Raw genomic sequence first — 72089 nt, 5'->3', positions numbered from 1 at the left:
ATAAACATGTATCTTAAGATACATTACATCATCGCTAAATCATGTCATTTGAATTAGATCCATTGATTTCACAAAGGTAAAACTCGGAATGAGATACGAAAACGTTCACAAAAAAAAGTCCACGAACGTTGATCAATATCATAATTCGTATTAATTCTCTAAACAATCCAAATCGAGCATGTCGAGAACAGGAGCAAAAATACAGACCCCTGGAAACGTGAGAGGTGGGATGAAGTGAAGTATAAGGAGTAAGGATTCCAAGATAAAAGAGTTTCTAAAGATGTTTATATAGTATTTCGGTCGCTAAATTGCAATATGTAAGTCATGAAATTCTACAGAAACTTTTGAGGATAATATACTTCAAGTTTGTGTCCATACCCTTTTATTCATTCTTAATTAATACCTCTTATTTCTATGCATGGACACTAACAAAGGACTACAAGTATGATTTGGATAAATCAAATATCTAAATATTGAAAGTCAGGAAAGAAAAGGATACGGTTTCAAAACAAACCTAGCACTGTAATTTTCTTTCATGTAAAATTATTGTGAGAAATTAAAACATGCTTTTCTGTTGAAAAATTAGAAATTTGATACATCAATGAAATTTTATTTCCAGAACGTCCTCCTTTATGCCATATTCTTTCATGACTTATCACATTCATATATTCAAAAATATGTAAGCCATTTTCAAAACGTTTTGAAAATATCAAATTTTTAAAGCATATTAAAGATTAAACCGTGCCTATTTCTTTTTTTAATCAAATTATACTACAAATCTAACAAGCTAAACAAAAAGAGGTACAATGGTTATTCTTAAAAAAATTCAAAGTGAAGGAGAATTCAAATGCTTCCATGTACAGCATGTGCTCGTATTTATGTTTATCAATTTATCAATCAATCTTATTGACCATCTTTGACAAGTTGAATTGTATTCAAAGTGTAAAGTATTTACATTTCGACCAAGCAGTATTGTAATTTTTCGTTGGCTACTTCATCGGTATTATTATCGAAAGATCTTGCATTTTAAGTACATTCCTTGTATTAAATTGTGCATTGCATTGAAATGCCATATTTTGATTTATGTGTTTTCATAAATCTACAAGAAAAAAAAATCTACAATTCTTTTAATTATACAAATGAATCTAACTTGCCGCAATAGTGACTTTATCAAGAATGTTAAAAAAAACTGTGGTTTTACGCAAATGAATTCAGTTTTTTCTTCCGAGTGCTAATAGAAACACAATTGTTGTCTGATGTTAATTTTTGGGAAACGTGCCTCTACTCGAACAGCATCCTCACAACGTCAGGGGTTCTGAGCCCACTACTGGTCGTCGGAATCAGGACTAGTACTCCTGACGTTATGATTTCCAGACAGATTCTTGTTAGCCTTATGTCTCCGCCATGCTGAGCAGCGGAAAAAAATCAAGTATTTAAATTTATTCATTCGGTTTGACTGCTCTATGATAAACAAGAGATGTTTGTGAAACACTTATCCCCCCCCCCCAATAATTGGATTTTTTCTAAGTCCAAGGGGCATAACTCTGTCAAAAATCGCTCGATCGTACCCAAAACAGAACTTGACCTAGATATTTTTATGATAAATCTGTATACCAAATTTCATTTCAGTATGTGCAACCTCTGCAAAGAAAATGAACGGAAACTGCAAATAATTAGATTTTTCTAAGTCCAAGGGGCATAACTCTGTCAAAATTGCTCGATCGTACCCAAATCAGAATTTGAACTTGATCTAGATATTCTTATGATAAATCTGTATACCAAATTTCATTTCAGTATGTGCAACCTCTGCGAAGAAAATGAACGGAAACTGTTGGTGGACCAACAGACACACAGACAGACCGACCGACAGACAGCAGCAAAGCAATATGCCCTTCCTTCTTCGAAAGAGGGCATAAAACTAGTCTAAAAATCCTTCCATAGTCTTTGTTTCGCTTGGAATCGACTTAACATTCCGTTTCTGGAAAACAAGTTACTTAAACGTCCGTTGGTTGCACATATTTGAAATACATTCTCTTTAGAGAAGTGGACAGGCTTTTTACATCCACTTCTCTTTGCAAGCCTTCATGTTTTATTCTGGAAAACGTATAAATTTAGAACCGGTGACGGCCTACACTTCAACTGACATTTCGACTCAAATATGTCTGAATGTATGTAATAGGCGTGTTACATAAAAAATTTTAACATAAATAAACACAATTGTCACAAGAAAACCAACCTTTACGAGTTATTAATCCATTTTCACAAGTTTTCCATCTCGGATTTCAATTATGAGCAAATAACTGTTGAAGGATTAAAAAAAACTCTAATTCGGATAAAATTGGAAATATTTTTGCAAAGTGATAATGAAGCAGTAGAAATCGTCTATTATATTTAATTTAACGAGGCATTATTTTCTCAAGTTTCGTTCAAATTCTTTTCATTTTTGTTTTAAATCTTTTTCTCGTTTCTCGGGAAAGGTAGAATTAATACTGTTTAAGAATAAAGAAAAGATTTTTTAGTATTAAAAGAAAGGAAATAATGTAGTATATTTTAAGCTCAAATTTATATTTTTATTATATTATAATAGTAAAAATAAATATAAGAAATAATCTATATTTTGAATGATATGCCTAATCAAAAGTGAATTGTCAAAATCTTTTTTTGAACATCAAAATGCGTCTTCGCCAATTTTTTCCAAATAATCCGACTTAGAATTTTCATTTTTTTTTTTCTTATATGCTGTGGTAGATAAGCATTAGTTTGAATCCGGGATGGAGAAATTATGAAAATGGATTATCAATTCGTAAAAGTTGGTTTTCTTGTGACAATTGTGTTTATTTATGTTAAAATTGTTTATGTAACACGTCTATTACATACATTCATATTTGAGTCGAAACGTCAGTTGAAGTGTAGGCCGTCACCGGTTCTAAACTTATACGTTTTTCAGAATCAAAACATGAAGGCTTGCGAAGAAAATTGGATGTGGGCGAAAGCCTGTCCATTTCTCTAAAGAGAATAATTTGAAATATTGCTTTGATACTAAGAGCAAAGTGTATTATTATTAAAGACAAATGCAACTCCCTTTTCGTCTATAAGAAAGTTGACCAATCGATAAAGCCTAGTAGTAGGGCGTGATCGGGAGGACCAGGTTTGATTCTCGTACCCGGCGCTACGTAAAATCTAAGACGTATAACATAGTAGTGACTGTTCCTTCGCCAAGCGCCCGGTATTAGAAGTGCAAGTCATGGGTCTTTCAGATATGATCTTTAAAACGTACGTAAGTCCTGTGTCACGGTAGGCGTTGGCACGATCTTCACTGTTCAATGGCCCTGAGTACCGAGTATAAGTCTAAATTTGAAGTCCTTCTCTGGTATTTGGTGACGTCTCATATAGATTCTCGCAATGGACATAAAACCAATCAATCATTCTAAGAATGTTGCGAGTTGAATACCATCAATCATCTTTTTTTTCTTAAATTCAAATGAAATTTGGATTATTTTGTGGAAAAACTATGAAAAGAATGACAAAATGGCTAATTGATTTAAAGTATAAACATTGAAGTAAAATGGTTTGCAATATTGAATGTTCAAGAACATGCACTACTTATAACTTATTAACATTACAATAGAAGTTGGTCTATAAATAATGGTGTCAAATTTGTTAGAAACTTCAAAAAATAAAACCAAGTAGGTACAGTACATTACAGGACACTGGATAAAAAGGTAATCTTTATGAGCTTTAAATTAGTGTTAATTAATAAGTGAAAATATGAATATACCAATATTTATTTATCCCTTAAATTACCTAAACATGTCCATGTAAATACACCACAACACAACAGGCAAAGCAGAATATTCCATAAACTCTGTGCATGGAATCTATTCGAAGTTGTGTTAAGTGATCACTATCGTTTGTCAATCTGTTACAAAATTTCTGGGCTATGACTCAATGGACTCAAGCTTTAATCATTATTTTGTCATGCAGGACCTAAAAGTGTGTTGTTCTTATATTTTAAGGTCAATTGCAATGTGATGTTGGAATCGTATCTGATCAATAAGTCTGTAACCTTTGAGAAAGACTGCATTAACAATATGTTATGGTTCCTGCAGAGAAGGCTTGTAACAATATCATCTTTCTTTGTAAGGCTCATTATTATAACTTTTAGAAGAACTTGTTTTAATTCTACGTCTGGAAATCCAACTTAAACTCACAGTTCACTTTCTGAAGAGGAAAGTCTTCAAAATCACAGTTCAATCTTTATAACTTTAAACATTGCAGTCAAAGTTCTGCGAGTTCTGTCTACCCAACTTATAATATATTCCTAAATATACATATCCTTACAAAGACACATTGCCGGGTCCAGCAAATGTTCTACTAAACCCCTATCTTCACTCCTCACAAAAACATTAACTCCTATAAAGGAGAAATTTCAGACATATTATGCTACAGTTATTCTAATGGTGGTGTAAATCAGATGTGGATTCTCAGAAATTCCAAAGAAGTTCTAGAAAATTTAAAATCACCATTTTTTTCAAGCCATCAAAACGTACGACTTTCCTACATTTTATGCAACCATTCCTCGCGATAAATTAAAAACTAAGCTTTTTTGATATTATAGACAACTGCTTCTTCAATAGAAACGGAACTCGGAAATTTCATATCTTGTGATTGGTCATCAACTGAATTGCTTTTTCCGAAAAATCACTCTGACTCTACACTCTACCCATTGTCAGTCCTTTGTTTTTGTACTAAAATTGACTACAGAATATTCTGTCTACCTGATCAATACATATGGCTTACGGCGGATTTGGCCGATCGGCAGGGGATGTTTTCTCCTCCTAGGCACCTGATCCCACCTCTGGAATGTCCGGGGGCTCGTGTTTTATGCCCTGTTCACAGATTTGTATTGTTTGTAGATTTTTTGAGATCGATCACCGTTCGTTATCTTCACCTGTTTTAGGATCCTGTAGTCAATGACCTAAAAAAGTGTCATGATCTTTACTCGAGTTCACATCTCACAAGATAAGGTCTTTGGGCAATGAGATGTTGAAAATAAATATGTTAAGATAAAACTTATTGAGAATTGAACTACGTAACCATTTTCTTTATGGTAAAAAAAAATAATTATAAAGAAAAATAGCAATTTTTGTCGAAATATTCAATGAAAATTCGTAGTTTATATTTATAGTATTTATAACAGTTTTGTATATATGCAAGAATATTATCAAATATAATCAGAGTGTAATATACACAGCAAAAATGTATTTTTATCATCAAACCTAAATATTCTTACCCATTTGTGAGCAAGATTGGAAACTGACCGGAGGAGAGAGGACTATAGCTTCTAAACATGTAACAGATTGAACATATGAAAATATAAGGATGTTCTTTCTTATTTAATCAACATTTGATAATGTATAACATGTATAATGAATAGTGCAATAGACATTAGCTACATATCTACATGTATCTTATTTAATTAACAATTTGCAATGTATAACAAATGTGCAATAAGCATTCACTACATGAATCCTATATAACCAACAGTTTATAAATGTATAATGAATTGTGCAATAGGCATTAACTACATGTCTACATATATCTTATTTAACTAACATTTTGTAATGTATAATGAAATTTGCAATAGGTACATGTATAATTAACTACATGACTTTGTATGCACGCCGTTCTTTACTTATAAGGAACCAAATCAAATTTCAATGAAGATTTTATATTCATTGTAAATGATATTAAATACAATATTTTGATCAAAGAATTATGCAAACAAACTTTGATTTGTGAAATGTCTTCCTGTCGAACAGAATTCGTTGAATAATACCACATCGTATTTTCTCGTGTACGTAAATCAATGAATTATTAATGAACGTGGCCACCATCGAATATTTATTTCACAATTAAAATTGTCATATTTTTGTATGTTAAATACTAGTACGTTAATATCCTTTTTTTTTTGGTCATATTGGTATATAATATATCACTTCTAATCAATCGACGCCCATAGATTGTAATAAGATTTATGATTATACTTTATTGCTTTTGTTTTAAATAGAGACGGGGAAGAAGACGATAAATAGAAATCACCAGAGAGACTTCAGAAACATACCAGTAGCTGGTGATACTTATTACAATTTGCCAGGCATTTTCTTCCTATGTTTTAAACACATCTGCGTGTTGTCTAAATTCCCTCAGAGCTTACCAGTATATGTCAAGAAAGACACGTGTAATAATCAACTTTTTGTGATATTGAATAATTGGACGAGTGAAAATTAGAATCCTGCAAAAAATGAGAGGTTCTTCTATTTGAAGTGTAGTATTTGCATTTCAGGAATAAAATATAGCAAAGAATAAACATCGTATAGTTGTTTAAGAAGAAAATCATGAAATTGTAAAAGTATTACAGCCTTATTTTCTGTAGTTTTTAACTCACCTCAACTGTTCGTTTGACTTTTATGTATTTCTTTGATTTAAATTCTGTATATATTTTTATGTTTCTTTTCTTTCATCTTTAAAAAAATAAATTAGACCTGTTTTTTTAATAGTAACAGGTCAGAATAAATTTGACATTTGTCAAACTTGTGAACAATTATTTATGTAGGCAGCCTACCATCGATCACAGGTTGACACTGTGATCGGTCTGGCGATTTCATCCTTTATCACACAGAAAGAGTTTTCGTAATCCCTCTGTGAAGTCTGTGGTTATCTATAGTAAGATACTTATCGTGTTATGGAAGAACTGGACACCTGTTTGAATCACTATGGATACGCTTGGTCGGTTAACAGTAAGTAACAAATTTCCAGCCTAATTTACTTTTCATGTTGATGATTTTAAGTGATACACTTACTTACTAGTATTTTCTGAAAGCGACCAAAACAATTTAAGGGCTTATATTTCTTATTTTTACACTGTTATCAAAATAAGAGAATTTTTAAGAAATCAAATTTCACGATATTAGCTTTCAATTAAGTTACTGAAACAATTTATGTCATTCCTTTATTTTCACAGAATTAAATTCAAAATATAAAAACCTTGTCATGGATTTATATAGCTAGGTGTCCATGAAAGAAATGATATCTCGCCAAAATTTTACTGAAGTCGCACCAAATTTTATTTACAAATGGGATTCCTGTTTCACATATATATTGAACTTTTGTTCAAAGCAGAAATATTATTTAAAAGCCAATATTAGACGTGGTGCTCATAAAATGGTTTCTTCTAAAGTTGTTTTCCCCCATAAACCATGGAACATTATTCAAATTAATCAGTGTATGTATGCTTAATTCTTAACTCTCTCTCTCTCGTTTTGTTTTCCTTTTTTTTTGTGCTGTGTGAGTAAGCGAAAATTGATTTATTGTTACGCCTCCCCATTACTGGTTTTTCAACCAACGTTGATGATGAGTAATAAACTTCTACAGAAATTAGAAATCGTAAACATTTAAGATAATATTCTTTAAGTTTTTTTTTTAATTTCGAAGAAAAAAAAATTTACCTCCATATCTGATACAGAAGAAATATTAGTCTTTTTATATATTTACTTATCAATTTTGATCTTCATTATTTTCATCACCTGTGAACAACTAAGTGTTAAAATTAAGCGCACAATTAATAGCTGTACCAAACGAGTAGATATCACCTTTAAGTGGAAAAAAAGAAAGAAAAATTCAAAACAAAAGTGGATTGAAAGGCGTAAACTTCCTCTCTGTTTATTATTGCAAACATTTATTTATTAAGCTATACCACCAGTTTGATATATATATATATATATATATATATATATATATATATATATATATATATATATATATATATATATATATATATATATAAGCACCTATGATTTCTATAAATGGAATGGGTTTCAAGCACTAACAGTATTTTTTTTTAATCGGTCAAATGTAAATGTATTAAAAAACAAAAACAAATGCATGCTTTCGTTATTCTTCAGCCTAGATAATGGAATTAAACATATTGGGTATACCGTTGTCAATACCAGCAGTTCTTTGCGGCGAATCAATACCACGCATATAAGCAATAAAAATGCATTAATATTTACATTTAAGTGGTTAAGCTTTTAAATTTCAAATTGTTAAATCTATTATAGTGATGATATGTTAAGGAAAAATAAAATTTCATCATCAGACAGATGAAGGAAACTTTGGCATTCAATGATGAATAAACAAAATAAATAGCTAATATCTATACAACAATACAGTCAATGTTTACATAGCAAGATTTTCTGCAAATGTCATGAAAACTTTTCAAACTTGTTTAAGGTAAAGGGTTATTTGGAAACACAAAGAGATCAATGAAACAAGAGGCTCATGGGCCACAACGTTCACATGTGTCACTTTGACCCTGTTGTTCTGCATCAGTTTTGTTTTTGTTATTTTTATCAATATGCATGTATTCCTGTGTAAAAATTTTGATTGCCTTTGTGGCCCACCATTTATACAGAGGCAGTAATTTGGACAAAAATTAATCATAGATCTGCACTACCAAGAGATGCTTTCACATTAATGGCTCTGCTGTTCTTGAGAAGAGTTTTAAAATTTTCCCTATATAATCCCTATTGTGGCCCCACCCTTCCCCTGTGGGTCATGATCTGAACAATTTAAAATCTACACTATCTTAGGACGTTTCCACGTAAGTTTCAGTTTTTCTGGCACAATGGTTCATGAGAAGATTTTTTAAAAGATTTTTCCAATACATTTCAATGTAAAACTTTGATACCCAGTTGGGGCTCTCCCTACCCTCGGGGGCCATGATTTGAACAATTTAGAATCTACACTACCTCAAAAGGTTTGATACTAAGTTTCAGCTTTTCTGGCCTGGTGGTTTTTGAGAAGATTTTTTAATGACTCCACCCTATTTTTGCCTTTTCTTGATTATCTCCCCATGGACGGGGCTTGACCCTTCACGTTAACAATTTACAGTCCCCTTTACTTACAGTGTAGGAATGCTTTGTATCAACTTTGGTTACATTTGGCACAGTGGTTCTTGAAAAGAAGTTAAAAATGTGAACATTTTACAGACGGACGGACAGAAAGACAGCAAGACGGACGGACGCCGGACCATGGATGATTAGAAAAGCTCACTTGAGTTTTCAGCTCAGGTGAGTTAATAAAAATGGAATCAAATTAAAATCTAAAGCAATAAAACACAATATACATGTACATCTATACTAGACATACATGTATCCTTTTTTTAATAACTTAAAGCCATCTCTATGAAAGATTTTCAGAAATTCAAATGTCAACGCACTGTTTCATGGCTCGTCCATCAATGTACAACGTACCGATCAGTAATACAACATTTTACGTACTTGCAACCATTTAATATGAACAATTTAAAGACATATATAAAATATCAACAGAAGCAAAAATATGATATAAAATAAGAAATTTTTATTGATATATATAATTATTCTACATTCCACTGGATGTAGAAAATCTAAATTAAGTCTCATCTAATTTAATACAGATAAACATGCTAAAATCCATCCAAATTTTGAAGGATTAGTTGATTTTTAACAAACTTTAAATTTATTTTTACAGATTGTTCAACAAAAAACGATCCATAAGCTTGATGGGATATGAGAGCACGGAACATCTTATTCTGTACCGCTGTTCTTGTGTTTGTTCAGAATTTATCAGTAGGTTACAATATATCGAGGAACCCATCAGTAGCCGAAGTTTATCACGTCTTCCGCCGACCTTTACCAAACCCCGCCATGAGACAAGGTACGCCAAAACTAAGGAGGAACAGAAAGTGTCTGGAAACGTGCGGTGATAAATACTTTATATGCAGTGTTGAAAACTGTTCTGATGATGACGAGGCTTGCAATCAGTATTGCACTAGTGTGTTTCGTTATTGTTTTAAAACGTGCAGCCTTCAGTCACCAGTTCCAAATCCCCTACAAGCTCTTCCAATCATGCGCCATAGTACCACGAGTAATGACGCCATCAGTTTAACAACAGGAACTTGGATTTTTGATGAAAAGTTATACCAAAAAATGCACAAATCAAATACTACTGTAATGAAAAGTGATTTAAGCAAGGATTCTTCCAACAACACAGTGTCAAATGATGTTTTTGCTTTACAGAACCCAATCAGGGTAAACAGCTAGTGTTAGGTACAATTTATAAAATAAAGATCTCTGTGTATGCTGAAATAGTGTTATTTTCAATTTATCAATAAAAATTTTTAAAAACTCAACCCATCGTTTTTATTTATATCAATATTAATCTGACAGAGACGTGGTTCCTTCAAACGTAAAAACTGGTCGTTGATGCTTGATCACGACGTCGTCTGTACGTTTATTTGACGTTGACCAGCTATTTAGAGGTAAGTGTGAAGGGTGACGATAATAAACAGTAATTAATCTCATAATCCAGTTCACAAAACAAATCGTGAATAAGGCAAAAACGTGGACCCCCGGAAATTCCAGAGGAGGGATTAAGTGCCGCCGTAAGCCTTATCTGTTGATCAGGTGGACGGAGTATTCCGTTGTAATATATATTTCAATTTAAAGCAATGGCCTTACAAGCTGACTGTAAACGGGGTTGTTGAAATCCTTGTAACATCAACTCATTTGTCAGTAGCTTGCCTCGGTTTAAAAATTGATTGTATTCACAGCACGCTCTTGAGTATGGAATAAATTTGAAGACATAAACAACATATGCAGGTGATTTGGAATATTGCTACATAAATAATGGAAGTTGACGATGGAAAAACTGAATTCATCTCTTTTGTCATACAGTTTAGTTATTAGTTGGCCCTTATCGTCTATAGTCAGTAATTAACATTAAAATATGAAACAGATGTAGCAGATTCTGTAGTGTCTTTTATTTCGAGTATACTGGGATATATTGAGTCGACAAATGAATAAAAGTTACTATTGTTAATTGATAAAACATGTAAAACGTCGATACATCTAAATCTTGAGTTGAAGGCCACAGAAAGAGCTTTGTTCTCCTCGTGAAGAAGTTACTGAATAAATTCTGCTTCACAGAAATATAAAAACAGGTCGGCAAATAAAGGAGAATTATTTGTGCCCCTCGAAATTCCAACAGACTGTTGGAAGACCTGGCTCCAAGACCATACACTGAGAACAGACTTAAGTCAAAATCTTAAATCAAAATAATTTTTAAAATGATTTTGATAATGAAATAAACTTTTGTCCACGTGTATGGATGTTTGTAATATATACACCAGCAAAATTTCATGCACATAAATTAATTAGAACTCAAGATATTTAAAATCAAAATTAAGTCTGTTCTCAGTTTATGGTCTTGAGGCCTGGTCTCCAAAGTCTACAGATATTGTGAATGAGGACCTCCATCGTCTATTAAATATTGACGTCAGAATGCAGAGCTTAAATTTTCCACCCAAGAAACACGGACCCTCCTTAAAAAGTATAAGAGCCATCTATCAGAAGAAAACTGACTTAAGAAAGTGCCATCACCGATATCCCCCCAAGAGATTTACATGGGCGGCTTTAGAGGGGAGGGGTCGGGGATCTAAATCCCCCGTTTGGTATTTTCAGTTATTAAATATCTTTCAATATACAAGTAACGCAAAATTACCTTGGAAACACCCCCCCCCCCCCCCCAGGAAACGCGGACCCGTTTAAAAATGGTCAGGAGAGTCAATTATCAGAAGATAATTGCCTTAGGAAGTTTCGGACAACTTGTATTTGGGCGGGGGATCAAACGATTTCAGAGTCTGATAGCTGTTACAGTTTATGTGGAAAATTCCCATCCCTACCCTTAAGAAAAAATCCTGGATCCGCCCTGACTTATATGCAAAATCACAAATTAATTTCAATTAAAGTAATTTTGTGGATGACCAAACACAAGATATGAAAATTTACGAGTTCAATTTTTATTGAGGAAACAGTTGTCTATGATATCAAAAAGCCTGTTCTTTTATTTATTGTGGGGAATACTTGTATAAAGCGTAGAAAACTCATATGTTTTGATGCTCTTGATGTTTGAAGTTTTGAGATTTTAATTTTTCCAAAAGTTCTTTGGCTTTTTTTTAAAAGAATTCCTATTTGTTTTACACCACTTCTGAAGTTTCTCTTTCACAGCCGTTAATATTTTTGGTGGGTAGTAAGGATAGGGGCTTGGATGAACATTTACTGGACTCTGTAATATATCTTAGGTAAATCAAACTCACTTTCACAGACTGGAATGTTAAAAGAATTCATAACTAAAGGGTGATATTTAAAGAAGTTAAAGGGAACTTTGAGAATAGCTTGGATTTCTGATGTGAAATTACATGTAAAACCAAATTGTAAAATGCATTTTAAACAAAGAGTCTTACATACAAAGAATATATTGTTAAAAGCTTTGTCAGTTGGGATCAAAACATTTTTTATGTAGTCTATCTTATTCTTTTATCACTTCCGGTCTACTGAAACAGAAGGATAGATAGTTCACATTTTGCCCTTTAATTTTCTAATGCGATTCTCTAATATATACATGTATCTAAAACACTTTATCCATTCAGACAGAGTATCTAGGTCTTCCCCTGGGTGCAATGGCCGGGGAATATCTGTAGGAAATAAAAGGTGTTGACTTCAACTTAAAATATCGGTGGAATTCAAGAACTGAACTTTTTTGTGAATAATATGTTCTTCTTAGACATACGTGTATAGAATAGATCCGTTTATTTTGCCAGTGCTCATGTCTGTAGGATTCGACACTGAATTCACTCTTGCAATCAGGTTTTATTTCTGTTGACCAATTGAAAGTAACTATATCAGTTGTGCTTTGTCACTAAAGCAAAGTGAAAGCATCCCTTGTGTAAGTAAGTACATATCTTCTCCACCTCAACCTCTCCAGATCTGACAATGTCTGTTAGAGTTTTCATGAAAGCATAGCGAGTTAGTCCATATTTGCAGGTGCTTCTATGTTTGATATCTGATGATAAGACAAAGCAAACAAAGGCTCCAGTCACACTGTCTGGTGCATTGTTTGAGTAAAACTGAGCATGCTGAAGGCCAAAGTGTACCACTTCATCATCAACTTTGATGATATGTGCAAAGAATTCTGGGTATGCTGCAATCCAGTATCTGTTTGGAACTGATCTTTCATGTCCTTCATATTCAAGAACCGCTGTCAGAAGTTTTGATAAACCAACCTGGCAAACGGATGGATTTACAACTTTGTTACCATACACCAGTGAATCAGTGATGTATTTAATTGCACAGTTATATGGGGATAAAAATAAAAACTTTTGAGAAAGCTTTAAATTGGTCTTTTCCTTGAACACTATGACACAGTGGAAATAAGTTTTGACCTTACAAGTTGATAAAGTGTGAATTTGGTATCTAGAAAAAAAATGCTCCACATCCTTTTCAACTGTGTTACATGCTCCTACGCTTCTGTGATCTACATGGTATTTCCTGATACACCAATTCTGATTTTTCTTAAGTTGATTCCAAACTATGTTGACAAATAATTTTCCATTGTTGCTAACAAGATCAATATGCTGAATAAAGTATCCGGCAAATTTTAAATTCATGTAATGTCTATCAAGTAATTCATATGGAAGAAGTACTTCATACAATTGATCTGTGTTTGAAGAATAAATTCCATAATACTGCACTTCCATACTCCAGAAAGACAGCTGCTTGAACAAAACAGTTGAGTAGGAGGAGAACCTAGGTGACATGCTTAATGCATGTTTCATCATGGTATCGAGATCTAAATATAGATCATCACATCCAGTTTCTCCTTCACTGAACAAAGCAACCCATGTAAATCCAGAATGATGCCGAGCAGCTAAGGAATGGGTACCCTTAGGCTTGCTTCCTAAGTGCCCCCAACTCTCACCATCATCTGTAACATTGAGACCTAGTCCAAGCCATTCAGAACCATTTTCAAACCAAGGTTTTTCAAGCATTTGCTTGACCATTTCCTTCGACAAAATTCCAGAGCCTCTGTAAATAAGTAACTAAATAAATAAACAAAAACTTAAATTACATCTATCAATTAAAAGGCTTTTCGTATGACTGGAGGCCCATAGAACATGGGGGGGGGGGGCACTTTTTTCTGATGAGAGTATTTTGCTATAGAATGCTTTCATTTAGATGCTGGTTGCACCCCCTCCCCTCCCCTTTCAACAAAGTAGGATTTTTGGAGTTTGGTCAGTTAGGGTTATTTTTTTTTTTTGCTTGTCAGGTTCCTTCCACCCCAATCTTTTAAAACCGTGGCTAAAGGCCTGGACTTACTTGAATAAAACAATTCAAAAATGGTTCTGTTGTATGATTCTGACAAAACTAAGGTACAAGTTGTTTGCACTTTGTAAGTTGCACAGTAAGACTTAAACCAAAGCACCATACATTTGTCTGTTAATTAGGGCTGTCACGGTTCCAAAATTTTTCGGGTCGGGTCGGTTCTGTAAATTTTCGGTTCGGTTTCGGGTTTTTCGGGTCAGTTATTTACATCTATTTTAAACCTTAATTTCATGAATTTAACTTAAAAAATCTTTATTTGTTACATTAAATTTACATTGAAAACAAGTCTTAACCATGCGAACGTCTAGACATCAGTGACTTGGCCTACTATTAGCCACAACCTGACCATTCCTGCTCGTTTTGATAATTATTTAATACTTCCGTGACAAGTGTTTTGTCATGAAATGAAGTAGATTTCAGTTGTGATGTTTATTTATCACGGTTATCGTCATCATTCCTTTGATTTCGACGCAATTTTTTGTATTGAACAGACTCCAATATATAAACCAGACCCGAACCGGAATCCGGAAAAATGGAACAGGAACCGAACCGAACAACTTGGACCGCGGTTCTTGGTTATTTCGGGTACTCGTGACAGCCCTACTGTTAATGGTTACTCACGTATGTAAAGAGAGTTCAATGGAAGAAAAAATTCTGAACAACTGCTCTGCTGAAGCAATTAAGCCACAATATGTTGAAGTCTGTCGCAAATGTAGAATATTTCCATAATCACTCTTATTCAGTTTGCAATGACCATGTAGAAATGGGGTTGATTCTGTGTTTTCCTGTGAAACAGAACTCACCTAAAAAATTAACCATATGCATAAGTGATTCTAGTGGAAGAGAAAAAGATAAAAAAAAAATATCTGATATAACATACATTTCTGACAAAAATGGTCAGTCATCAAAACGAATTCAACTACCTTTTTGCTTACTATAATCAAAGGGATATTCTTACTGTATCAAAAGAATTTTCTTACTCTCTCAACAAATATATAGATTATCTTTAATATATTAAAGGATTTTTCTTAGTTTATCAGAAATTTTCTTATTTCATCATAGGAATTTTAATACTGTACCAAAGGTATTTTTTACTGTGTTATATCAAAGGGATTTATTACTTTATCAGAGATATTGTTTCTGTATTAAAGGAATTCATAATTGTTTCAAAGAAAATTTCTTATTTTGTCAAAGGAATTTTCATACTGAATAAATGGAATTTTCATACTGCAAAAACAAGATTTCTCTAACCATACCATAGAAAGGAATTTTCTTACTGAATCAAAGAGATTTTCCAGGTTATCCTCATCATTGTTGAGTTCCTTGCAGCTGTCTATGCTGCTTAGGTCACCTACTCCTAGACTCTGGAACATGTCCCGTACAAAGTTGAGATAGGGAATTCCAGTGACCTCCTCAACTACCATTCCCAGAAGAAAGTATCCAAGGTGGCAATAAATTTGTTTTGTTCCTGAAACATACATATTTACATCAGGGTTTCAAATATATGATAGCCTGACACCTGGGGCAAGTCATATACCGTATATACTCGCCTATAAGTCGGTCCGCCTATAAGTCGGTTGTATTTTTTTAAGCTTACATTAAGGGGATTGACCCACTATAATACCAATATTTTTATAACTCGCCTACAAGTCGGACAGGGGTTTTACTCCCAAAAAACCGACTTATAGGCAAGTATATACGGTATTAAGACTCCGGCTAGCTAATTTAAATGTAAGGATAGTCCGTTAGACTAGCAGAAAGGAAAAAAATCCTGATCATCAGCTTACTTTCGCTTTTCTATGTAGACTGGTTTCTTTTGACTGTGAACTAGTTTATTTTGTTCTTGTCACCAAAGCATTTGAAACTTTAACTTGTTTTAGTTGTTTACATGTATGTTTTCATTTTGCACAAGAAATTGTTGGGCTAGTTAGTTTGAGGTGTGGGCTAGTAATTTTTTCCTGATCAGTAGCCCCTGGGCTTGTGGGTTTTCCAGGAAAATTTCAACCCCTGGTTACATGTACATTTCTGAGAGGAAGTTGCAATAAATGTGATCTCTGATTTTCCAATTTTGATAAATGTAAAAGTGGCAATATGAAGTAGGAGCATTTTCTCTGATAAAATAAAGAAATTCAATAACTCTGAATAGTAAAAACCAATGCTTGTGACCCTTGACTTTGACCGTAGTTTACATAATAGTTATTACCTTCTAAATCAATTTTCCCCTGGACCAATTTCAATGACTCAATCAGAGAAAAAGAGCAGAATACCTCTACGGTAACTGTTTTCTGTAGCAGGCATACATTTATAAATGAAACTTAGTCTAATTAATTATTTTAACAGTCATTGAAATCATTCAAATCAACTATATGTAACACTTGATTATCTAAAACTAAGAAAATACATCTATGTGATCATTTGGGAACTTGATAGTTGTGAGCTAATACATACACCACAGAATGACTTGCACAAAAGTTTCACTTGATCATTTACAGGTAAACTTGATTATATTGAAATCAGATACATGTATGTCATAAAACTGGGATATAAGGATGTCCATCTGTGATTATGACATTACTTCCTGTAGAAAAATGAACTGTAAAATCTTGGGATTTGTGGACTTTCGTAGTATCAAATACTCAGCTTATCTCAACGTACCAAGAGCAAAATTTACATGACGGTAGATGTAAATGTCAAGGATTTTCTGCTCTGCTACACCTAAGTGTTTGTCAGATGATCATTTGTTATACATGGATGGCCCTTGATCTTCTCAACATTGTAAGAAATTCACACCTTACAACTCCAATGTTTTTGCATACTTATTTAATTCTATAATGATCTAGTTTGTAAATGAATCACAAGCAGAATTGGACTTTGATGAGATGTTAAGTGCTTAACAGCTTGGGTATGTGCTGAGGAATGCACGTTTATTTATATCAAAATATATGATAAATTTGATTCAATCTTCAATTATGGGGAATAATAAAAATTGCTAAAAATAGAAAGAAACACTGATACAATGTACTGATTTCAGGTAAGTAATAAACTTATCATTGTCTTGTATTTGAATTTTTTTCTGCAATAGCTGCGACGTTAATTCCTTTACTAACAAAGAAAGAAAGACATTTTATTGTTTATAATTATACATGTATCTTTATAAAAAAACATTCAAGGTAAATTAAATATGTTAAATATTGTAATATAGATGTGTATGTCACTGTATGCATAATTGATGGAACAGCCGTTGCTTAAGAAATCTATGCAGGTGGCTTGCTAAGTGTTGTTTATGGACTGATCAACAGCAATGGTTTTTATAAGAAATAAAGGAAATAATATTCAGTGGATGTTAATATTATACAGTATAATAATTTCAAACAAGCAAAATTTTCTATAATAATTCAAAACAGAAGAATAAGTATGTTACCAGGTTTATAGTCAGGTGCCTTTATTAAAATCTGACGCATCATCATTTCTTTTCTGTCTGATGACTTGACATTTGCCATAGTCTTCTTGTCCAGGACCAGTTTTCTGGTATCTATGATGTCACTTCCTTGTGCTTGGTTCCAGCCCCCTGAATGCTGTAGAAGATGCTCCACTCTTCTGGTCTCTATCATGTGTCTTCTCCTGACTTTGTAGTGGTCCTTTAGAATACCTAAAACATCATCAGAGCTGCCAACATCATAAAACAAAAAATATTGTAAGAATAGGTCCAGGGTTCATTTAGACCCTTGACCGCTGGATATTTTTTATAATTTTGTTCATGTTAAAATGTATATCATAAGGCTAATGTCAACTACCCTGCTTATCTTGATGTATATTCACAGTCCCAAGAACAAAATTTATGTTGTATATGTTGACTTCGGAACAATTTCCTGCTCTACTAAACTCATTTGTCAGATGGTCGCTCACCACACACGGATGACTCTGTGTATCTGTACAGGTTTATCATTTTCAAACCCATGTTTTGACTGCACACTGCTTATTATAATAAATTCTATATACTTTGTAAATGAATCACAAGCACTCTATGAGATGTTCATTGCTTAACAGCTTGGGTAATGTCTTAATGATTGATAAATCCTTAAATGTACAGACGTTTATCTATTTTGAAACCTATTATAAATTTAATTTTTAAAAATGCAACTGAATTACAATCGAATAACAAAAATTGAATTCAATTCAAATTTATTATATAAGAAATTAAACCATTTATTTTATGATACTTTTTTGGTAGAAATGTATTCAATATAGAACAATCCAATCAACGACACTATTTACTGATTCAGAATCAGCCGTGATTCATGCATATGTAAGATCACTGCATTATATCAGTTCACAAATTGTTAAAATTTCGTATTTGAATGTTCTTTCTGAAATTTAATAAAAATATGCATTTAGTTCTTTTTTCATATCTTTGGTGCCAACTTTGTATGGTTCTAAGTTTATACAGGGCATTTCATATCCTTTTCTAACAACAAGAGGCCCATGGGCCACATCGCTCACCTGAGCACACTGGCTAGACTAAGGCACAAATCAATTCAGTAATGAACGGGGGGGGGGGGGGGGGGGGGGGTGCTTGAATTTTAAACTACCTGATGATGCTTTCCTGTCAATATAACAAATGAATTTGTTGTACTTGAGAAGATTTTAAAAGAATTTTCCCATTTATTCATTTGTAAAAATTTGATCCCCCATTGTAGCTCCTCCCTATCTCAGGGGTCATCATTTGAACAAACTTGAATCTACATTACCCGAGGATGTTTCCATATCAATAAGACTAACATAGCTTTTCTGTTCTTGAGAAGAAATTTTTTTTCTATATGTTCTTATGTAAAACTTTCGATCCCCCATTGGGTCCCACCCTACCCCTGGGGGTCATCATTTGAACAAAATTGAATCTACACTACCTGAGGATGCTTCCATATAAATTAGACTCCTCATGGTTTTGCTGTTCTTGAGAAGAAATTTTTCCTATATATTTCTATGTAAAACTTTGATCCTCCATTGTGGCCCCGCCCTACCCCCGGGAGCCATGAATTGAACAAAATTGAATCTACACTTCCTGAGGATGCTTCCATATAAATATGACTCTTCATGGCTTTACTGTTCTTGAAAAGAAGATTTTTAAAGATTTTTCCTATATATTTTTAAGTAAAATTTGGATCCTCCATTGTGGCCCCGCCCTACCCCCGGGGGTCATGATTTGAACAAACTTGAATCTACACTTCCTGAGGATGCTTCCATATAAATATGACTCTTCATGGCTTTGCTGTTCTTGAGAAGAAGATTTTTAAAGATTTTTCCTATATATTTCTATGTAAAATTTTGATCCTCCATTGTGGCCCCGCCCTACCCCCGGGGGTCATGATTTGAACAAAATTGAATCTACACTTCCTGAGGATGCTTCCATATAAATATGACTCTTCATGGCTTTGCTGTTCTTGAGAAGAAGATTTTTAAAGATTTTTCCTATATATTTCTATGTAAAATTTTGATCCTCCATTGTGGCCCCGCCCTACCCCCGGGGGTCATGATTTGAACAAAATTGAATCTACACTTCCTGAGGATGCTTCCCTATAAATATGACTCTTCATGGCTTTACTGTTCTTGAGAAGATTTTTAAAGATTTTTCCTATATATTTCTATGTAAAATTTTGATCCTCCATTGTGGCCCCGCCCTACCCCCGGGGGTCATGATTTGAACAAAATTAAATCTACACTTCCTGAGGATGCTTCCCTATAAATATGACTCTTCATGGCTTTACTGTTCTTGAGAAGAAGATTTTTAAAGATTTTTCCTATATATTTCTATGTAAAACTTTGATCCTCCATTGTGGCCCCGCCCTACCCCCGGGGGTCATCATTTGAACAAACTTGAATCTACACTACCTGGGGATGCTTCCCTATAAATATGACTCTTCATGGCTTTACTGTTCTTGAGAAGAAGATTTTTAAAGATTTTTCCTATATATTTCTATGTAAAATTTTGATCCTCCATTGTGGCCCCGCCCTACCCCCGGGGGTCATCATTTGAACAAAATTGAATCTACATTTCCTGAGGATGCTTCCCTATAAATATGACTCTTCATGGCTTTACTGTTCTTGAGAAGAAGATTTTTAAAGATTTTTCCTATATATTTCTATGTAAAACTTTGATCCTCCATTGTGGCCCCGCCCTACCCCCGGGAATCATGATTTGAACAAACTTGAATCTACACTTCCTGAGGAAGCTTCCCTATAAATATGACTCTTCCTGGCGTTACTGTTCTTGAGAAGAAGATTTTTAAAGATTTTTCCTATATATTTCTATGTAAAACTTTGATCCTCCATTGTGGCCCCGCCCTACCCCCGGGGGTCATGATTTGAACAAAATTGAATCTACACTACCTTGGGATGCTTCCCTATAAATATGACTCTTCATGGCTTTACTGTTCTTGAGAAGATTTTTAAAGATTTTTCCTATATATTTCTATGTAAAATTTTGATCCTCCATTGTGGCCCCGCCCTACCCCCGGGGGTCATGATTTGAACAAAATTAAATCTACACTTCCTGAGGATGCTTCCCTATAAATATGACTCTTCATGGCTTTACTGTTCTTGAAAAGAAGATTTTTAAAGATTTTTCCTATATATTTCTATGTAAAACTTTGATCCTCCATTGTGGCCCCGCCCTACCCCCGGGAATCATGATTTGAACAAACTTGAATCTACACTTCCTGAGGAAGCTTCCCTATAAATATGACTCTTCCTGGCGTTACTGTTCTTGAGAAGAAGATTTTTAAAGATTTTTCCTATATATTTCTATGTAAAACTTTGATCCTCCATTGTGGCCCCGGCCTACCCCCGGGGGTCATCATTTGAACAAACTTGAATCTACACTACCTGGGGATGCTTCCACATAAATATGACTCTTCATGGCTTTACTGTTCTTGAGAAGAAGATTTTTAAAGATTTTTCCTTTATATTTCTATGTAAAACTTTGATCCTCCATTGTGGCCCCGCCCTACCCCCGGGGGTCATCATTTGAACAAACTTGAATCTACACTACCTGGGGATGCTTCCATATGAGTTTCATCTTTCCTGGCCCTGTGGTTCTTGAGAAGAAGATTTTTTAAAGATGCTATTCATTTTTCACTAATTCTTAATTATCTCCCCTTGAAAGAGGGCGTGGCCCTTTATTTTAACAAACTTGAATCCCCTTCACCCAAGGATGCTTTGTGGCAAGTTTGGTTGAAATTGGCCCAGTGGTTCTGGAGAAGAAGTCGAAAATGTGAAAAGTTTACAGACAGACGGACAGACGGACAGACGGACTACAGACAAAATGTGATCAGAAAAGCTCACTTGAGCTTTCAGCTCAGGTGAGCTAAAAATCAAACATAACACAAGAAAATGCCAGATGAAAAACACTCAGATTTCAAAGAATACATTTTATCAATAAGACATTTTTTGAATAATTTCTTAGATTTTGTAATAGACAAATAGAGGAATTGCTGAAAATAAGATGAATAACTAACTAATAAAATCACGTAAATACAGTAATAAACTAGGACTAGTCTTTGTTTGCTATAGCAGTGAAATCTTGGACGTTGAGTCTCAACTCTGATTATCTTGACATCCCAGATATCTAAAATTTTCCAATGTCGAAATAACAAAGTTTAATCTGTATTTACCTGAAGTTCTAATGAATTTTCCTTTTGCTGTATCTGAATCAAAAGGGAAAAAAATTATAATTTAAATACATATACTGAAAATTAGGGTAAATCAAACTGTCGAATTTATCCTCTTTGTCTAAATAATAATCAAAACATTTTTATAACATAGGTAATCAAAGATTACAAAGACCATTTAAATGAAGGTTATCTATTAGTAAAGCAAAGTTTCACAGGAAAAAATGTTCTGGTAGTGTGCATCTCTAGATGCATCATCCATCAAGTTTGGTCACTGGGCTTATAGCTAATGATCAATGCAGGTTTGGTTTATACTAACTTAAAAAAAAAAGAACCTGCTCCAAAATCCTCAACCAGATCACTCATCCAGAAAATGTGGATCAGATCCAGTATCTGGAACATGTCTGGTAGTGTGCATTCCTACAAACATAATCTATGCAGTTTGGTCACCACAAGGTTTATAGTTATTTGAAAATGGGACTGCACCAAAATCTTTATCTGCTCTATCAGTCATCCAGAAAATGTTGGTCTGATTTGGCATCCAAAGCAACTCTGGTAGTGTGCAACTCTAGATGCATCAAACATGAAAGTTTGGTTACCATATGGTTAATTGCTACTAGGGAATAGACCTGCTCCTAAAACTTTAACCCGGACACTGACTCCAATGCCAAGGGTCTAGTAGCATAAGCTAATTAAAAAATGTTACATATTAAAAATAAACATATTTTATTTGCTAATTTCTTCATTATGTAAATTTTTACATGTAATCAGAAAATGCCCCTATCATCAAGATCCATCTTCAATTTAAACAAACGGTATGTAAAAATCATAGTACATGTACTAACAAACACTTATCTATCCCTTCCTTTATTCTTAACTTTTAAGACACAAGACATTGCTGTCTCTCTGTAATTGTTTGCATTATCATTTGGATATACAAACATAACAAATCACATTGTAACTTGTATATAAAATATCATAATTAATTGAATTTTTGAAGATAAGGAGTAAATTATATTTATGGGGCTGGCCCGGGCTGCATAATATGTTCCTATACCCACTTTTAGTTTCATCTCCAAAAACTTCATCTGTAAGTTCTAGGTAGCCCAGGTCCACTAGTCTTAGAACAGCCATGGCAGTTATGACTTTAGAAATGTCACCAATCCTGAACTTTGATGAAGACGTAGCATAAACTCCAGGTGCTGCCTCACCATAGCCTGTTACAGAAAAACTAAGTATGTTACTTTAGTTTTATCTTTGAGCTAGCTGTTATTATGTAAACCATTGTCAAACTATTGTTCTCTAAAATCATATCAAACATTTAGTCTGTTGACACTGTTTTCCTCTAAGAATTTGTAAGTTTTCCATCAAAATGTCTCAGAATCATAATACCTTATAAATCTGAGTAATCAATCAAACTTTTCTTGTCAATAAAATGAATGTATACTTCTACAAATCACATTTTATTATTCAAAACTAAAAACTTTCCTTAGTACAGACATCATTTCTGCTTGAACTTTCAGTAAGGTGTGATATTCTCGGCTATACATAATTAGCATCTCTCAGATAGTGACCTAGATTCTCATTAGTTGCCGGATTAGCTCATCAATACTGAAATTTAGACAGCTTTTCATTCACGTGTAAAATACACATGGAATAAATTTAAAATGGTTCAGACGTCAACGAGTGATGCAAAGAACCAATTACATCATTTGTTACAGTAAAGAGGTGTGGCTTATGTCATCTCATTGTTTGTTAACAACAATCTAAAGATACTTATGTTATTAATTTCTTAACCACTGAGAATTTAGGTCACCATTTGAGAGACGCTAATTATGTATCGCCGAGATTGTCACGCCTTCCTGAAAGTTCAAGCAGAAATGATATTTGTACTTAATATTTCCTTTACAATTACCGTATATACTTGCCTATAAGTCGGTTGTATATTTTGAGGTTATTTTTGAGGGATTTGCCATTGACGCACTTATAAGTCGGTACAACATTTTGCCAGAATCAGTTGACAATTTCAAATCAATGCTGTGATGTTTTAACCTGATTTCAATTACTGTATATTCCTAAATATACGCGATGAATTAATTATCGCTTAATTACGCGAGAAGCACCACTCACGAAATAAAATTTCTCGCCTTAATTTTATGGTGCTGAAATCAATGTAAAATCCCTTGATCAACCGTCCACTCGCGAATTATTGTTATCGCGATTTGACGTGAAAGAGCCATTTCGCGATAATAAGTACTCGTGAAAAATAAGGAATCTACAGTAATATATTTGGAAAAGACGCTGATATTTAATTTCAAATCAGTAAGAAAAATAACGGTATATAATGCACACTTAAAATAAAAATAAAGTTATCAAAATATGTAAATACTTGTACTTTATGTATAATTTTAGAATACATAAATTATATAATATATCCAGACTTTGTTCAACGATAATCGTGGGAAATGTGTATAAAATACTACATTTCGCCATCCAGAAAAAATACTAATCCTTTTAGGACTCGCCTATAAGTCGGACATAAAGTTTTGGACTAAAATCTAACTCCCAAAAAAACAGACTTATAGGCGAGTATATACGGTACATATGGTATTACCTTGTCTGTACAAAATTCTACCCTGCTGACCAATGATCACTGATCCCCCCTTAATCTTGTGTTCTTTCATGGTGTTGATGATGACTTGATCAAATAAGGACATCTTTTCTTCTGTAGTTTCATTGGCTTGAATACATCCTGTAAGCCATTAGGAAAATAAACATGTCAAAATAACACTAGTAATAGAGCCTATAGGTTCTGCAACTGAAACATATTGATATTAACTGATTGCATTGGATTTTACCTTGTGATAAGCAGTAGTTTGAATTTTCACAATAATCCTCAAGACAGTTCTCAAGCAGGGGTTTGACTCCTTGAAATATGAAAGAACATAAGGGCATTATGAACAATTAGAAATGGTACGTACAGTAATTAAAGTATTATATATGAACTAAAAAGTACACTGTATGCAGGTAAATAAAGCTACCAACATTTACAGGACATGCACACCAATATGACATAGACAACCCTATGAAAATGTACATTTGCATTTCCAAAATATCAATTGTTAGGTAAACCGTAATCTGTATTAACATATTTTATCCACTCAAAGAACTAAACCAATCCATACTTAAATATTATATATCTGTACTTGTTTTGTTTGATGTGTGAATACAAGAAATTGCTGATGGCATATACTTGAACATGTTAAAGGAAAAACAGGTTGTATAAGAATCTGCTGATGATGACATGAAATCCAAAACTGGGCCAAATTTAAATCATTGTTTGTTTGGAATTGCCTCCCATCTCATTGAAATGACCCCTCCAGGAAAAATTTTATTGACAAAAAATAAGATCTTTTTTATACAATCAATTCTTGGCTGTTATCACATGCGTCCCCCAAACACTAAATTAGTGTCTGATCTAAGCAAAGACTTGGTTCTTTGTTGATAGGAGATACCTTTACTAAAAGTCAGAAAATAGTGTGTTCACTTCTTATTGAGCTTTTTACCAACACTATTAAAATTACCTTCAATTTTGAAAAAAAAAAAAAAGAAGTTCCAACCCTCCTGGATCTGAACCCACCCCCCACCCCCCCTCGGCAATTCCAAACAAACATTATTTTTTTAAAGGTGGCCCTGTCAATGGATGTTTTGAAATACATGCAGCAAATTTTGTTAAGAATAATTAAGATTTGAAAAAATTAAAGAATAAATATGGTAGTTTTTTTTTCTCTGTATATTGAACACCAAGAACTGTTGCAGAATTTTGAGGCAGCAATGCCAAAAACAAATGTTTTCCATAAGGTGTTGCGATACTGATAGTTTGAACTCTACGTAAAATCCACCTGTGACATCACTCTTTTGTTTGAGTGCTCCATTATCTTTCGAGAATGGAGAGTTGCAAATTACATTGAAAACAGAATTTGTTATGTTCATATTCTCCTTCCCGTACCTCTACCGAGGAAGGAACTTAGAAAATTTTAACAAGCTTATTTTCACAAAAAGAAAATAAATGTGGCACTGTTGAGAATCGAAAGCGGTACCTTCACCTTCGGAGTTAGGTACTCATCTCACTAAGCTATCAAAGCTGTTGAATGACAGTGGATTTAAATTCAGTACACTTTTTTCGCCTTACTCTCTCTCAATACCACTAATATGTTGAATGTATATTTAGAGTGTATCTTAAAATATGAAATACTTTATTATATATTAACAAACAATAATTACAAGCATTTAAAAAGGTGGATTTTATGCGGGTTAATATACTCGTAGTGCTCCATTCCTTAAAAGCAATGGGCCTCGGCCTCTTCGGGGCCTCAGCTCCATTACTTTTAAGAAATGGAGCGCTACTTGTACATTAACCCTTACAAAATACATACTGTAAAGTTACTTATTTTCATGAGGTCAAATTTTCATGGTTTGTGGAAAAATTACTGGTTAGAGGGGATTTAATCTCATGGTTAAAGGAGAAACATTATATAGCAGTATGAAATTTTCACATTTCGTTGGGGATATGAATTTTTGGGTCTCTTCATACCACAAAAACAACAAAAATTTGTGATTTCTCAGTAAGTTCTGTATACTACCCACTAGTAATAGAAACTGTATTATCCTCCTCCACTTTTTGGATTGTGCTTCTGCTGATCTTTATTGACTGGTAAGGGCCACGGCTCTCTATTAACAACCCTGTGAAGTACAAGTGGGGCATTTATTGTGATCTTAGATGGGTCATCTCATAAACTTAAGGTAACTTACTGAAGGTTAGAGCATATGGCTAAGTGGTCATAGGTGTTTGACCAGTAAACCAAATGTCACTGGTTCAAGTCCTGCCATAGGCACTTGATGCTGTGTGTTGTGTCCTTTAGACAATTAAGGCATTTTATCTGCGTTGTCTCAGCTCCACCCAGATGTAATGGGTTATGCTGGGTTAACCTGCCATGGAGTGGTGTCCCATCCAGGGGAAGTCATGAATCTCCACTTAGCACCACAGAAAAAGGGTACACGCACCCAAAGATGCTTTGTGGTAAGTTTGGTTGAAATTGGCCCAGTAGTTCTAGAGAAGATGAAAATGTGAAAAAATTCAACAACAGACAACATGTTTCAATCAGAAAAGCTCGCTTGATCTGGGTTTGGGTCAGGTAAATTAAAAAAGATATTGACTGATTATAAGGAAATATGCCTGCCTAATATGCCCTTGCAAGGTTGTAGACCAAGCTTATGGTGCATATACCTTGGGCATGATTTTCAATTAAATACATTTTGGGAATGGGTTCATGGCCCTTGCAATTTCGAAACTGATGATGCTTTATCACTGATTGGGAAATTTTATCTCATGACCATTTCCAAGAAATAAATGCAAATGATGAATTAATTTGAGTTTTCATCTAATTGTCCTGAAGTTTCAATCACAGGATAGATTATGAACAAGATTTCCCTTAACTTTAGGCATGCCATTGATTTTCATCTCACAGTTCATTTTACAAGAAAAAAGGAAGGTTTTTGCGTTTGAAAATAGGCTTAAATTCGGCCCTATATGGGGCAGTGGAAAATCCTTAAATTGACTTATAGCGAGTGCAGCGAGCTCTTACAACAATGCCTTGGGGAAAAGAAAATTTGGACTACTGCACATCCATTCAAAGGAATTTTTCCACAGTAAAATCAAACCCTCAATCCTCCATAGTTGCACAGGATGCAACTATGTCCTTGCAATTACATGTACCATGATAACCAGAAGAAAGTTCACAATTTTAAAAAAGCCTTCCTTTCTTTATTAAGGGGAATCACAGAAAAATAGTACCAGGTAGATGGAATGCTTTTTTGTATTAAAATTTTTGCATTTTTTTTATTTTAGATTAGGTTGAGTCTCAAGCAGTTTGAATTTTGGCAGATCCAAGTTAAAAGCGTAAGCTGTGTTAAGTTTTTTTTAATTGCATAATAAATAACTGCACTTGCCCCAAGGGTTGAACATCAGACATGTTATTAATTTATTAAACAATTAATAGCGATTCTCTGTAACCACTTAAACTTCTTTGCCACGCATGGTCACCGATTTTGATGAAACTTTGCCCATTATTACAACTTGACACCAAAAACATATATCAAATAAAATTTCGTTGCTATGTGTCTTGGTTGCCATGGTAACAGCCAGAAAAGTTGAAAAAATTGAGATTTTCAGCTACTTTGAATCTTTATTAAACCTTAATAAAGACTAAGAAAAACTAACAAACTATTCTCACAAAAACATGACACCTTGTTGCCACTTAGCTATAAACAAACTATTTAGAATTTATCTCTAAGTAAGTGGTAACCATGGGTACATTTGGAATACATTTTAGATGCTGAAAAATGCTGAAAACCGCTCAATATTCACTAATGATAGATGTTACATGATCAAACTCAATCAACAACCAAAGAAAAACAATAAAAATATTTGACCTTAAGTAATTAGGTATTGGCAATATCATTCTAAAAATAACTTTCATGGTTGCCATGGTAACACAGTGTAACCATGCAAAATCTGTTGCTAAGATTGGGTTAATGCTACTATCTTGAGGAAAAACAATAAAATTCATGACTGGCACATATACATCCTTAGGATCTTGCAACACCAACAACATAAGAAATATTGGGATTAATTGTTACTTTGCAGTGTAACCATGGAAACAACGTACCAGTTGTTTAAAGTAATATTTTTTTGCTGCTTTAGGAATTTACTTAGCTTTTAATCAAGAAACATATTATTTGACTCACCTTGAACAGTGCTTATCTGGTAAAACTAAAGTTGAATATCATATATTGATTAAGTTTGTTGAAAAATACAACACTGTTGATATGGTTACCAAGAAGGGAAAATGTTCGATTTTGTTAATTTTATATCAATCTTAAATCCTATGTGCCAGCTTTTTGCATCCAGTTAGAGATTGGGTGGTAGTCAAAATTGAAAGTCGGGTTAGTTGTTCATATATATTAATCATAAAAGTTTTGGGAATCTACGTACAAGGGTACGTATCCAAGGAAACAAAATATTTTTCAGATTTTTATGCATAATTTTTCGGCTAATTTCCATAGCAACGCTCAATTTAAAGAATTGAATTTGAATTTTTTGAAATGTGAAAATTAGGGTCACCCCAGCACCTTTGAAAATTAATCATCAGTTATATAATATATGCTTCTTAAAAAGATAGGATAAGATTAAAACACTAAAAAAGTAAATTTAAAATAACTTTGTGGTATTAAAACCATGGCAACCATTGCCAACCTATAAACAATATTATATTTCGCCCTTGGTATATGTTAAAAGGATCTCTTGTCTATTATTTGCTTGCTTTTCAACCTATAATTGTTTTTATTCTTAAGTGTATGAAATTATAAAATTAAATGAACAAAATTATTACTTTTGAATACTTTGTTTCCATAGTAACGTATGTAATAGTCGATTTACCAAACATGTTTATCATGCATTTAAGACATAAGGCCTTCAACTTTCAGAAAGAGTCATTGCCACTTGTTTGCTTTGCTGCAAACGTTAACTGTGGGACTCTGAACATGTTGAAAAATGCCATTTTTCAAACTTTAGGACATGTTGCTATGGTAACCATGACACGTAGCAACTAATTTTTGCCTGATTTGAGTTTACGGTATCAAAGACTTTTATCATAGAGAGTTTGGAGAAATTCTGAGACTATGCGTGCCACAGCTCCTATATAAAAGTTAAAGTCATTACAGAGAATGGCTCTTAAATAGTGAGTACAGCAAGCTCTTAAAACAACATTTTAAAAAACGGACGTGCATATTGATCGAAATGAACATTTTTCCACAGTAACTCTTGGACTAGCAACCTAATGTGATTATACTGTTTTTCATAACTGTTGTTCTGCTCATTGGCTCACATTGTCATAATAAGGAAAGAAAAAAATTAAAATAGAAAAAGTATTTCACTTCCTTTAATATGGAATATTGCAGAGAGATAGTAGATTAGACACCCTTCATTAAATGTTTGCCTTTGGAGACTTTATGGAATTGCAACTTACATGTATACAACATCATGTGACGTCAAATCTAGACATTCTAAATGTCTCATGTGGTTTGAAGATTGGATCTAAATTTTATTCAATGTGAATAATGTTGGGTATTTATTATTTAGTAAAAAATTATATACAACTGTGCACACCCCAACGGTCACACTGTCAACATACTTGCACAATCAGGGATAGACATTAACTTTCAGATTCACTTGCCCTTCAGGCAAGTGATCTCAAACTTTGACTTGTCCGAATACAAAACTTGGTTGCCCAAAATTAGGTAAGAACTTACGAAGAAAATTATTAATTACTGTAAACGTTATGATAAGAAAAATGTGACCAAATACACTACTGTCAATTTGGCAAGTTTAGCTACCTGAAAAAAATGTCGATGCATGCTGCATTTGTACATAAATGTATACTGCTGTACTTGTAAATTTAACCTGTTAACACACACTGCCATGCAACAATAACTCTCCGTTTCCTTTAAATAAAATTCATATTTTCAAAGTTATTTTTGGTAGGATCTTTTGTGATTAGTGATTTTCAGAAATAAATGCTTAAGGAAGATACATCTTATCTTGATCAGGATACATCGTGTTACACCATGTACACTGTGCTTTAATGTTCTGTGCCAGGGATAGACATTAACTTTTAGATTCACTTGTCCTTCGGGCAAGTGATCTCAGACTTGGACTTGTCCGAATGCAAAACTTGGTTGCCCAAAATTAGGGAAGAAGAATATTATTTATTACTGTAAACTGAGCAGAAAAAATGTGACTAAATACACTACTGTCAACTTGGCAAGTTGAGCTACATAAAAAAGTAATTTCGATGCTTCGTTTGTACATGTGTATCAATGTCCTTGTCAATTTAATATGTTAACACACTGCCATGCAGCATTATCCCTCCGTTTTCTTTTAATAAACTTCATATTTTTAAAAATTAATTTCCGTAGAATCCTTTTGTGAATCGTGATTTTCAGAGATAACAAGCAACAGTAAAGGAAGACAACTGCTATGAAACATACATATCTGGATTGGGATACATCGTGTTACTTATATTCTGTGAATGAATTTCCCAATTGGAAGTTAAAAAAGGAGATGGGTGAACATGACGAGCGATAAGCCTATAGTGTGACAAACATGAAGATGAAAAATTAAATTTCAATTATATCAAAATTTTCCTTGATATTTCGTCTAACATTGAAACATACTTTATGTAAAATCTCTATAATTTGCAAAAATCCCCCAAAGATTGAAATTATTCGCCTGTGAAATATTAGACACACACAAAAGCGGGCAAAAAGAGTCATTTTCTCATACTATAATACAATTTTTCGATATGAGTGGGTCTTCGCTCCACCTTTTTGAAAGTTAATCCTCAAATTTTGTATAAAAATAAACATTTTTTGGTTACCAAAAATATGGAGCAATGACCCACTATACCTTAAAATATACTTTTATGACATAACATTCGCATCTTTTCGAGAAATATTTGAAGTCCGTTAAGTCAAGGGTCATTTCACAATCATGATTTAAATGCCATTATTCATCAGGACTTGTGTAGTCTAGTGGTTAGCGTGCTAGTCTCGAAAGAAAATAATACTCAGGATTTTTATTGCTAGGGTTCGAACCCCACGAATATCACATTAATTTTTTTTAATAAAAGAATAAATTTTGCCGAGAAAATTTTCCTCAGAAAAGTTTTGTTTATCATAATTTCATAAATTTCAATAATGAGAACTTTACTCTAAATATTAAATTCACAAACTGAACATGATTTTTATATATCTGAAGCTATAGGCTATCTGCACGCTATGTTCGCCCATCTCCTTTGTTATAAGTAGAGCGTATTTATCACGAAAGAAAACAGAATAATGAACCCGATTTTTAAATGGTCCGTATATTCTAGAAACGCTACCAAGGATTTTCTAATGTAAATCAATGTCAGTCAGGTATCTGGCGGAAATCAAGTATTCAGTTTATTGTTTTATTCATAAATTAATGTAAACTTAAATGTACATTTCTATAAGAAAAATTCACTTGCCCGATCGGACAAGTACGTTGACAGTTTCACTTGCCCGAAATGAGGATTTACTTGTCCCGGGCAATCGGACAACCGTTAATGTCGATCCCTGTGTGCTTGAATAAATAATCTAATTTCCTAATAAGAAGTTAACAAAATTTTGTTTGACATAGAGCATATTTACAGGGTTTGACACTAAGGCACGTCCGACCGACCCAGTCTAGTGGTCGGGTCGTGTAAAATGTTTATGAACTAGACCGATTGGTCGTGTCGATAAAAAAACTGTAAAACCCCTTTCCAGTCTTCCAAATAAATATTATATTAACTTTTAAAGAGATATTCTTATTTGTCCGATTGTAAACAGCCATCGCTCTGCATGTTTACAAAGAAAAAAAATCTCCGTATGACACAATCGGTAATTTTAGCCACTGCATGGCACCTGAAATGTGCATCCCCCCCATTAATAAAAAAAAATAGTAAGCTTATAATTTCTCAAAAGTATTATATTTCTCAGTCAATCACATCCATATTTCCATTGTACCTTTTCTCACATTTAGAGATTGGCCATGAAAATACATATATGGCTGTAATAGACAAGTCGCGGTAGAGACTAGCGTCGTTCAGTATCAATATGTCATACAAAAGTTACTGAAAAATATATTCTGTATTTAATTTATTAATATTTTACTAAAGTATGTTGAATGATCTGTAAAGTTTATAATATTCGAATGTCTTGATGAACCCAATTCAATTGGCTAGTCTGTCAACATCTTGACAGCGTGAGAGACGATTTCCAAAGTACATCATTAAAATTAGCGATTATAAAAATTAAAATTTGCAGGTTTGGCCAGGGCTTGTGATTTTAGGGTCAGGGCTAGTAAAAGTCATGGGAAGTAGCCCGACTGGTCTAGTACTCGTGAAAGTTAATGTCAAACCCTGATTTACTACAAAAGGAAATAACGAACTCGATTTTTAAATAAGCGGTATAATCCAGAAACACTACCAAGGAATTCCGAATCTAAAAACAGATTGTCAGTCCGGTGCGTGGCGGAAATCAAGTGTTCAATTTATTGTTTTATTTATAAATTAATGTAAACTAAATAAATATGTACACTTGTATGAGAAAAATTCACTTGCCCGATCGGACAAGTGCGTCGACAATTTCACTTGCCCGAACTGAGAATTTACTTGCCCTGAGTAATCGGACAACCGTTAATGTCGATCCCTGACAACCAGGTCCAGCACAATACCCTGATAAAGGTATATAGCTTGATAAAGCTATATAGCTTTATCAAGGTATTAAAAATACCTTGATCAAGGTATTTTATGTAATGAAAATACAAAAAAAAATCTTAAAAAATTAAATTTAAAAGTCGAATTATGAGTTGTGGTCAGTGTATTCACTCATGCATGAAAAGTACTCAGGTATCAAAAAGACAGAATAAAAGAACGTCTCCTCACACGACATGCATTTTTATCGATTTCTTTGTGTTTGAGTACTTTACATGCATGAGTGAATTTATTGACAACAACTCAGAACTCGACTTTCAGTATTTATTTTTTTAGAATTTTTTTTGTATTTTCATTACATAAAATACCTTGATAAAGCTATATAGCTTTATCAAGCTATATACCTTTATCAGGGTATTGTGCTGGACCTGACAACTAAAGCAGTCATGTTTCTTATCAACTTAAACAACTTGCAGAACTTTTTAAAGATATCAAATCTTTATAATACCTGAAAGTTTCTCGACACTGTTAGACGGACAGTATATTGTGAATTGTTGATTTTCCTCACTGACTTGGGAAGCCAGGTTCGAGTCTGCTTTGCTTGATTCCATGACTTTTAGTTTTGTTCACAAAATTCTTCAGAAAAAAACACCTTCAGCAATTCCTTGAACATGCATAAAATCTCAGATATGCTCTGGAAATTTGTTTTAAATGCGTGTCTACGAGAAAACCATGCATAATGCTATGAAAGCAAGTTTTTCAAAATTTCTTGAAACTTTGCATACAAAGTGAGATCAAGGTCACTTACTTACTGCGTAAGTTTGGTGACGTCATTTGATTTGTTACCATGGATACAGGGAGAATTAGTTTATCGTCAGCCTATTTCTATACCCAGTATGGAAAAATAACACCTTTTGTACATATTCTGTTTGTGTATAAAAAATTTCCATAATATCTTCATAACTAATAGATTTAAGGAATTAAAACCTTTGAAAAAAATATTTACAGAATTTTTTTCCACATACCTTTTTGAATGTGAAGAGCTACGAGTGCAAAAAGGTCACGATAATTGTAAGAAATAAAGATATTTGAATAGTCTGCAGAAAAACAGCTATAAAATTCCAAGAAACGCTTCCATTGATTTCATATTTTTAAAAAGCGATTGTTTTTAAATATATTATTTAGTATTAATGGGATTTTGGTTGCAAATTTAAATTAATGGAGTTTTCACTCTTGTAAGTGCAGAACTGCAAGTGCAAAAAGGTCACAATAATTCTAAGGGATATTCTGTAGAAAAAACAGGATAGAATTTCAAGAGACACTTCAGTGATTATATTTTTTATCAAGAAGTATTTGTTTTAAGATATTTAAGTAAAAATAACAGGCAATTTGGTGGCACATTTGAATTAGTTGATTTTTTCACCCTAGCAAAATTACACTATATCTGGGTAGAAAGGCATACTGGACTACTGGAGTGATTACATTTTGAACGTTAAATCATTTCAGGCACATGACCTTCAATCTTCATGACTGAAATTAGTTTATATTTATCCAGAATGTCACAAAGATGCATGATTTGAATATTTGTTTAACCAGAAGTCTTTTTCGAGACTGTAGCTCTACTGGTTTGTACTTCTAACAAAGGAAGAGATAAGTAGCAGTTGGACTTGAAACTTTGCAACAGAAATAAATAGAATAACGATCCTTGATTTGGTCTCTTTTCATGGAAATCTGACTAAAACTAAAGGGGGAGTAGATTTTAAAAGAATTTTACAGAAATTTCTATTTTAGTAACCATAGCAACACCATTCATCAAAATCAAAATCCGATAAAAAAAATTATGTATCTCAGTGTACTTTACTTGTGTGCCAAGTAATATTGAAATCAGACCAAAACTGTAGGAGGAGTAGCTTTTGTTGATGGACAGACAGACGACCAACCCCTTACTATCGCATAAGCTCTTCTGGTCTCTAACCAGTAGAGCTAAAAATCATGAGTTTTTGACAAGGCTTAATGTATTATAGCAATGAACTGGCTATACATGTAGCTATGGGGCTCATTTTACAGGATCCCTTAGCATGAAAATGCACATTGCAAAAACTGCAAATACATAAAATTGCAAGTTTAACAGAGAGAGTGTTCAAAAGTGTGAACACATCAGTAAATAAAATCCACTTTTTCACAGTGTTGCCCAAATTTCATACAGTTCTTCATTGCAAAAGTTGTTTTTAAACATGCAAAACATTTTATACAAATGCTGATTTTGTTTGCCCTAAAATTATACAAATGAATGAACAGAACAAAGTTTATGTCTTTTTTAATACCATAAAGTCATAAAAACACAACTAGTATTTAAGTGAAATATTTGACAATGCTCAATTAAATTCCTTCAACTGCATTTGAAAAATACCAAATGTATCATGTACATGTACATGTTACTTTTACAGAGAAAATTTAAAGACAGCAACATTATAAAAAATTTTATTACTAAGATGATCTCTAATTTTAAATTGTCAAAAAAAAAAAAAAAAAAAAAAAAAAATTAAAAACTCATTTGAAGCTACTACACTGAAATAAAGCAAAATTATAATATTTGAATTAATATGACAAATAATGGCTATGCTATTCTTTACAAGACAATTTTTATTGATATATCATTTGTATTCCTTTGTATAACTTTGATCCCCTGTTATGGCCCCCTATTCTCTTGGGGGGGGGGGGGGGGGTCATGATTTGAACAAAATTTGAGTCTACATTACCTGAGGATGCTTCCATTTAAATATGACTAATTATGGCTTTGCTGTTCTTGAGAAGAAGATTTTAAAAGGCTTTTTCCTATGTATTCCTATGTAAAACTTTGATCGCCCATTGTGACCCCACCCTACCCCTGGGGGGAGGGGGGGGGGGGGTCATGACTGGAACAAACTTGAATCTTCACTACCTGAGGATGCACCCATATAAAAATGACCAATCATGGCTTTGCTGTTCTTGAGAAGAAGATTTTTACAAATTTTTCCTATGTACATGTATTATATGCAAAACTTTGATTGACCATTCTGGCCCCACCCTACTCCCTGGGGTCATGATTGGAACAAATTTGAACCTACACTACTTGAGGATGCTTCCTTTTAAATATGATCAATCATGGCTTTGCTGTTTCTGAGAAGAAGATTTTTAAAGGCTTTTTCCTATGTATTCCTAAGTAAAACTTTGATCACCCATTGTGGCCCCACCCTATCCCCGGAAGTCATGATTTGAACAAACTTGGATCTACACTACCTGAGGATGCTTCCATATAAGTTTCATATTTTCAAGCACAGTGGTTCTTGACAAGTTTTTAGGTGATGCCATCAATTTTTCACAAATTCATGATTATCTCCCCTTGGAAGAAGGTGTGGCCCTTCATTTGAACAAACTTGAATTCCCTTTACCCAAGGATACTTTGTGGCAAGTTTGGTTGAAATTGGCACAGTGGTTCTTGAGAAGAAGATGAAAATGTGAAAAGTTTACAACCACGACAACGACGACGACAGACAATGAACATATTTCGATCAGAAAAGCTCACTTGAGCCTTCGGCTCAGGTGAGCTAAAAAAAAGTTTCATCCTTTTCCTTTGGAATGCCGTCGACAGCTTGAAGCATCAACTCTGTACCTTGGCATGGTGCAACAGGCCCTATTGCTAAATGTACTGACATATGTAAAATATTCCTGAACAGTATTGCAAATAGTCCAATTTCTGAGATACTTGACACTTTAAGGGAGGGTAATCTCCATTTGACAGGATATGCTTTGCATGACTGAACAATTTATGCTGAGATCTTTCATCTTTTGACCAATTTAGATGCACTGATGATATGAATTCAAAATCTGTAAAAGCAATGACAAATTGATGTTTGAATTAAAGTTCATAATTGATATTGCAATAATTATGATAATCAAAGAAGACATTTTAGTACAGTAAATTTTCATTTATACCCAAAAGCAAAAGAGCATGTATTTTGATGTTCTAAATGACATTGGGAATTAGGGAATAATTTCAATTTTACAACAAAGGGACCTTGGCAATGCCAGCCTGAATCACCTTTATTTCCTATTTTGTAAGAGATCCAAATGCCTTAAATGGCTAATTGAGTTTAATGCAAACCTGCAAATGATCCAAATATAAAACAAGCTAATTCAGAGAATTGTGGCCCCCACTTATGGAAAAAAATGAGGATGGAAGAACTGGACAAAAAAAAAACATGCAGATGGAAAAAGAAAAAGGTCAACCTTAACCTTTCAGCTTTTGGCCTTAAAGTCAATTGGTGTCTTTTTTTTTATTAAAGAAATAAATTCAAGACCTCAAAGAGAACCAAAGTTATCACCAGGACATTATTTATTGCAAGATATGAATTTTTCAACTAAACCTTTTAACTTTGAAATCAAAGGGGATTTCTTTAAGTCATTGGGAATTATGATATAAAATTTAACAGAAAAAACTCAAGGGAAACTAAAGTTATTATTTGAATTTTTTTTTGTATCGTAGGAATTTCCAACCTTGACCTTTTGACCTCAAATCAATAGGGATCTTCTCTAGGCTGTAAGGAGTTGTGATATGAAATGATATTGCAAAAGCTCAAAGGCTTTAAGAGATATTGTTCCCAAATTAAAGTGTTATAGTACATACATGTACAGACAGAATGACCAATGGACAGACCAATAAACATTTATTGGGGGGGGGGGGGTGGAGACTGTTACCTGCAGGTATTAGGTCATATGTTTTCTGTTATGTCCATGACTTCTTCCATTTTCCTCCACTCTTTGCTCTGTAAAATAATTGAAAAAGCCATGAAGTATATATACCCTTATACATTACAGTTAATGCTAAAAATGCTAATGCTGAAACATTTTGAATGAATCATAATTAAATAATTTTAGAGCTCAAAACTTGAACTATATGGACTGGACTTTTCAGTTTATCAGTCACATATTCAGGCATCTTCACCATTTAGACTTAACTTCACATAAATTGTTCTTTGTTATTTTACTTATCAGTAATGTGAATGAACAGTTACATGTATATTATCATGATTATAGTAACTTGTATGTATACATTATAAAATGTTAACCACATGTACAAACTCTGGTTCATGTCATTGAACTGCATGATAACAATGTCCACTTAGTTATATTTTTCAGTGTGGAAATGAAACATATTTGTTAATTTTATTTTTTGAGATATTAAACATTGACATTATCTTTATTATTATGTAGTACCTTAAAAATATTATATTATATTACAGTAAGTGATCACCTGTTTGGTTTGATTCAATTGTTGCCTCGTCAATAGGAACACATTTCTGCTAAAGAATAAACATTAATTTTAATGTTAACTATACAATACTTAATAATCCTCATAGTTACATGAATACTTATATTATGTACACATAAAATGAAACAGAAATCACACTTGAGATTTTATTTTTAGAACTAATTCAAAATAATATGCAATTGAAATTTTATTTCCAAACAGGATTAGATCATTTACATGTGAAATCTATCAATATTATGAAACTATTGAGTGTAAAAGCCATTCATCAACATTTACTGTAGAATCCTTAATTTATGTGAGTACTAAATATACTCGAATGAGAACAAGAATTAACAAGTGGACTGCTGCTCAAGAGTTTTCACTTTTTACATGTATTTCAGCTATAACATAATAAAAGCAGGTAATTTTGCTTCATAAGTGAAACTTGATGTATAAGCTACTGAGTAAATTTTAGAAATAATTTGATAAAACTTTTACATATAATTATAAACACACAGTATATGTATATGTACCTTTAAGCTCTTCCTTCAGCTTTACTTCCATACTGATTTTTTAATGTGTGTTTCTATACATCTTTTGCATATACCTGTAACAATTAGGAATCAAATTAGTTGATAGATATAAATCATTATAGATTGGACATGTAAGTTGTATAAACTTGATATCAATAGGTTTTCACAAACTATAAAGACAAAGTCAGTAAATATTTCCAATTATGATATCACTTTGTGATATTATATTTACATGTATAGGGTTGCCCTTAAGACCTGTGGGACTGGGGAATTTCTTCACCTATAATGACATAATTCCCCAATTACTCTGGTATTGCCCTCTCAACCCTCACTAAGGGGAGGAACCCCCAACATGCTTTTTTTTTTTTTTTTATAAATCTGTTTCATTTCTTATTGACAACCCAAATATCATGTACAGTGTCTCTCTGAAAACTTTAAGGTCAGAAATTAAGTTAATTTCAATGGTTTAGCAAAATTCCTTAAGTTTTTAAACTGCATAATGTTCTTACCAGTTCCAACAGGCAAAACCTCATTCAGCTTGACCCTCTCGGTTAACGAGTTTGCATAATAGCGTCTCCCCTATCAGGTATGGGTGACAACATGTTCTTTTTTTCCTTTTCCAGTGTAGACCAAGTATATTTCTGTGTTTGTCACATACATGTACATGTAGGTATGTTTACAGAAATTAGACTGTCCAAGTCCCATAACAGCTGCATGGTTCAAGATGGTTAACGATAAGAAGCGTTTCAGGGACAGAAATGTCTTCTGTGCTGCATTTAAAATACCTTGTATATTCAGCTGAATCTATTTTACAATCTTTCAACAAAGCTAGAGATCTTTTATCACAATATTGTCCTCAAATCAACACTTCATCTTTTCGTCTGCCATTAAGACATCACACTTTTAATTCCTTTAAATAAGGAGAGTTCCACTAAGGGAGATAATTTTTCTAATAGTTTCAGCCAACTTCAATCTATTTTTAAATTAGCATAATGCCATTTGCAACCAAATTCCTTTTACCTATATATTGATTTTGAAGGATTTTTGCAATTAAACTGATATTTATAATGTTTTAAGCGTTTCTTTGGTTTTTACAGCATTCTAAAGATAGTGGTATTTTAAACACATTGATTTAATCTAATTTTAGACCCCACTTTTACAGAATCAGTGTTGATAAATGAAATTAAATAAAATATTTCTAGTTAGAGCACTTCCTTTAAATTTATTTAATATGTAACATTTGAATAAAAGTGCATTTTTTCCTGCAATTTTTTTCTCTTAATCTATGGGTGTTTTTCAAAATATTTTCATAAAATGTGCTAAAAATAGAATATAGGGCTATAATAGGGATCCCCAAAGGTACCTGACAGTTTTGATACTGGGATTTATTAGAGGACACATGATGCTAATCAGAAACAATAAAATCAGTCAAAATGATCACAATGCCTTTCATAATAAAATTTGGATTTTGCATGGTTTTCTCGTAGACACGCATTTAAGCATGATACTTCAGTTTGAAATTCTCTTCTTTATTCGTGAGGAAATCGTGGAATGATTTCAAATGTAAAACCTTCACGCGAGGAAACTATTTTCCCGGGACAAAATCGCCGAATTTTCAGGGACTTATATACGCTCCTAGAATATCTGGGTTTCAAAACTTTATTTATCTATTTATCACATTTTTGAAATGGATAGATATGCATATAATATATTTAATTCTTAAGCTCGACATAAATTCCGGATATTTACACAACCCTCTGTATTTTAAATTTATGTCCCGAGAATTATATCCTGCTGCAGAATCCATTCATTGTCAAGTGTTTGACTTGTTTCTGAGATGTCTTTGAGTCATTCGGAACGTTACTTTATTCCATTTGGTAATATATACTTTAAAGATATTTTAACTTCGATAACACGCATTTAATAACATTCGAAAAATCGATTTTATGAAATATTTTCAATTTTAATCAAAGTTTTATGCCAAATAATTTTTTTAGAGTCCACGTCCAATAAAGTTGCAGAGAATCCTTAAGCTATTCAAAATAGCTTGATATTGCTTTGTTTTTAATAATATATTCTTTTCTTTGAATGAGCAAATTTTTTCAGCATGTTCAATTGTTCATAGGGGTTCGTCACGATTCATTTGTCTTCTTTTTATTTGACCACCCCAACACTATAAAATACATAGGCACTCCCCACATAAGTTTGTAGATGACAAAATGATATGTTCACCTAGAGGTCTACCACTCTATACTATAAAATATTTTATAATATAGAGGGGTAGACCTATGTAGACTTATCATTTCATCATCTACAAACTTACACGGGGAGCGCCTATGATAAAATACACAAGCTGAGGGTGAAATCGAACAGAAATTTTTTGGTACCTCACATTTTCTTTCATCTCGTTTTTCTCAAACGTAACAGTTCACATGCTGGGTATCAATCGATCTGGGAATCATTGTAGTTTCTGAAAATACTTGTGGACTGTATGCAACAGAAACATTTATTGAGTTTTTAAAGAGCATTTTCCAACAGTTTTACCTCTCGTGATACTTTCATCTACCAATATAAAAATTAAAATGAGACAAAAGAAAATGTGAGGTAGTGAAAATTTTCTGTTTCGATTCCTCCCTTGTGTATTTTATAGTGTAGAGAAGACAAATTAATTGTGAGGAGCCCTGTGGCATGTATAAAAAGTTGCACTTAAATGTTGTGATAGTTTCAACTTGTGATGATTTAGATGTGCAAATCAAATGATTCCAATTCTATATTTTTATCATGTTTATATTGTTACTGTAGATCTTTGCAAAGCAAATGAAATTGCAGATGAGTCTCTGCGAAATTTTGACTCTCTAATAACAGAGTTTATGAAAGAACAGAGAATTCCTGGTGGAGCCATAGCATTATCCTATAATGGCAGACTTATTCACAGACAAGGTGAAATATGAATGAGTGAACATGTAATAGAGTGTTGATTTTATAGTATTATTACATTTTTCTGTATTTAATCATTACTGTTGACTTAATTCTTCAATTAGATTTTGTTTACACAATGAAATGGGGTAGATTAAATTAAGGTACGTTTACCTTATAAGTACATGTAATATATTCAATTATAACTAATATTTTAAATCAATTAATTGATTCATCAAGAAACTTAGGTATATGCGAAAACACTCATTAAAATGCAAATTCCAAAACTTCTTACTGATAGGAAAGGGTATTGTTTTTTCTGCAAACTTCAAGGTTATGGCAGTGCAGGAAATGAGTCAAGATGTCTTTCAACATCCTACTTCAGGATAGCCAGCATTTCTAAGACTATCACAGCCATGGCTATAATGCAGTTAGTGGAACAAAATAAAATGCAGCTGAATGATAAGATATTTAGCAGAAAAGGAAAAGGTAAAAAAAAAAAAAACTAAATCATTTCAACTTGTTTGGGAAGAAGCATGTAGTTAAGTTCATGTGTTTCATCATTACTCTGTATCCTGGATATCAATTATTCTGAAAATTAATAAATAAACAAAACTTCATTTTTATTAAACATCATATTTACACATTTAATATGGTTAATTCATTGCCACATTATTTCAGAGGAATATTTAGTTCTGCCTTCTTTGTGTTTCAAACTCTTTCAATTTTTCAAACTTCAAGGAATACTTGCAAATTTTGCCCCGGATGGCCCCAGTGTCAAAACCCTGGAGAGAATTACAGTGCGACATCTTTTAGAACACTCAGGGGGCTGGGATCGAGAGACTGGGGTGGATCCTGTGTACCTTCCCCCTCAGACTGTCTGCCCTGAGGAACATAAGGAATCGACCACACCTGTGGCACTCTACACCAACTACCATACAAATCTCATCAAGTACATGATTAAACAAACACTGGATTTTAAGCCTGGTTAGTTTTGACTTTCTTGTTTTATACTTGAGAAGATAGCAGCTTTAAGAAATTTATCATCTATATCCAGTTTACACTAGGGGAAAATTTTGTAGGAACTCGACATGGCTACTCTAATTTTGGTTACTTGGTACTTGGGCAAGTTCTAGAGAAACTGACAGGGATACCCTTTCCTATTTATATACATGACATCATCAACCAGGCTGATGACTTCTGGGTATATGAAGGAGATGAGCTTCACAGACTGCACCCAAATGAAGTATATTTTCTTATCTTCCCTGATATCTTTTTTTTCTTTAGCTTACAACTCTCTTACAAAGACTTCCTTATTCAGTTATTCCTTGTATTTCTGTATGTCATAGGCATTTGTACATTTAAAAATTCTTCATTTGCTAACCTGATTGTAGAGGATTCTTGATGTAAGCAGAAAGTTTTACCCCCTCCTCCTCAACAGATTAACTCCAAAATGAAACACTTTGAATCTTTGAGTGGCCATCCATCTAACACTGACACTCTTTTTCCAGACAAATGAATACTTATACCCCTGTTTTCATTGGTACCATTTTGAACTCATAATTGTTTGAGAATGACATGATGCTCTCTTTTTCTACAAAAGAAAAGTCCCAAATTTTCTGAGTTTATGTATATACATGTAGTTTGTTTGCATATCTGTATTCCAAGAGATTATCAAAGACAAGAAAAATGATGTTTAAATAAATTGATTGGAAAAGAACAGAATGAAAAATGATCCAGCCAAAATCAATCTTTCTACAAGATTTTCATTGCTTATATATATATATATATATATATATATATATATATATATATATATATATATATATATATATATATTAATACATATATATATATATATATATATATATATATATATATATATATATATATATATATATATATATATATATATATATATATATATATATATATTAATACTGAGTAATTCACTGTATTGAACATTTTTATCTAGGTCACATATTTTGAGAACAGTAATAGTTTACATCCCAGCATTATACCACATCAAGGTGACATCTGGAGCCTGCAATATGGAGGATACCATATGAAGGGGACCGGTTCTTATGGTGGATTGGTGGCATCTCCCTTACAACTTCTCTCTCTCCTCTCAACTCTAGATTTGGAGCACTGGTAAGTATTAAGTGAACAAAATTTAATTCATGTACAGTGTATATAGGATCCAGATGGGCTTTTGATTTAATAAGCTTCATAAAAAAAAAACATACAGTGTATGAACAACATTCATTAATTTGCTATAAATTATAATATTCATATTAGATTAGAACTACATTATAATACAATGAGATGGTAATTGACTTTGAAAGATTGGTCATTTGTGTGTGGGTGGGTGGGTTGGGGGATGGTGTAATTTTGTGATGTGACCCACAGAATACAGGAGAGTTGGGTGTTTTGTAAAGTGCAAATGAAAGAACAATCTGATTAAGAGGGCTGGGTGGTTGTGGCCATTTTCAGACTATATTGATCTTCTTCAGAAGAAGAGCTCCATATAAAGATATACAAAAATGATCAAATTTTAAAACTAAAATGTTTGAAATTTTTGTTTGCCAAATGATAGTTGACAGCTTAAGATATCATATCTAAAAAATTAAGTTATATCTGATGGTTAATTTGTTGACCCCCTAGCCTCCTTAAAATTAGCTGTTATGATATATATGCTACATTCTTAAAACAAATGGGCTAAATCAGTGGAAATAATCATGAATTTGATTTAATTTTTTTTTTAAATGAACATTTATTCTATTCTGGTGATAAAATTCTGGTAAAAGTTTGTGAATGTTTTTTAGACAGTGGTTGATAAGAGTTAAGTCCCTTTAATCATGTGTAAGAAAGATAATTTCAAATATCTATAATTTCAGTAAAGGAAACAGAATCTTATCAAGAGAATCCATTTCACAAATGTTGGCATGTCCAAAATTTGAAAAAGGAAGTGAATGGTATGGACTAGGATTGGATGTGGAAGACAAAGGTCAAACCTGGGGTCACACAGGTTACATGGATGGAACCACAACGAGCTTCAGAAGAGACAAAAGTGGATACTCCTGGGTTTTACTGTTCAATGCTGGAGCTACGGATCAGGACTTAGATGGGCTTGTCAGATTTGCTCTATTTTATTGTTATGGACCATCTGCTGGTCTGAACATTTCAAGTGTAAATGTTAAAAAGCAACAAATTTCATGTGCAGATAAAGCTCAGATATATCAAATTCTTATTCCACTTAAAGAAGTGGAAGAGCATGCCTATTCTCTGAAGTCAAAAGGATATTATATGCAAGACATTGATTTAGTTGTGTATGAAAATGCTTTTTATGTTAATATGATTTGGAACCATAATGTAGGCAATATTGATTGGTTTTATAAGATTTACCACGATGTGTCTGTGAGTGACTTAGAAACAGAGCATGATATTTTTAATCAGATTAATAGTGGTTTTATGATCCACACATTATCAATATGCACTGATTCAAAATGTCAAACTGATATATATACAGCTGTAATTTATAGAAGACAAAGAGTCCAGCAGACAATTCAACATCTTACACACCTGAAGGAAATTTCATTAAAATCACCTTTTGCTATAGAGAGCTGTAGTAATAATATAGTTGTATATTCTGTTTGTTATTTTTGTAAAAAGTCATATGTTTCAACAGTTTCTGAGGTGAGCAAATCTAAAGAATATTCTGATTTTAAAGCAGACAATGATTTTAAGACCTCATTACATTTTTGGAAAGAAAAGCATAATCAGAACTTAGCTGACACAGTTGTAAGTGGCATATCTGTTTCCTATGATTCCTTTAGTGAAAATAATCAAAGAAGTCCAGTGTGTGATGGTTCTCAGTTTCCTTTTGTCAATAACAGCAGTACTGCTACATGTACCAGTAAATCATGCAGTAAATTAAATAATGGCAAGGAAGAGAAATCATCCAATATTGCAAAGACAAACATGGCAGAGGATGAATTTTTGGATGAACTGCGTCATCAAGCTCTTTTGCATTATGGATTGATTTACCTCCAAATCTATAAACTACCCAGTAGAAAAGACATTTTTATAAGTGCAGTATGGTCAAAGTTCAAAGTTCATGAGTGTTATCAGAGACTTGGAGCATCCAGGTTCAGCTTTATGAATGAGTTGTTGGAGAATTCAGGGAAGATAACTCCTCTAGAGACTATCAGAGCTTATGAGGAGGATGGTGTGTTGTTGTTTGCAGGTATCTGGACAGCTGGAAAATTCAGATCAAAGAGGCCTAAAACAAGAAAATCTAATCAGAATCAAAGTTTTAAAAGAAAACTGAAAAGAGCAAAGTTGACTTATGATGTAGATTAGAACTTCAATATATTGAGGAATATGGAAACTTTCTCTGTGTAGCTTTATACACGGTTTACCGCTAGTTTTGGTTAAATCTAATGAATTGACTCTTTTTGGAATTTTGTTGAAACAGAGGTATATTATACAAATTAATGCTTATATAATATTATTCCCATGGATATTGATTTTTTTTAGTTTTTTTTTTTAGAGAACACAGTGCAGCACCAACTATAATTGGATTAAATTTTCATATTTAAAAAAAATATACTCTGAGGCTCTGAGTTTGATAGTTAATTGAATTTCCATAAAACAAGACAGCTAGATGGATTTGAAAATTACATTTTAGGAATGTTGTAAGATATACCTCTTCTTTAATCAAGAAGTAAATATATTGCCTTGATTTTTCAACTACTATTAAACTGTCTGATTGTATGAAATAAATTTTGTCAAATTTCAATGCATTTCGAAAACTTTATTTCAGGATGGGAATAAAAAATTAACAGGACTAATTATAGAGGACAATCCCAACAAAGATGACATTTAAGGCTATACTGAGCATAGAGGGTTTTTTTTTTGGGGGGGGGGGGGGGGGGGGTTTGCCAGCATCTACTGCAATAGATTGATTTATAGAATTTTATCAAAAGGACAGGTGTCCATGTCCCGTGGTTGGATTGAAACCTGTGATGTAAGGATGAACAGCTCTTATCTTTGCAACTGTAAAATGAAAAGCTAAAACCACTGTGTCATGCGGGCGACTAATTACTATGATGTTGCTGGAAAATGGAATTTGTAAAGAAAATTAAACACAGGAACATGCATGATTCCTTATATAAATACATGATTTAGTTGGGGTGTAACGATACTGCTAAAACTGTAAGGTGTATTAATTATGGTATATCTGTATCATGATATTGGCACTGCCACCTCACATCTCTATGATTTAGTATACTGCATTTTTTTTTTTAATTTTTAATCTTTGTTTGATAAGATACTTGGATCTATTTCTCATCCATCATCTTCTACAGTGACCAGCGACATGCTGACTCAGGACCCCTGACATTGTTAGGATGCATGTGTCTTCAAATTGAATGGATGCATTAACAACAAAAAATAAAACCAAAAATATATATATTATTTATTTATATTAATGTGTATATTTATTTTGTATGTTTTAGCGTATATATGCCTTTTTTCAAGGAAAAAAAAAATCGAGGTTCTGGCGAGGTTCGAACTCGCGACCTTCTGCGTGTAAAGCAGACGTGATAACCACTACACCACAGAACCCTCGATGCTATGTTACGAAAAAACTTTATTTATAAACTATGTGCACTTATAACGATGACGTTGAACGCATCGAACACTCCGGATATTTTCGTGGATTATCGAAGTCGTATTCGGAAGTAGCCGAATATTAACGATTGAGCTGAGCATTCGCTACGCATGTAAACAATATGGTGGATCGCTACACACAACCATTTCACAAAACAATGTATCGGAGCCTTCATTTCGTGTGTTGACTGTCTACGAACAAAAATTAAAATGGGAGTTGGATGCAGCAGTGATTATGGCGGATACCGTAAGAATATTTACATATTAATTAATACCTTTATGATACTATTAAACCATCTCTTCTATTTTTCCGAGTTCAGCGTGAAATAACAACAACAAAAAATATATATATTGAGTTGGCTTTGGGATTTTTTTTTTTCATGGCTGGTTATATATTTATATTTTAAAATATAGTTTCCGTTTATTTCGCATACATATTCTTTTGAACAGCATATGACATGTGCTGTAATTAGTATTGGTGATAACTAACAAAGTACACTGTTTTCATCTCAGCTACATTAATGTTTTAGCCAACAACATCCTTGATTCCAACGTGCCACACCTGAAGATTGCAATAGTTGGTATGTTTATTTCATTTCTTTTAAATGTTACAAATTTGTTCATTCTAGAATTTCCAGTACAATTAAGTTACATAAACATAAAATGGATTTACCAGACTGAAGTTGTACAAAGCTTGCTTTGTGACATATTTGCAATAGAGGATTGTTATCAGTCAATACTGATTTTTTACTGGTGAATATCAAACCATATTCACCATCAAAAGAGTCCATAATTGTTTATTGTAATGGAGACATTTTGTGCCTCTGCTGGGGATTGAACCCGGGGCCTCTGGCTTGCCAGTCCAGTGCTCTACCAATTGAGCTAAAGAGTAAAACCACTAGCCCAAGCTAGTAGGAAGCAGTGTAGTAGTCAGATTCAACTAACTTAATCATTGAGACTGCCTGACACCATTTTCATTAACAAACTTCAATCTGTCACAGAATGATTAAAAAAATATTGAGATTACAACTTCTGTGTTTTCCTTTCGTAGAGTGTAAGATCATTTCCCATCGAAATGATTGAATAATAATTTGGTGATAGGCTTGCCCAATATTTTCATGCTCATATGCAGATACACATACAGCTTCAAATCCAGTGAATTATGTTATATGAACTATTTGCGTGGGGACTATAAAAGTAGACTATAATAATATATTTTATTGCATGTTTTCTCTGTTATACAGCATATATCGGTTTCACATCAACTGTTAATTGTGATGCCACAATGGTTTTTACGTGAAAGTTAAAAAATAAATAAAGTGGGTTGGTATATAGAAACAGTTTATGTTTAAAAAATGATTTTTTAATTATAAGAATCTCCACATGATTTGTGGTTGGATATGATTTTTATCAAACTTCTGTTTTTTTAAGCCCTTGCCAAGGCTCAGGGATAAAAAGCATGATATAACTTGTTGGATAAAAATCATATTCAAGGTTTTTTTAATTATAAGAATCTCCTCATGATTTGTGGTTGGATATGATTTTTATCAAACTTCTGTGTTTTTTAAGCCCTTGCCAAGGCTCAGGGATAAAAAGCATGATATAACTTGGATAAAAATCATACTCAACCATAAACCATGGGAGATCCTATATATATATGATTATGATATATTGATTTAGATGTTTAATCAGCTACCTATTCTTTTGTTTTTATACACTGACAGGTGATACTGAGGTTGGAAAGACATGTATAATGTTGAGATATCTGAAGAACCAGTTTAGTCCTATGTACATGCCAACAAAAAAGGCTGTTATAGGTAGGTTCTTGAGAACCTGGTCACACAGTAGCCTGATCTGCATGTATTTTGAAAAAAAAACTAATGCATACAGTAAAACATGCATATACCAAAGTGCCAGGGGTAAGTGATTTTGCTTCGTTAATATAAATGTAATTCCTTACATCCAGTAAGTTTACTATATGGTAAACATGGGGAATGAAAATCACTTCACTATTAAGATGGATTCATTAAAAGCATGTTCACTATCAGCATGTTTTACTGTAAGTCTATTTCTCTGACAGAAACTTATACACAAAAACTCCAACACCTCAAAAGATATTCAAGTACAAGCATGTAGAATTATAATTACATTATTCATTGTATTATAGTCTTCAGTTTCAAGAAAGATTGTCAATGTGTGAAAGTTACTAAAAGTTATCATTATATACACTTTAAAAAATGTGCAACAAAAAAGGTATCAACCTTTCAGTATGTTTTCAGTAGTGTGATTAATTTTGTAGAGAGTGCAGTGAAGAAGATAAATGTTCCTGGTCACACAGTAGCCTCCCTTACTATCTGGGACATCCCAGGACGGGAAGACATAGACCTCCATAAAACATACTTCAGGGATTTAGATGCTGCAATAGGTAATTACTGTCACAGCTAAGTTTATCATTTTCTAAATATGCTCTGAATAGATGAACTACATGATTTATTCATTTTGAGTGATGACAATTAGCACACTACAATTAACACTGGTAGAAAAAAAAATCAATAAAGATACTCTAAAGACAAGATGGACCTCAGGGATCTTTGTTACTTTATATCTTCTTCAATTTAAACCTTGTGTTTAGTCCAAGTATTTACCTTCTTTATTAAAGTTATAAAATTGTAAAAAAAAAAAAAAAAAAAAAAAAAAAAAAAAAAAAATTAAGGATTTTAAAACAAAACAACTATTTATATGTTTGAAAAAAAGTCTTGACCTCAAATTATTTTCATTTTTATGGATGATGCAATATATACAGAATGAATTCTTAATTTCAGTTGACTTGTAGTACATGAGAATTGTACATGTACATGTATATTATCTAGGCTTTAGTTTTGGATTTTTTTTTGAGACTTAAAGAAGTTTCATGTAGAAATGGCAGGGCTAGCTTCAATTTTAAAAATTCAAGTAATATTTAAAGAGACATGCCTCATACAAAATTTTCTTATCTCCCACACAGAATATTTACATACATTGCTACTTTTTTCAATATTTCTTTCAATGGAAATCTAATTAGGAAATTTAGATAGTGTTATATGTATAAATAGACTTGAAAATGCTCCCAAAAAGTACACAGTAACAGAACTTTACAATATTTCCAAAACTTTTCAAAAATCATATTGGACTGTAAAGTTAATTTTTCCCGATTTTCACCAAATTATATGGCTTTGGTCAACAGATATCATTTTTTTTTAGTGAGAGGGGCACCTATTTAAGCAAAGATATTTGAATTTTGGAAGAAAAAATTTGTTTTATTTATCCTTAATCATTCAACCTTTTTTATTGTCTGTTTATTTTCTAAAATTCAGTATGCTTATTATTGCAGTTGTGGTGGATCTAACAGAAATGAACAGCATTGAGATGGCCCCTGTTTGGAAGCAGACTGTCCTTAACAACACATTTGTTACCTGCCCAGTTAAGGAGGCCTCCCATGGGGGCCAGGTGAAGACAATTACTATGGAAGAACGCCCTGTTGATAGAGAGACATTTCCTATTCTTCTGATGGGGAACAAATTTGATGTGGTATGTATCACTCCTTACCTTAATGTGAACTGTCACATTCTTAATACCAAAATTATCTTACTGTTTGACTTGAAAATGAAATTATATAGTTATAAAATTTAAAGGAGACTGTTGTGCATTACGTCTATGTGCATTTATGTTTCAGTTACTTTGTGGATATCTTTCAAATACATGACTTGTATATCCTAATATTTTGCAGATTGAACAAAGAGTTCAAGCTGAGAGATTGAAAAAATATGCACAGGAGAGCCAAACAGGTACTAATCATGATCTAGCTAACTGTGATTCTTCAAAGCTAAATGCCTCAAGAAAATGGTTGTTTATAAAGCTATCATAAATTGGTGCGTAATCATGCACTGAATAATTTGAGCAGAAAAGTGTATTGTACAATTTGAAATCGAATTCTCAGGTGCCATTTGTAATGCAGTGTAACTAATCCTATGGGCGGTCTGCAGAGGGTGTAATTCACGAATTAATCAAGCCTTGTTATGTATACAAGCAATAATTATGGTTTCTACATGGAGACAAATTTTGTATTTATGAAAAACTGCAGTGTTTATGGTTTTATTTCAGTAGCTTGATTTGGGCATGCAGCACACCATTAGGATCCATTTCTTTAAATTAAAAATTTATAGTTATGATAAAATTAAATTAACAGCTGGCAGACACTCTGTCTGTATGAGAGATCATGATCAGCTGATTCTAAAATAAAATAATCTGTGTTGGATTTAATTTTGTTGAGTTTTTGTTGGACATAAAATTAAGTAAAATTTACTCCATGATGATATTAAATAATCTACAGTATTAATTTTGCCAATTAAAGTGCAGGGTAATGCTGAATTAAAATGTGACCTTAAAAAAATTTTTTTGAATAAAGAAATTTTTGAAAAATAAAAATCAGTGTATTCACAGAAGGAAAAATTCAGTGTTCAATGAGAGAATTGATGTACATGTATCACACGTAATATTTTTAGATGGAGAAGATAAAAGGGTGTGGTCACTTGGTGAACCCCTGACCGAGGAAGAAAAACCTGAGAGCATAAAGCTGTTAGAAAAGATAGCAGTGGATCACAATTTTCATGCCAGGTGAAGTTCTTTACATCAAAGGCCTGTTCAACGAGTGCTCGCTAAAATTCCATATCCCTCCAATAGAAATGTTCGCGAGCACTTGAGAACGTCACACTGTTGAACAGGCCTCAGATCTTTAAATGAATCCTATAAAAAATATTTTGTTGAATGTGAGGAATACAATCAGTATATACCAACAACAGGAAAGCAATGCACACATACTTACCCACAAATCAACTTATTTCTTTATTTTTTCTTTAAATGGAAGGAATAAGATAAAAAGAAATGTACATATTTTTAAAAATTCTAGATTATGAATGTCCTGTTAAGCAAACTAGAGGAAAATGATTTTATTGAGGAGGATGTTTTGTGCTTATATACACATTACAGGTAGAGGTATTGCTTCACTTAGTAGTGCCACAGTCAATTTGTTGATAAAATATGCTCACATGTATGTGTATATCGAACATTAACTCTTTATTAAAAGTTGGGAGTTTTTTTTACAGTGTGATGGTGTCAGCCCGAGATGGAGATGGGTCAGTGAGAGAAGCCATGCAGAATCTAGTGAGACATGTGCTAGAACATAAATACTCCATGAAAAAATACCGCAACAAGGAGGAGTCAAAGAAGCACAAAGATAAGAAACGGAAGGAAATAGAAGGACTGGATAAAACAGGGATCAAATTAGTAAGGCTGAGAGAGTAATAGAGGTGTAACAATACAACTAGTGTGTATCATGATATGTCATGACGCATTGGGTGTATCATGATATATCATGATACACTGGGAGTATATCATGATACTTCACCTTTCATATTTTTAATATAATTTGTTTGTCTCTGTTCTTAGATAAGAAACTCTCTATTAAAATGTGAAAGTATAACAGTTGTAGATTATTTCCTCAAGTTCACAAGTACATCATGTAACATTTTATAAGCTCTGAACATAATAAAAACAATAAAGAAAATCACCTCTATTAAGTATGATTTAAAAGAAATATTATAAATTGCTTAAAATGTTATATATCCTGATACAGAGGTATATGGTTTTTGTACCACATATGATACGGTACATTTTTTTTTTCACAGTATACTGATATATCGTTACAACCTTAGACAAAAAATCTTATTACATGTAATTCTGTTTTACAACTGTTCACTATAAAAGTAAATATTCAATAATTATATAAAATTCATTATTTAAAACACTTTCAATTGAAAAAAAAAGTTTAATTTGCCAGTTGTATTTAAATAGATGTGAATATTAATTGTCCTCTTGATGATAATTACAGTATAATTATATTAACTTTGACGTTACCTGACGGTTTTGAGCCTTACCTTTTAAATTGACCACATTAGTGTGGTTCAAAATTGTAGCTAAAGATTATCTAACAGATGGTATTTTACACAAAAAAGAACAAAAACAATTTGCCCACTGACCTTCAATCTTGGGAATATAAGAACTGTAGATATCTATCGATTACTTGTAGGTAAATAAAAAGATGTTTTTGTCCATTTCAGTTTGATACTGAATTCATAACTGCCAGCACCTCTGTTAAGAAGATAATGACTTTAAGGGAGTTTTATAATAAGTCTTTAACCAAGTTTAAGGATGGCTGTCAATTAGCTCAGATTGTGGAAAAGGGAGAGAATAGTCTGGAAGACTGCATCACAGCATTGAAAGAAAATATAGGAGAGGGAGCAAAACTCAAGGTAAAATAAAGGTCATAATAAAGTCATCCTTTATATGCAAGCATCAAATGCTAGCTGTTCAATAAAATCATGCCTCTTAGGACAGGGAAAGGAGATTCAATGTTTCACATGAATGATGTACGGCAAAATATTAAAAAATCCCAGGAACCTAAAGGTACAAATGGTGAAGTTTACATGAAGGCAACCTTATGTAATGTAAATGTAAATTTGATTTATTTCATGTAAGGACTCCTGAGCCAGGGATTGGAGAATGTGGGCCTTCAAATTGTCAGATTCAATTCAATTCAGTCAAAGTCACATTGATATAATTAAAGCATCTTTCCTGTTATTTGGCCTTAGACTTTCTTTAGCTATTAATTTAAAGTCTTAAGTACATGTACTAATATTCAAATATCTTATTGTTTGACAGGTTTGATATTATTGTCACATTTGCAGGTTAAAAGGGATGAGGAATTTTGCAAGCTGGAAATTGATTCCAAAGTAGAGGATTTCAAACCAGCAAAGAAAATTAGAATCCTACTCAATATCTTCCACACAGAGGTAATGCTTTGTCAACTTTTTGTACTATTGTATTTATATACAAAGGTACATGTACATGGAACTATGGAACTTGCAAATGAGCTATTAAATAAATTCTACGATTTTAAATTACAGTATACAGGGCAATTCCACCCCATCCCCACTTTTAAAAAAAAAATTGCCCCTTTTTGCCTAGCCTTCTGCTCTCATCGCAAACAGGCAGATTTAAATGGTGCAAATTCAAAGAAGACAGTACATGTATTATGATAATCACTTTAACACAACTGTTTCTGGGTGAAAAACAGGGCAAATTTGCTTGCAAGTATGAAAGGGTTAAAACAAATGGGACAAAAACAACCCTGTATATAGTATGTGTTTATGATTATTTGTAGATTTTAATCGAATTTAAATTCAGTCCTCTTTAATTCATGATCAAATTGTGTTTTTATTATTCATAATTTTTCATGTATACTCTTCATGTAAATCATTATTTACATGCAGTACATAATCTTTTTTGGTAATCATTTAGTATGCCAGTGTATGTAAAACCATACAGAAAGAGTGCCCCCTACTGGATAAGAAGCTTCAGCAGCAGGATGAGGCTATAGACTCCATGTGCAAGGAATGCTGGGAGGAAGTTGCAATGTTAGAGGGACAGCCTCGCAGTGAAGATGAAATCAAAAATATCACAGACGTTATTGAGACCAACAGAGCTAAGATGCAGCATGCTTGTTTGGAGGCCAGAGCAGCGATGAATGTGGTGGAAGAAGCCATGAAAAAAATTAAGACAGCATTTTTGTGGTGAATGAAGCAATACTTTGTACACTCTTCCTCAATCAAATTTTTTGTTCCTCTTGATATATTTTTGCATCCTTATTCACCTTTTAATTTTTGTGGACTGCAAAGGGAAGAGAATTTACTTTTATCCTTTTGTATAGCATTTAAAATTATACAGCATTTACAATTAATATACTGTAACATATTAAATAATTATGTTTAATCTAAAGTATATACAGTCAAAACTAATTATCTCGACCTCGTCAGAACCAAGATTAAACTTCGAGATATCCATTGAGCCCTAGTGTAATACACATTAAAAAAAGAGGTTAGGACTGCTGAATCACTTTGACATATCCCTGGTCCGAGATATTAGTATTTGAGATAATGAACTTCAACTGTTCCTTGTTTTCACTGTGTACATGTACAGTATTTGTATACATGTATAATAGATAACAAGAGGTAACTCTGATATAGAGTCTTTCCCCATGGATAATTTTTTTTTTGTTTATTAATACATGTATAATAATTATTTTTGTGTAAGTCTGTGATAACTGACCTTAATGAACTTATTTTACTAAATATATCGTTACATAATAATTATTATAATGTAATTTATTTCCACAAAACTGTGTTTTTTGGGATGAAACTTGGATTTTGTTGGCATATTTTTATTAGCCTAAAGTATCATTTCTTTTAGATGTTTATTTTGTGATGAGCTGTTTAATTAAAAAGAAAGATGCACAATTTAACTATATTTATTTTTTTGATATTTGGAATTGTTCTGATTAAGTATTAAACTTTTATAATTCTGTAAAACAAGTACAGACACTTGATGTTATATATTTTTCTATCACAGAATATATCCCTATTAGGTAGGGCATTTTTTTGAGATAAGAAAAAAAAATATAATGGCAAATGTCTGTGGATAAAGGTGATACCATAGCGCAAAATGACAACAACGAATTTGAAGGTCTAGCGGATATAAAAATATTCATTTATTAATTTTTTGAGAAGGTGATGTATTGATTCCTTAAATTAAAATTGACAATCATATACTTGTTTATGTTGAACATTTAATATTTTACCAGAAACCATTTTAGACTTCTGTCATATGAATGTTATCAATATTTTAGTCGAATCTGACTTATGTCTTCCCTGTTTTAAGATAAGCTTTTGTTTAATTGGAAACTTTATAAACACATGTACATGTTCTATTAGAAAGAAATAACAATGTAGTAATGAATGCATGGAATCCCCAAAAATTACTTTTAAATATAACATTACACATTATTTATTATCTGTCCTTTTAGTTACTAGTAGATTCCAAAAAACTTATTTATTTATTTGTTATGTTGATTCTATGTTTGCCTTTGGTCAACATTTTGGGTACATGTATAACTACTGTATATGCATTCCTATGTATTTCGCATGTACACTGTAAAGAATCTGTTTGTAGTCTGGTTATGTCTTATATACAGTGTATATGCTATTTATGTTATTCACTTTCCTTTTATGGATCTGTCAGATTTGAAGCTGGTCTTCACTCATTTAAGATTAAAGAAAGAACTGAAAAAGTATTTCTTTTAAAATTGTTATACATATACATGTATATATACATTTCATTTCAATGTCACTCTCCTCTATGCTTGTTTTTTTATAAACAATATTCTGACATGTACATCTCCGAATATTACAATGTATGGTTATAAATGTTTTAATATATGGTATATTAATACATATATACTACAGGTGGCAATGTCAAAGATCTCTAACGAAACTTCTTTCCTAGTTTTTGTTGAAAAGTGAAGCATCCAACATTTTAAAATCTCTTTAAATTCTCCTTCATTGGTGAAAATCTTTTGATGTTGTATCAGAATTGCTTTCATTGACAAGCAAAATACACATTTCTCCCAGACATATCTGGAAAAAAAGTTTAAAAAAAAAATGTAGGCAGAGTCCTATTAAGACCGAGGAACATTGACTGTCAAGATTGGAAATGTGCACTTGCGTCTTTTTCCTCTGTTGGAGTCAAAACATTTGATGACAGACAATGAAATGGGCAGATGCAATTTGACACGGACGTCTGAGAAAACATTGGATTGAAATTCTAGTTTGAAATTCATTTCAGAAAAGTTGAAACATGTGAAAGCTTCATTACATAGTGTAAATTCAAGTTTGTTCAAATCATGACCCAGGGGGTAGGGTGGGGCCACGATGGGCAATTAGAGTTTTACTTTGGAATATATAGGAGGGAAATATTTTTAAAAAATCTTCTCAAGAACAGGAATTTAATGCATAGTCAGTCATATTCATCCTCAGGTAGTGTAGATTCAAGTTTGTTCAAATCATGACCCATTGCGGTAAGGTGGGGCCAAAATAAGTTATCAGAGTTTTACATAGGAATATGAAAAAAAATCTAAGGAACAGCAAAGGCATGGTTAATGTCATTGATATGGAAGCATCCTCAGACAGTAAATGAAAGGGGTTTTTTTTCAAATCATGATACCCAGGGGTAGGATGGAGACACAATAGGCGATTAGATTACATAGGAATATATATAGGGGACACAATCTGCTGATGAAGAACAGCAGGGCCATAGTGACTCAGGTGACTGTTGTGGCCCATGGGCATCTAGTTCAGTTGATTGACCAGGTTAAAATTTTTTGGAGCAGGTCCCAATTAAGTATATAGAGACCTAACTTGCATTGATGGTTCATTTAGGGATGCACATTACCTGAATTGCTTTTGATGCTGCTTCTGACCTATATTTTCCGAATGAGGGACCAGGTTAAAGTTTTTGGAGCAGGTACATTTGTAAGTAAGTGTAAGCCCTAGGATATTGTCGAATTTGTTATAACGAATTTGATTCGTTATATCGTTTTTTTTAATTCGCTAAAACGAATTTAATCTGTTGTAACAGATTTGTTGAATTCTTCATAACGGCTTCCGGTCCGTAGTAAGCAGATAAAGAAAAATTGAATTAAAGTTTGGGCACAATTTACAGATTGAATTTTAAAATTATTGTTCACTATATGTATCTACGTCTCTGCATCAAAATAACAAAATATTATGTAACTATTTGGATATCTTGTGCTTTGGTAATAGGTACAGTATATTTCTTAATTTCTGTACAAATGCGAACCATGAGTTCTTTCCATGTACATAAAGATTTTTACTACATTCATATGCATCTTTAAGTAAAGGAAATTCTGTGGACAAATTTTCAAATCTATACCAACTTTTGATTAACAATTTGACAATATCATAATGCAGGGGGAACCTTCCCAATTCAGACAATACTGCAAAATTTGTACTTTTCTTATGAACACCAAGAATATATTTACAGAATTTAAGGTGTATTCTTTCACAAAGTAGATTTCTGAAACAGTCTTCAACTTCTAACTTTTGGCATTTTAGGAATCTTTTAGTATTGATATTACTTGCATGAATTAAAAAGACCGGCCATTTTTAGTAGATAAAAACCTGACAAATACACATGGTACTTGATAATTGAAGTGTTGGGCTTAGTTCGAAATAGCGTCTCATTTTACTTTGTTCATCATTACCAAGTTAGCAAAGGCACATTAAAAATTGTTTATGTTGTAATTTTTAAAATGTTTAATACATGTAGGTAGACTAGTTGAAGGACTTTCCCTTAATGTTGTGACTAGTGTAAATCTTGGAAAACTGTTCTATTTATTGAAATATCAGTTGAACTTTGAACTCAGATCGATGGAAACATTTTTTATCTATTTAATGCATTATTTCATTCGATATTCTAAGTGAAATGATATAATATGTTTCACTTACTTCAGTATTATTTGTATATTTTCTATATAGTCCAACTTCTTATTTCGAACTCGATGAGACCGAGGAAAAAAACCCGTGATATCTGATGATTCGATATATCCATGGTAAAATACTTAAAGAATGCGTAAAGTGTTATTAATTTGGGACTTCCCAATCAATTCGACATCTCCATTTTATTCGAGATATCGATGTACGAGATACGGAAATTCAACCAATGTTATATTTTTGCACGAATTTTCCCCAGAGTTATATACACACTTTGCACGCTTAAAAATATGAACACATGCATCAGTAAATTAATGAAGATTTGCTGCAGATCTATATAGTTCACTGGTCTTTAAAAAAAAGGAGGCCCTACATTTTTTTTCAAACAATTTTATAATATTATTTTACCCCCCCCCCCACCCACCCAATTGAAAAGGGGGCATTTTTCATCTCTCATCAAATCTTGATCCACCGGGTACGGCGGGGCTACGACAGAGGATCAAAGATTTTACATACTAGGAACATATAGAAAATATCTTTAAAAATCTTCTCAAGAACATTAGTATTACAGTCAAACCTTGTTATCTAGAACTCCATGGGGCCAAGGAAAATTGAACTTCGCGATATCCGAGGATTCGAGATATCAAGGGTGAAATACTAAAGGAATATAAGGTTTGGACTTCAAATTAACTTCAACATATCCATTGTGTTCGAGATATCGGTGTTCGAGAAGGCGAAGTTCAACTGAATAATAAAATAATTATCACAGAATTAATTATTCTTAATAAAATAGCTCTTCAGGCAGTGTTAATTTTGTTCAAATCATGACCCCGGGGTGGGTTTAGGACACAATTAACAGGGGATCAAAGTTATAAACAGGAACATATAGAAAATATCTTTAAAAATCTTCTTCTCAAGATATTAGTCATATTAATACAAAAGTATCATCAGAAAGTGTAAATTCAAGTTTGTTCAAATCATGACCCCTAATGGTAGGGTGGGACCACAAGAGGAGATCAAAGTTGTACATGAGAATATATAGGAAATATCTTTTTTAAAAAATTATCAATTTCTGGTGATTACATGTGTAGTAAAGCCATGATAAGTCATTTTAATAGACATGAGCACCCTAAGGAAGCGTAGATTTACGTTTGCTCAAATCATGACTCCGGGGTTAGGGTGGGGTCACAACAGGGGATCAAAGTTAAACATAGGAATATCTTTGAAAATCAAATTCTCAATAACAGCAAAGTCATGCTCATTCATATTAATATGGAAACATCCTCATGAAGGTAGTTTAATTTCAAGTTTGTTCAAATCATGACCCCAAGGGTAGGGTGGGCCACATTAGACAATCAAAGTTTTACATGGAAATATATAGGATAAAATCTTTAAAACATCTTTTTTTTCGAAAACAGCAAAGCCATGATTAATCATATTGATATGGAAGCAAAATTGTTCGAATCATCACTCCATGCATGGGATAGGGTGGGACCACTTATATACATGTTATATTTTTAAACTTTTCAGTTCTGAACTGCATTTCTGCATATCTCCAACCAAAGTGCTTAGGTCAGCGATGTGGCTTATGGACCTCTTGTTAATATTGCCACACTGGGGCATATATTTTTCTCAAACATTTCTTGTATTTTTAAAATTAAAATTATATTCAGTTTACTCGGCTAAGCTGTATATATATTTATCCATGGATGTACACTGAGAGCATTAGAACATGAAGAATACATGTACATGTATATACATATTTTAAATTGGTTTACTTGGAACAGCATTTATAAAAGGCTTTCCAAAAATAATAATAACTCTGTACAAAGGTAAAATTTGGTTTCAAACATCCCGTTAGTTTTAAATAATTATAAATTTATAGTGTGTGGTAAAACTTTTATCACAGAAAATTTATCGAGTGCCCGTGGCTCTAAGAATTCTAAGATTACTCTACTTTGTACGCGTCTTGGTTCTAGAGTACTTTAAACACCTAATTAAAAAAAAAATGCCAAAATCATTTTAATATAGATCTATAGAAAGAGGTCGGTAGGTCTAATCTATTATTTTGTTTTTCCCAACATGTTCTACGTAAATTTAAATACTTTGAACAATTCATAAAAACACCAATTCTAGAAACACTTAAGACATTAATATTGTATCGGAAAAAATAATATTCACGTAAAAGTGTACGTCACACGTTTTGTGGTAATTGATATCGGGATCGGGGTCCTTCACTCCATAGTAACCGTGGCGTCAGGAAAAAGAACAATGACCATTTCCCGTTTTTATTCGTGAAGGTTAAGTTTTGAGTAAGTTAACTCTTTTTGGTTCTCATTCAATTGTCATGTTTTGTTAGAGTATAACGATTATATATATCCATGTGTTTCATAATCACGCAGAATGAGATGAAACAATCTTTTGTTGGACCGAATTTTCTCAGTTTCCTTTGTTTCACGTATTCTTTGTTTGCTTGAAAGCAATAATTATAGTCTGTATCATTAAAATGATTGAAATATCTCAGGGCACTAAGAAAATTAAACGTTTATTTTGATAATATTGATTTTCCCATAAAATTTACAGGTGATATATTGTACAAATGAAAATGGCTGGAACAAGGGAGCAAGCAAAACAATACCTTGCAACCCACAGAATACCTCAGATGTTTGAGAGTTTGTTGAGCTGTCTAATGCTGGAGAGGCCAGATGATCCAGTTTCATATATAGAGCGTAAGATGTCAGAACTTAAACAAATTGGACTAGAAAATGTAAACTGGGAAACCTTTGTATTTCACATGCACCCCTATAGGGACCCTTTGAGAAGAACGATGATTCATGATGACAGTAAGTATGACAAGGAAAGACAACTCGAGGAAGAAGCCAGGCAGGATAAAGAAAGAGACCAGACACAGAGTCAGGCCAGTTACAAACCAGAAGTCTTTCAGCTCACAGAGACATAACACTACAGTTATATAGGTTTTAATTGATAGATTTTCCATTGGTGCATGGAAGATGAAGAAATTTGTACACATATTTTTTGCCCCATGAATGGGATGAATGTGAAGATTTATATATGAGCTTATACAAGTATGCAATGCTGCATATAATTTAATATCCATATATATTTAAGTTTATTTGTTGTTTTTTTCCCTCCCTTTTAATATCAAAATATAATGTTCTGAAGTTTTAATAGCCAGTGCATTTCCATTGGTGCATGGAACATGTGGAAGATAAAGAAATTTGTACACATATTTTTTGTCCCATGAATGAGATGAAAGTGAAGATTTATATATTAACTCATACAAGTATGCAATGCTGCAAATAATTATACATATATATTAAGTTTATTTGTTGATGTTTATTTTTCCTCCCTTTTAATATCAAAATCTTTATTAAGAATGTTCTGAAGTTTTAATAGCCAGTGCACTGTCTGCTACTTTATAAGAAATCTTGATTTTGAAGATATGTTTCAGTCAGAATGAATTTTAGTATAACATATTTTTTACGAATATAAATTATTTAACTTGCCAGTTTTATTGTACTTTAAAGCATTTTTCACCTTCACATGTATTGATATATTATTGAGAATCAGTACATAGCAGATTTTTTTTAAATCTATGAACAAAAATGTGCAGAATCAAATATTTCAGATATAAAGAAAACTGTTATTTTCCAAGTTATAAGTTACTCCTACGGTTTCATTGTTTTTTTTTTTAGATCTAGCACAATGTTCAATATTGGAGAATTAATATCATTTATATATGAATCCCTGTTTTCAAACAAATTTATACCTCATGATGATTTGACACTTGAAAATGCATACATGTGTGTATAAAGATGGAGTGAACTGTACATGTAAATATGATTAAGTTTAGTTATTATTTCTAACATTTTTCTTATATTCTGCTTTATATGCTTTATTTTATTTTTTCCTGTCTGAGCCACCAAGTAGACTGTAAATATATATATATATTGTAAATTTATTTTTGTTTTATAATCAAGTGTTTTGAAAAGACCACCTGTGATATGTTAAATTATTCAACATTAATTTTAATCAAATATGGGGGAAATTATATTTGGCCATTGGTATAAAGTAGCTGACAATAATAGAAGTGTAGAAGTGAAAGTGTGAATTATGACAAAATGCTTGAAACTTCTGAGATGGATTTTAAGTATTTTTGATATAATACTGATATTGCTATAAAAGAACACAGTTTGTTGAAGTTGATTTGCATGTTCTGTCACAGTGTATATGTATTTTGTTCCATTTAACAGCTTCCGTTGTATGCATGAGCAAAAATTGTGATGCAAGCTTTAGTGTTGTTTGAACATCACTGGAATATGTGAAATAAAAATACATGATTTCCCACTTAATGTCTCTATTCATGAAATTACAAAATTCTACCAATATCAATAGCATCAAAGCATACAACTTCTAAACACTTTGTACAACCATTCCCCACGATAAATTAAATTCCAGGATTTTTGACATAGACAACAGCTTTTTCATAAAAATGGAACTAGTAAATTTACATACCTTGGCAATGGTCATGTGAAAAATTATTTTCAATTGTTAAAAAAAACATTCTGATACTACACACAAGTTCTCTGAAGTTGAAATTTTAAAAAAATGCTGGAGTTTCTTTTTGATAATTGACAATCTGTGGAAAGTTCCATGGGTACTAGTTGAGCCCCATTTTAAGCAAACATTTGAATTTTTTGTATTCATATGAAGCAGAATTCATTCAAAAAACCTTCTACATGAAAAGAAAAAGTCTCTTGATGTGGCTTTCAATTCGACATTAAGAAAAATTGGCACATTTTATCAATTATATAACAATATTCATTTTCATTCCCATGTTGATTTGATATATTCCTTTGAACTCGAAATAAGAGACACAACAGAGCCTGATACATCTGTTTCATATTTGTATATTTTACTAGAGAAAGACATTAGGGTGACTTTAACATTTCTATTGTCTACTTCCCTTATGTAGCAGTATAGTGTTTATGTCTCCCAGTTGATTTGATATGCAAGAGCATACTTCTATGTACAAACAATTTCTAAAGGGATGCAAGCTATTGACAATTTCACTTGATGATACAAGGATATCAAGTCTTGTTTCAAGTCAACATTTTGCAAAATCTATTGTTGATTTATTCTGACCCTGTTATCAAATACAATCTATCGTCAAGTTGAATGTTGACTGATGTTTTTCATACAAATTGCAAGGCCACTATAGTCACACTGAGTTGTCTTTTGATTTTATCATTTGTCCGATCATGACATTAGGAGCACAAGCGGGTGTGACCGGTTTGACAGAGGATGCCTACTCCATGGCACCTAGCTGATCCCACCTTTTAGAACAAGATGAAGATGCTCTAATATCAATATGGCTAACAGATTTTTAGGTCACCAGAGCACAGGCACTTGATTATGTATAATAAAGTTTTTAGCCCATAGTATAATAATAACACTGTTATTATTATACTATGGGTTAAAAAATTTATTACCAAAACAAGTGCCTGTGCACCAGAGTCACTCAGGTGAGGCAATTTCAACCAGTTTGGGTATATAGCATCAACGGGTGAAGGGGTACAAATTTGTGAATTTTATGGTCCCTGCCCCCTCCCCCAGGCCTGAGGGGTGGGACTAAAACCATCAAAATTAGTGCTATCTTTTGAACATATAGTGAAAATGCATGCATAAATTCTTTTTTGAAAAATCTTATGATGGTTATGATGAACAAGGGTGCCTCTTAATAATACATGTATTATGAAATTTGTGGCCCTAAGTTCAGGGATTCTGTTGGTGGTTGTGGGTGTGTGTGTGTGTGGGGGGGGGGGGGGGTCTAAACCTTCTTCTCTGTTCCTGGGTATTTAGCAATTCCATGGCCCCTGAGGTTCTGGTGTAAGGGATAGGCTATATTGATTATATAGTGAAAATGCATATATTCTTTGAAAATTCTCTTCTCTGCACCTGAGTATTTAGCAGATAATCTAAGAAGGTTATGGCGAGCAAGTGTGTTTCTTCCAAAATTGTGAAAATTGTGGTCCCAGGGTCAGGGGTTCTAGTGTTGAGGAGGTATTGATTATTTATTGAAAAAGAATTATTTTTTTTGAGAATATTCTCTGCTACTGGGTATTTAGCAGATAAACTAAGTTCAGAGTTATGGTGAGCAATGGTGTTTCTTCCAAAATTGTGAAATTTCTGGCCTCAGTTTCAGGGGTTCTGGTGGTGGAGGTGAGGTGGGGGGGGGGGGGGTGAGCTCTATTGATTATATATTGAATATGCCATATGACTTTGAAAATCTTTTCTGCTCCTTGGTATTAAGCAAACAAATGAAGTGCAAAGTTATTATGAGCAAGGATGCCTCTTCACATATTGTGAATTCCATGGCCCTTGCATCAGGGGATCTGGTACATCAGATGTATTAGGTTGTGGCTATTTTGATTATATAGTGAAAATGCATAAATTCTTGGAAAAAAATTCTTCTCTGCTCCTTAATTGGTATTTAGCAGATAAACAAAGTGCATAGTATTTAGCATTGATAAAAAAGTGCATAGTTATGGTGAGCAAGGGTGTTTCTTCCAAAATTGTGAAGTTTGTGCCCCCAGGGACTGGGGGGAGGGGGGGGGGACTCTATAGAATATATATTGAAAATGTATTATTTCTTTCAAATTACTACTGGATATTAAGAAAACAATGTAAGTGCATTGTTATGATGAGCAAGGGCACCTCTTCCAAAATTATGAATTTCATGGCTTCTGGGTGAGGGGTTCTGGTTTTAGGCCAGGGCTCTATTGATTATATAGAGAAAAACCATTAATTCTTCGAAAATCTTCTGCTCTGCTCCTGGGTATTTAGCAGATAAACCAAGTGCATGGCTATAATGAGCAAGGGTGTTTCTTTCAAAATTTTGAATTTCATGACCCCTGGGTTAGGGATTCTAGTGTTAAAGCAGGGCTCTATAGATCAGATATTTTAACTGCATAATTATTTGAAAATCATCTTCTCTGCCTCTGGGTATTTAGCAGACAAACTAATTGCATAAATTCTTTACATATGTTTTTCTCTGCTTGTTGATATTTAACCAACATACGAATTGTATGGTTAAGATGTGCATAGGTATTTCCTCCGAAATTACAAGCACTTTTTTCTGTGATGATTTTTTTATCATAGTATAATAATTATCATTATAGTATGGATTAAAAAACCTATTACAAGTGCCTGTGATCTAGGAGGCAAACAGAGAACAAATTTGTAATATGCGTGCAATGGTATTTTTACCACATTAGTGAAATTCTGGACCATTTGGTCAGGTGTTCTCATGCTGGGCAGAACTCTATAATTTGTATTCTTCGGAGAGAAGTTATTTCCTTTTACTATTCACCTATGATGAGTAATCACTGTAAATAAATGTCATTGGAAGGTCATTTGAATAAGAGAATTATTCAAGAATTTTTGTAATATATAAAAGTTTTTTGTGATTTGCTTTTGATGGTTACATAGATTTGTTTACAAGTATATACATATGAAAATAAGACAAAAAATACCTTATCTTTGTACATTAAATGTTCTTTAAAGACTAAGAGAAGTTATAAATGTGGGAGGAAATGAGGTGGGTCCACTAACAGAGCTCAAACAGTATTAGTTTGCATGGTGATGATGATAAATGGGGGCAAGTACAGGCAAGTAAATATATCTACTTAAAAGATTTGTTAAAAAGTACATGACTACCTAGTTTTGCATGATGATCCCTGATCATTCTCTACTGCTTCATCTACATGTTTCAGTTTATTTCATTTTATTTTATACATCCCTTGTAGGTTGTATTATACTCTGACAGGTCCTTAGGCCTCTTGTTAAAAGACGTCACCACATTTTGCCAAATCTTTATAATCTCTCATTGGAAGAGGGTGTAGTTCTTCATTTGAACAAACTTGGATCTCCTACACCTAAGGATGCTTTGTGGCATTGAGAATGGTTGAAATGTAATCGAAAAGCTCACTTGAGCTTTCAGTTCAGAGCTAAAAAAATCCATCATGTTTGAGTAAGCATCCTACATGTATCAACTTTGTTGATAAGATATGGAAAGGAAAAACAAGAACTAATTTAATAAAAATATCTTTTATTGTTTTATCTTATATGTAGATAAATGATTACTAACAATTAACATTATGATGAATTGACTATTGAGCACAGCAAGTTTACTTTGTAAAGAAAATTCTTGGTACTGTATCTTAATCCCCACAAATACACAAGAGTTCATAATCAGCAATATCATTTTTTCAGTAAATATATCAAAATTTTGAAAAATGAATATATATTGTTTACATTAATGAAATTGAAATGTGTCTACATACCTATAAACAAAACACAAAAAAACTCCTCAATATACATGTACATGTCTATAGAAAAAAAATTGTATTATGTGCAATTTCAAGTCTCCATTATCTACAACTAATATACACTGTACATGCATCCTTGGAGCTTCTTGCTTGACTGAGAATAAAGCTTCTTTCATAACAAGGGTAATTCACACAAGATAATACATATATACTGAAATATACAAATAATTGTCAATGTATGTGATAAAATTTGTATTCTTTTAGGTATCCATTTAAGTTGTATATATCTTCAATAGGTATAGAATATGTGTGTGTAAATGTACACTAAAAATTCAGAACAATTTGTTATATACATGTACATGTTCTTCTTATTAATTAAAATGAGACAAAGAAAAAGCATGTTCTGATGAACAGAAATACATGTACCGGGTGTATACATACATGTACATTTTGCTTTATACGAACATGCACTTTCCATAAGCTCTCTTCAAAATACAATATTTTCATTTCCAAATATTGTTCCTTTTTAAGATTCTTTGCAAAGTAGAAAAAGTTCATGTTTTCATGAACTACCGTGGGATGAATTAAAGAATATTTCCATTGTGAGGTAATTGAAGTAAAAAAAAAAAAAATGCAAACTTTTTTTTCAAAAATGATCGTTGAATGACAAAAATATGTGGCAAGTCATCAGAAAAAATAATGTAAATATAAGATATGAATTTAACTTTTAAGGTACATGAACTACAATGCTTCAGGCCTGCATATTTAAAATGAAGCACTTACGCACTTCAGGAAATATGCCGGCGTGAAGCATCGAAGTTCATGTCCTCACAAATTCTCAAAAATTAAATTCATTTCTTAAATGTAATTTTTAACTGATGATGTAAAAAAAAAAAGCACAATGACAGCTATTTTACAAATTATCAGTAATACAAATAGACTAGTTACCACCAACTTGAAACATTAAATGTAAACAATATCTATTTTACATTTCAAAAATTTTGTTGTAATTTTTCTTTGTTGATTTTTTTAATTGTTGAAGACACATTTTTATTTCCATTTTCATTATATGTCCACAAATTGTCACCATTCCAAATGAAATTAAGAAGATAGTCAACACACTAACTATACTAAAGATTTGACTAAATGCTGAACTAAACTAAAACTTATTTATGACTAGCTAAGCAAAGATATATACATGCATGTACACATACAAGATACTACCAAAGTACTGTATGAAATCACTAAATGTGAGAAAAAATTTTTTGAAACTGCTTATTCAAGGTTCATGTAGCAAAACCCACAGATGCTCTCTTTAAATACTCTTAAAAAAGGTACCTTTCATCATCACCTTTGATCTGTTGATCAATATTTTGGCTATCATCTTCATGTAATTATTCAATATTTTCCTCAATTCCTATGATTTTTATGTCCAAGACCAAAATGGTCAAGCTTACTTTTTACCCCATCTTTCCTGGCATGTTTATCATATAAACATTGCATGTATTTTTTACAACTTTTATCTATCTATTCTGATTGATACTATGGTCCCTGTCTCTTTAAAGTTTCATCACACTATAGACTACATACTTCTAAATGAACTCTTACTTCAGCTATGAAGTTCCGACTTTTTAAGTTGATGTTATTATCTTTAGACTTTTTACATTTCCTGCTGTTACGACTTCTGGTATTTTTTTTCCTTTTCTTGCTTGAGAAATCTTTGAAATCTGACCTTTTTTTTCATTTCTTGCTGATTGAACTTCAGACATTTGCTATTGCATGTATGACTTTGAGCCTTTGTTGGGGCAATGACTTTAAGGCATCTCTTGGAGCTATAAACATCTCTGTCTACTATAGAGAGGATGTAGAATGAGGTAAGGTTTTGTCAGAGCTGATGATTTAATGCTCAGTACACTTTCAATGAAGTATGTTATGAGATCCTTTCTTGGCCATCCCATGCCAAGATATCCATTACATGTGTAATACATGTGAGAGTGTAAATACAGGTACATGTACCTTGTTTTGATGTTCTCTCAATACATGTATTAGTATATAAGTGATATTTCTATGGAATTACCTAAATTTTGGTTAGCATAAAAAGGTTTTGACTTTCTTTTGTATCTTTTTCTTGCATTTGATGCACCTTTTCATTGGTTCAGAGCAGGGTTTACATACTAGCCTATGGCCGCAGGGGGTGAACACAATGACCCTTTCCGACTTCTCGCACTTAACACATAGTAATTGTTTCTTCAATCTCTGGTTTTCCTCTTCAATTATTTCTGGGTCTAATTCTACAAAAAGATATATGTCTTGAATTTAATTGTTTATTATACATTATAAATTTATCAACTAATTGAAAGCTAAAATGAGAATTCTTATAGTAAAATTGATCATTAGTTACTAAATCTGTAGATAGATAAAATTATCTAAAGTATGAACCATCTATTGTTTCTTGCAATGTGCATATAAATAGTCATTCTAACAAAATTTTACTTCATATTAATCAGAATAATCAAAATAAAGCCTAACTCATATCAATGCAAAGGAAGAGTGCTGGATCATGGTCAATCATCATTATTTAATTGAAACAATTTCTTCTAATATAAAAGATGTGATTAGAATACAGGCATATGTATCAATCTTTATAACCATTAAGTATATTATCTTGAACTTACCTTGTTCACTTTCTGATGTTTCTGAAAGATTAAAATATATACATGTAAGAATAAATGCAAATGTACAGAAATTTACCAGGAAGTCTCTGACAAGACTCAGCTCTACTGGTTTCTGACTTTAATTAGCCTGAAGAAAATAAATGTGAATAGCATTCTATTCTAAACCTTCTTTTAGATGTAAACATCATTGTTTGTCCTCTTGTAAATCAGACAGAGAGAAGCAGCACATTAAATCTATAAAATACCTGTAAATGGAACAAAGCTGCCTGGGCCTTGAGAGGAGGGCTTTGATTGTGTTTGGACTTTTGGTTCAGGAGGAAATGTTTCCCCTTTATCCTCCATTTCCAATAAAATTTCCAAAAGATTACTGGTAGTGAATTCATTGTGTCCTGAATTATTGAGATGTACATACATTTACATGGTTTACAAGTGAACATTCTAAAATTAAAATTATTTGTTCCAAAGACTTGTTACATTTAAATTTAAAATACATAGGATTAGTAATATGCAGAAAACAGTGTAAAAATCTGTGCTGTATACAATATACAAGATTATGTACTGAAAAGTTCTATAAGTAACTACCTTTTTCTGCTACAAATTTATCAATGACATGCTGAACTTTGACCCTAGAATAACCCATGCTGATGAGACTCTTGGCAGCTGGTGAATAAAGAGGGTTGTTATCCTCTTCACTGGGCTTTCCAGGACCTAACATAGCAAGGGTAAATGACTTATTACTAAATGATTACCCCTAAAATTCTTAAAAGAAAATAAATCTACTCTCTCAGAAGAAAAGTACAAAGTTAAGCAACATTTTATCATTAAAATTATAATGAAATAGTTGTAGGTGACAAGTGTGTAGAATCATACCCGTAGTGTTAGATCCTGACTGAGGCAAGGAATCCAAATTACCTGCTCCCTGTGTAAATATACAGTGATATACATTTAAGTAACAATTCGATCAGAATAAATCATAAAATATGTTTTTATTGAATGAACTAAAAGAAACTGAGAAACTTTTATAACCATAACTTGCCTTGTATTATAAGCTTTCAAGTTATTTAATGCACTCTTTCAGTTTTCAGTATTGCCATACTTTTTTTCATTATTTAGGACCCATTTACAAACTAAACTAAAACTTTTTCAAGGTCAAACCCAGAGATTATGTTTAGGATTATCGATTTACTTACCATCTCATATTTCTGTTGAATTTCATCAATGAACTGTATGCCTTTGATCTTCATAACAAACTTACAGAATGGAAACCATCTGGCATGCTCTGTCCAAGGGTCATCACCTTAACAAATTTTAAAATTAACAATTAACAACTCTAGTTACCAACAAGTCATTCAAAATACAGGATATACTAATCCAATATAAAGAATCATCATGGCTCATCTTACCTGGTTCCCACTCTCGTAATCCTCCATCACAATAATGACATCGGACTGCATCCTCCTCACCTAGGTCAAAGGTCAAACAGTACTACATCAGATCTGATGCACTTGATGATAAATAACATTATAGTAAAGATTGTCTAGATACGTGTAAAGTCCCTTTTATGCAAGTCTTTAAGAGTTAAGGACTTAAGGACTAATAATAACTTACCTGTGAAGTAAAATCCAGCCTCAGCTATTTGTTTGGGAGTCTGGGTTATGGAAGACGGCCATTGGTCTGTTTTGAAGGATTCTAGTCGTCTGTTAAAATCTTGCATCTGAGGAGTTTTAGGATTATATATCTAAAAGAAATACATGAAAAAATTTTAATTTCAAGACCTCTGATTATACCTGCAGATAAGTAGCTTTTTTTATACATATACATTGTATATAAAGTATAATATAAATAAAGTTTCCAACAATGTTTTTTTTTTGTCACTGTGAAGTTAACATTAAATTTTGTTGAATCCTGATGATATAATCTGTTTAATAAGCAGATTTTTGTAAAAC

The 72089-nt window shown here is 32.6% G+C and overlaps 3 protein-coding genes and 1 non-coding gene across 4 annotated transcripts in view; 1 reads left to right on the top strand and 3 right to left on the bottom strand.

The window, feature by feature from the left end:
• Window positions 1-12471: 12471 nt before the first annotated feature.
• On the bottom strand, window positions 12472-33910 carry LOC133185363 (uncharacterized). Its single transcript, XM_061320525.1, has 10 exons — window positions 33773-33910; window positions 26576-26671; window positions 24787-24855; window positions 24543-24680; window positions 22990-23145; window positions 21932-21964; window positions 17686-17913; window positions 15542-15732; window positions 14886-15067; window positions 12472-13967 (listed from the first exon to the last, which is right to left on the bottom strand). The coding sequence occupies exons 1-10, from the start codon at window positions 33873-33875 to the stop codon at window positions 12785-12787; spliced, it is 2379 nt and encodes a 792-aa protein (XP_061176509.1). The 5' UTR covers window positions 33876-33910; the 3' UTR covers window positions 12472-12784.
• Window positions 33911-41878: 7968 nt separating this feature from the next.
• On the top strand, window positions 41879-56907 carry LOC133184991 (uncharacterized). The gene is made up of 17 exons (XM_061320056.1): window positions 41879-42027; window positions 42337-42492; window positions 42745-42990; window positions 43086-43249; window positions 43979-44154; window positions 44901-46356; window positions 47824-47923; window positions 48207-48257; window positions 49401-49493; window positions 49976-50101; window positions 51047-51243; window positions 51443-51500; window positions 52218-52329; window positions 52818-52998; window positions 53832-54023; window positions 54459-54563; window positions 55072-56907. Exons 1-17 carry the CDS (start codon window positions 41958-41960, stop codon window positions 55345-55347), a joined length of 3759 nt encoding a protein of 1252 aa, XP_061176040.1. The 5' UTR covers window positions 41879-41957; the 3' UTR covers window positions 55348-56907.
• On the bottom strand, window positions 47559-47631 carry Trnav-uac (transfer RNA valine (anticodon UAC)). The gene has a single exon. It is a non-coding gene; the product is annotated as a tRNA-Val (tRNA).
• A 12595-nt stretch (window positions 56908-69502) lies between the features above and the next one.
• Window positions 69503-72089, bottom strand: part of LOC133184990 (uncharacterized) — a 4959-nt gene continuing 2372 nt past the window's right edge. Inside the window, exons 2-9 of the mRNA XM_061320055.1 lie at window positions 71752-71881; window positions 71547-71606; window positions 71334-71440; window positions 71014-71062; window positions 70726-70851; window positions 70389-70532; window positions 70144-70164; window positions 69503-69759 (exon numbers count right to left, since the gene is read on the bottom strand). Coding sequence (XP_061176039.1) covers window positions 69557-69759; window positions 70144-70164; window positions 70389-70532; window positions 70726-70851; window positions 71014-71062; window positions 71334-71440; window positions 71547-71606; window positions 71752-71881 — 840 coding nt within the window. The 3' untranslated portion in view covers window positions 69503-69556. The remainder of the gene's footprint in view (window positions 69760-70143; window positions 70165-70388; window positions 70533-70725; window positions 70852-71013; window positions 71063-71333; window positions 71441-71546; window positions 71607-71751; window positions 71882-72089) is intronic.

The sequence above is a fragment of the Saccostrea echinata genome, unplaced genomic scaffold (genome assembly GCF_033153115.1).
Source record: "Saccostrea echinata isolate AGI-Se365-2 ecotype Australia unplaced genomic scaffold, CSIRO_AGI_Sech_v1 ptg000012l, whole genome shotgun sequence".
In the NCBI taxonomy this organism is placed as follows: Eukaryota; Metazoa; Mollusca; class Bivalvia; order Ostreida; family Ostreidae; genus Saccostrea; species Saccostrea echinata.
Note: the sequence above shows the minus strand (reverse complement) of the source record. Positions and strands in the feature narration are given on the sequence as shown.

Coding starts and splice junctions, on each gene's coding strand:
- LOC133184991 (XM_061320056.1), top strand. CDS start 41,958: ATGAAAGAACAGAGAATTCCTGGTGGAGCCATAGCATTATCCTATAAT. Junction 42,991..43,085: donor AACACTGGATTTTAAGCCTG/GTTAGTTTTGAC, acceptor AAAATTTTGTAG/GAACTCGACATGGCTACTCT. Junction 44,155..44,900: donor ACTCTAGATTTGGAGCACTG/GTAAGTATTAAG, acceptor CTATAATTTCAG/TAAAGGAAACAGAATCTTAT.
- LOC133185363 (XM_061320525.1), bottom strand. CDS start 33,875: ATGGAATCAAGCAAAGCAGACTCGAACCTGGCTTCCCAAGTCAGTGAG. Junction 24,681..24,786: donor AAACTACTGCTTATCACAAG/GTAAAATCCAAT, acceptor AATGGCTTACAG/GATGTATTCAAGCCAATGAA. Junction 23,146..24,542: donor TAGAATTTTGTACAGACAAG/GTAATACCATAT, acceptor TTTCTGTAACAG/GCTATGGTGAGGCAGCACCT.